This window comes from Heterodontus francisci, chromosome 5 (assembly GCF_036365525.1).
Source record: "Heterodontus francisci isolate sHetFra1 chromosome 5, sHetFra1.hap1, whole genome shotgun sequence".
NCBI lineage: Eukaryota > Metazoa > Chordata > Chondrichthyes > Heterodontiformes > Heterodontidae > Heterodontus > Heterodontus francisci.
The window spans coordinates 176613675-176685763 of record NC_090375.1 but is presented as its reverse complement, the minus strand read 5'-3'; the positions used below and the strand labels follow the sequence as shown (position 1 = coordinate 176685763).

The 72089-nt window shown below is 41.3% G+C and overlaps 1 protein-coding gene across 1 annotated transcript; it reads left to right on the top strand.

Moving 5' to 3' along the window:
* The first annotated feature begins 14057 nt into the window (after nucleotides 1–14057).
* Nucleotides 14058–59411, top strand: LOC137370154 (antizyme inhibitor 1-like). Its single transcript, XM_068032397.1, has 12 exons — nucleotides 14058–14253; nucleotides 29908–30048; nucleotides 35655–35859; nucleotides 42888–43064; nucleotides 43227–43399; nucleotides 50322–50456; nucleotides 55320–55401; nucleotides 55970–56050; nucleotides 56598–56763; nucleotides 57792–57910; nucleotides 58339–58550; nucleotides 58692–59411. The coding sequence occupies exons 3-12, from the start codon at nucleotides 35752–35754 to the stop codon at nucleotides 58819–58821; spliced, it is 1383 nt and encodes a 460-aa protein (XP_067888498.1). The 5' UTR covers nucleotides 14058–14253; nucleotides 29908–30048; nucleotides 35655–35751; the 3' UTR covers nucleotides 58822–59411.
* The last annotated feature ends 12678 nt before the right edge of the window (nucleotides 59412–72089 follow it).

The following is a 72089-nucleotide window of genomic DNA, read 5'->3' as shown; positions in this document are numbered from 1 at the left end:
TAGGAACACTGGCTACCACTTGGTTCATTAGTCTCTGAAAAGTGGCTGGGGAATTTTTTTAGCCCGAATGGCAACACTCAGCATTGGAAAAGACCGTCTGGTGTGACAAGGGCCAATATTGCTTGAGCTCAGTATGTTAAAAGAACCTGCCAGTATCGCTTTAACATATCTATTTTTGTAAGAAACATGGCACTGCCCACTCTGTCAATACAGTCTTCCAAGCGAGGAATTGGGTAGGAGTCTGCCTTTGTTACTGCATTAACTTTTCTGTTGTCTATGCAGAATCTAGTTGAACCATCAGGTTTAGGCATGATCACCACTGGGGAACTCCAGTTGCTTTGACTGGGTTCAATTAGGTGGTTTGCCAACATGTATTGGATTTCTGTTTTTACCTGTGCCTGTTTCTCTGGACACACGCAATAAGGATGCTGTTTTATGGGAAAAGATTCCCCTACATTCACATCATGCGTGGCTAAGGTTGTACATTCTGCTTGTCCCTACAGACTCCTTTAGATGTCATAAGTAGCCTTGTTAGGACTTCGCATTGTCCTGCATCTAAGTATGAAAGCATAGTGTCCAATCTCCCTAATAATTCCACATTAGCTAACTGGATAGTAGGAAGTTCATTTTGAGAACTGCCTTATCCTCACTATCCCTTTCATCCTTCGCTGACCCTACTACCTGACATACCTGTGCTTGCTGATCTTCCTTCCGGCAACAATATTGTTTCAATATATTGATATGACACAGCCAATTCTTTATCCAGCGATCTGAGGTGCAATCAAATAATTTACTTTACTCTTGACCTCTTTATATGAACCACTGAACTGTGCTTTCAGCGGTTCACCCTGTAAAGTCAGTAATACCAACACCTCATCCTCTGGTTGAAATGTTTGGGTCTTGACATGCTGTTTGCCCATTTCTTCATGGTTGTTTGGGAAGTTTGAAGGTGTTCCTGGGCCACTTTGCAGTCTCTCATGAGCTGTTCCCGGAACACAGATACATAAGCTAACACAGAAGATTCGTCCCTCTGTTCTAAAAACCTTTCTTTATTAGTTGTAGAGGACCTCTTATCTCATGTCCGTAAACTAATTCAAAGGGACTAAAACCTGTAGACTCATTAGGTGAATCTCTAGTGGCAAACAAAAGAAATTCTAGCCCTTTATCCTAATCATGGGGATATTCATGACAGTATGCCCTGCTCATCATTTTGAGGGTCTGATGGTACCTTTCTAAAGCCCCTTGTGTCTGTGGGTGGTATGCTGAAGACTTTAACTGTGTTCTTTCCAAATTACCCATAACTTCCTGAAAATCTTTAGACATAAAATTGGAATCTTGATCCGACTGAATCTCAATCGGTCATCCATATCTAGTGAAGAATTGGGTTAACTTCTCTACCACTACCTTAGCAGAAATGGTTCTCAAGAGATGGCCTCTGGGAACCGAGTAGCTAAAACCATGATAGTGAGTATATATTGGTGTCCCACGTTTGTTTTCAGTAAAGGTCCTACACAGTCTACCAACACCCTACTAAATGGTTCCCTAAAAACTGGTATGAGAATTAGAAGTGCCGGTTTTATGGCAGTTTGCGGTTTTCCCACAATCTGGAAGCAATGGCTTACTGGTTGATTTGTATTCGACTCTGTGGGACTGGATTGGCCCAGATCTGCTGGAAGTGTACAAGAGTATGCTTTTGGCCAGCAGCATGCCAGAATCCATGAGGAAAGGCATCATCACCCCCATCTACAAGCGGAAGAGGGAGAGGGAGGAAATCAGAAATTGGCGGCCCATCTCACTACTTAATGTGGACTACAAGATTCTGCCCAAAATCATCGCCAGTCGAGTCCAAGTCTGCTCCGGAGTTGGTGATTCACCCTGATCAGACCTATACTGTACCCGGCAGGAAGATCTCAGAGAGCCTCATGCTGCTCAGGGATACAATCACCAATGTGCAGGACAGGAGGGTTGATGCCTGCCTCACCAGCTTGGACCAGGAGAAGGCTTTTGACAGGATATCGCACACTTACGTGATGGACGTGCTCTCCAAAATGGGGTTTGGGGAGAGACTCTGCAATTGGATCCAACTGCTCTATACAAACATCAGTAGCGCAGTCTCAATGAATGGGTGGGAATCAGAAAGTTTCCCGATTGAATCTGGAATCAGGCAGGGCTGTCCTCTCTTCCGTTTTGTTTGCTTGCTGTATGGAACCTTTTGCTGAAGGATGTGGGCATAAGAGGGGTGACAATCCTAAGCAGCAGTGGCACTCAGGTTAAAGCCTCCCTGTACATGGACAATGTCACTGTCTTCTGCTTGGATCCATTTGCAGGGTCGTCCATTTGCAGGCTGATGAGCATCTGTGACCAGTTCAAACTGGCCTTAGGAGCCAAAGTAAATCGCAGAAAGAGCGAGGCCATGTTTTTTGGGAACTGGGCCGACCGATCCTTTGTTCCCTTCACCGTTAGGTCAGACTACCTGAAGGTGCTAGGGTTATGGTTCGGAGGGGCCGGGGTGTGCACCAAAAACTGTAAGGAGCATATAGCCATGGTAAAACAGAAACTGGGCATGTGAGAGCAGCGTTCTCTCTCCATTGTGGGTAAGAATCTGGTTATCAGGTGCAAGGCACTCACGTCTGGCCCATACCCCACTCCTGTGCCATGGCGGTCACCCAAGCCATCTTCCGCTTTATCTGGAGATCGAAAATGGACTGTGTCCGCAGCGACACGATGATCAAACCTCTGGATAAAGGGGGGGGGGGAAAAACACATATCCAACGTCACCCTCATCCTAATAGCCACCTTTGCGTGCAGCTGCATCAAGCTGTGAGTAGAACCCCAGTACGCAAACACCAAGTGTCACTACATGCTGAGGTTCTATCTGTCCCCTGTGTTGCGAAGGATGGGTCTGGCCACATTGCCACAGAATGCTCCATTCAATTGGACTGTGCTATACCACCTATCCTTCATGGGAATGTTTGTACAGAAAAACACCTTTGACCACAAATCCATCAGGCAGTGGTCTGTACGTAACGTCTTCAAGGCCCTGCGGGAAAAGGAGATGGTCGATCCTGTCGGATGGTTCCCCGAGCAGACTGTCAAAGTCATTTGGCAGAATGCCTCACCGCTAGAACTTTCAAACAAGCACCAAGACATAGCGTGGCTGGCGGTGAGAAGGGCGCTCCCCGTCAGATCTTTCCTGCATGCCCAGAGTCTCACTGCATCTGCACACTGCCCTCGAGGTGGCTGTGGTAGGGAAGAGACCATTGTCCACCTCCTTCTGGAATGTGCCTTTGCAAAGCAGGTGTGGAAAGAGATGTAATGGTTTTTGTTGAGGTTCATCCCGAGCAGCTCCATAACGCAGGACTCGGTGCTGTATAGGATGTTCCCAGGGACACACACCGAAATAAACATTAACTGTTAGAGGAACATCAACTCGGTGAAAGATGCGCTTTGGTCTGCCCGAAACATGCTGGTCTTTCAGTGCAAAGAGTTGTCCACGACTGAGTGTTGCAGACTGACACATTCCAAGGTTCAGGACTACGTGCCAAGAGAGGGACCAAAGCTTGGGGCAGCAGCCGCTAAGGCTCAATGGGGAAAGGCCACTGTGTAAGGACCTCCTGCCATAGTATACTGAGGGGCTCGAACCTGTGTAAAACCCCTTGGGTTGGATGCATCAAAAATGTTTTTGCTATGTAATGCAAATGTACATTGCATATAAAATGGAATGGCAAGAACTGTGAGGCACCTCACGTTCCATACCGATGAAATCTGATCTCTAATTTGCTTTCCAAAATGTCAAATTTGAACTGTTTTGTAATGTATTTTTTGCAAATTTTTATAAATAAAGTATATTTTTGGAAAACAAAGGTTCCCAATAACTGATATGGGAATTAGAGGTGCCAGTTTTATGGCAGGTTGCAGTTTTCCCACAATCGGGCACACATGGCATGTTTTACAAAACTGCACCACGTCCTTGGAAAGACCTAGCCAGTAAAAATGTCGACCTATACATGATTGGGTCTTCCAGATCCCCACATGTCCCTCTATAGGAATTTCATGCACTATCCTTAATATTTTCCGGCGATACTTGGGTGGTACCACTATCTGGTGAACAACCATCCATTCTTTGTCCGCAGGTCTGTGAGCTTCTGGTTCTCTATATGGATTCTTACTAACGGAAGGAGTGAATTTTTAAATTCTTCCAGTAGAATTAATTCCCTAAGGGCTTCATACGTGGCCTCTACCTATAGTGCCCACATCCAACGATAAAAATTAATTTGCTTTACCCTGGAGCTGAGGCTGCAGCACAGTGGCGCAGCTCCAGGGACCCGGGTTCGATTCTGGGTACTGCCTATGCGGAGTTTGCAAGTTCTCCCTGTGTCTGCGTGGGTTTTCGCCGGGTGCTCCGGTTTCCTCCCACATCCAAAGACTTGCAGGTGATAGGTATATTGGTCGTTGTAAATTGCCCCTAGTGTAGGGAGGTGATAGGGAATATGGGATTATTGTAGGGTTAGTATAAATGGGTGGTTGTTGGTCGGCACAGACTCAGTGGGCCGAAGGGCCTGTTTCAGTGCTGTATCTCTAAATAAATAAATAAATTCTATACAAGTCTGCCCAGACTGTCTTCGGAGGTTCCAAAATTTCTGCCGGTAAGCTTCAGGGACTATAAGCAGCGAGAATAGCCTTTTTTGCCATCTCAATCCACAAAGACCTCCTCAGAAAGCATTGCATAAATTTCATGAGCTCCACCCATCAACTGGCTTTGCATAAGCAGTGTCCAAGTTTCCTTCGGCCACTTCATCTGTTTGGCTATCTTTTCAAAAGAAATTAAAAATGCCTCTACATCCCTTTCATCAAACTTCGGGAGGGCTTACACAAATTTAAACAGGTCTCCACTGGGTCTTGGGCTGGAGTCAGATCTTTCCTCACCAGAACATTCACTGGAGTCATGACCGCCCCTTTGTCTTAGTTCCATCTTTTTTTAAAATTCAAATTCCCTTCCTTCTCTTACACTTTCTTTTTGAAATTCTAGTTCCAGTTTTTTTCATTGTCAGTTCTTTTTCCTGGTCAAGCTCAAGCTGCTTCATCTGTAACTGAATTTTAGCTATTTCAACTGAACTACCATCTAGTTCGCCGCCGCCTTCTTCCAATTTTAAATGTTGTGCTATTACTTCAATTATGTCTGCTTTCTTAGCCCCTGGTTTTAACTCTTAACATCAACAGTTCTGCCAAATCCTTTAGTCTAACCTTGGTTAAGTTTCTTAAATCACTCAGAGATACATCCTCCTTCCCCAGCAATATCGTAGCAACGAGCGAAGACATTCCGGTAATGTACACTTTATTGCACAAGAAACAGTATTTTTTTTACTTTTCCTCTTTTCAATTATTATTACCCTACTTACAATTGTACATCTTCAGCATTGGGTTACCCTGCAGAGCCCCCAATTATATGTTACAATCAAGGTGGGAGGAGTGCACTGTCATTTCTAGTTCCACTTCACCACAAGTCACAACATATATTTAAATGTTTACACAGATATCGATGTGGTTAATCATATACTCTACTCTTTATCCCAGAATAAAATACACCAACCAGGTTTCTGTAATAAACAAAACAATCATCAGTTTATTATAAAACAAGACTTAACCAGTAACGAAACAAAGCATTAACACACAGATCACTATATGAAAGTTCCCTTTTTACCTTAGCCCCTCTGTCTCATGCATGCATGCACGCACACACACACACACACAGATTAACCGAAAAATAGAGATTTTCTCTTTAGAGCTCTGTTACAAAAAAAAAGACAAAATAAGAATACTTTGGCCAAATACTTGCTCATTCTTGAAGAAAAAAAAAGATATGGAAAGATGTCTGATGTACTTTTTCTTGTCTGGTGTTCGGGTATACGGTGACGGGACACTGGGATCCTTTTCTGGAGCAATTCGTTCAGGCGGCGTTGAGGATTTATCCGGCAGGTTTTTCCAGCATCTCAGGAGAAATGCAGTGTTAAGGTCTTAGCTCCCACACATTCGATACACAGGGTTTCTTCAAAGACGGGGATAAGAGGAGACTAACACACTGAATACACAGGGTTTCTTTCAAAGAGAGGGAAAAAGAGATGAGCTGGGTGTTTCTTTTTCCTTGGCAAGCAAAACCAACTTTTTTTTTTAAACACTGTTCACACCCCCAACTCTGTCCAAAGCGAAACTGGAAACAATCTCTCCAAATGCGAAACTCCCAACAGCAGATCAAAAAGCCCCTGACACTCATAAATTGTGCCTGGTCACTTCTTTGTAAACATCTTCCAGTAAAAGTTGTTTATTTATCTTAGCAGGTGATCAGCAGTAAGGGTTGTTTACAAACGAAGTCTAAAAGATTCCCTCTTTTTTTAAAAAACACAAAAGTCCAGCATCTATGGGATTCATTTCAGTTTTTTCAAGTAAAATAATGTCCATAATTAAGATTCAATAAAAAATGGATGCACTTTCGTAGCACTGTGAGAGGTCCTTAACTCTGGCAGGAGGCAGGCAACACAACCTTTGGAACTCCCAGTCATGGCTGCAGAGAACAGTATCTATCCCCGATTATACTGTCCCCACCACATTCTGTTTTATTTCCCCCACCACCCCCCCCACCGAATAGCTTCCTGTTAATTCAGTGCCATGGTCAGTCTGCTCATCCACTCAGGCAACATAATCTTGTATATGTTGGATAGGGAAAAAGAAAGACACTCCTTAAAACCTACCTTTGTGGCCAAGCTTTTGTTCATCTGCCCTAATATTTCCTTAAGTGGCTCAGCATTAAATTTTGTTTGATAATACTCCTGTAAAGTGCCTTGAGACATTTTACTACATTAAAAGCGCTATATAAACACAATTTGTTGAAAACCAAAGTACTGCAGATGCTGGAAATCTGAAATAAAAACAGAAAATGCTGGAAATACTCAGCGGGTCAGGCAGCATCTGTGGAGAAAGTAACAAGAGTTAATCTTTCAGGTAGATGACCTTTTATCAGAACTGGAAAAAGTTATAGATGTAACAGGTTTAGAGCAAACACAGAGGCAGGGAAAGCAGTGAGGGGGAAAAACAACAGGGAAGGTCTGTGATAGGGTGGAAGGGCAGGAGAGATTAAATGACAAAAGGGTTGATTTTGCAAAGCAAACGTTGTTGTTGCTGAGCAGAAAGATTTAGGGTTCAAGTATGAAATCAGTAAAAGCTAGTGGACAAAAAAATAATTAAAATGGTTCACGAAATGTTGGCCTTTATCTCAAGAGGGTGGAAGTTATGCTACAGCTGGACAGAGCTCTGATTTGACCCCATCTGGAATACTGCATTCAGTTTTGGGCACCACACCTCAGGAAGGATATATTGGCTTTGGAGGGGATGCAGCGCATATTCGCCATTATACTGGAGTTAAAAGGGTTAAGTTATAAGGACAGGGTTGCACAGACTAGGTTTGTATTCCTTGAATATAGAATATTAAGGAGTGATCTAATTGAAGTGTTTAAGATGATTAAAGAATTTGATAGGGTAGATAAAGAGAAACTATTTCCTCTGGTGGGACTGGCCAGAGCAAGGGGATAACCTTAAAGGTAAACCATTGAAGGGTGATTTCAGGAAGCACCTCTTCACACTAAGGGTAGTGGAAATCTGGAACTCTCTTCCCCAAAAAAGCTGTTGAAGCTAGGTCAATTGAAAATTTCAAAACTGAGATTGATAGATTTTTGTTAGATAAGGATATTAAGGAATACAGATTGAAGTTGGATAGATGGAGTTGAGGTACAAATCAGCCATGATCTAATTGAATGGTGGAACAGGCTTGAGGGGCTGAACTGTCCACTCCTGTTCACATGGTCACATTAAACGGATATACAGCTCTGTAAATCTTGTACTCTAAAACTGTATCAGGTAGTTGCAATTAAAAAGCACATCACCCCTTTCTCTCTTCAATATGAATCAGTCTGGACATCATCAGCTGATATCCTTTCCCCTTCCACCAACCCCCCACCCCTCCCCGGATCATTTTTTTTTCCAAAAATATACTTTATTCACAAAAATTTGCAAAAATACATCACAAAACAGTTCAAATTTCACATTTCAGAAAGTACAAGAGAGATCAGATTTCTTCGATACAGAAAAACATGAAGTGCCTTACAATTCTTGCCAATCCATTTTAAATGCAATGTACATTGGCATTACATAGTAAAAAATATTTTGGTGCATATAGCCCCAGGGGTTTTACACAGGTTCCAGCCCCTTGGTTCACTATGGTGGGACGACCTTACACAGTGACCTTTTCATCAGTACTTCAAGCAATGTCCATTGCTTCTAATGACTAGGAACAAGTGGGCTCCAGGAAGAATATCTTTAGTAAGACCCATTAGTGTGGGGGTAGCCAAGTTCATTGTTTTCTGTGAGGGGAAAGGGTACCCATGGTGAACTTCAACAGCCATAGACAAATTTTAAATATATTTTCCTACTAAATTAGCATACTGGAGGCCATCCAGGTCCAGACTAGACACAGCCTTTGGGGGGCGGTGGCTCTTGTTGCCTGCCTCTCTTCCAGTTTCGTCCACACCTTGGAGAAGGAGCTTGCTTGAGGCCTTCTGCAATCTACATTGGGTGGGCACTGCAGGGAATGAAATGTGTAGTGGATACAAGAAGTAAGACTTTAATTTGATGTTTCCTTCGTCTTCTTATGATTTGGGTTTTATTAGTTATGCCCTATTGAAAATCAGATACTTTTGTAAGATTTCTTTTATTTGGATTGTTAACACGGGACTACCACATAGCGAACGTAACTCCTTTATTCAAAGAGAGGGAGATAGAAAGCAGGAAACTACAGGCCAGTTAGCTTAACGTCTGTCTTGGGGAAAATGTTAGAAGCTATTATTAAAGACGTTATAGCAGGGCATTTAGAAAAATTCAAGGTAATCAGGCAGAGTCAACATGGTTTTGTGAAAGGGAAATCATGTTTAACCAATTTATTGGAGTTCTTTGAGGGAGTTACATGTGCTGCGGATAAAGGGGAACCGGTGGATGTATTGTACTTAGATTTCCAGAAGGCATTTGATAAGGTGCCACATCAAAGGTTATTGCAGAAAATAAAAGCTCATGGTGTACGGAAAACATACTGGCATGCATAGAACAGAAGAACATAAGAAATAGGAGCAGGAGTAGGCCATTCAGCCCCTCAAGCCTGCCTCGCCATTCAATAAGATCATGGCTGATCTGTCCCCAGCCTCAACTCCTCTTTGGGGCCTGCTCCGCATACCCCTCGACTCCCCGAGATTTCAAAAATCTATCTACCTCCTCCTTAAATACATTTAGTGACCTAGCCTCCACAACTCTCTGAGGCAAAGAATTCCAGAGATTCACCACCCTCAGAGAAGAAATTCCTTCGCATCTCATTTTTAAATGTGTGCCCCCTTATTCTGTAACTGTGTCCCCTAGTTTGAGATTCCCCCACCAGTGGAAACATATTATCAACATCTACCCTGTCAAGCCCCCTTAAAATCTTATATGTTTCAATAAGATCACCTCTCATTCTTCTAAACTCCAATGAATAAAGGCCTAACCTGTTTAGCTATTCTTGAGAAGACAACTCCTTCATCCCAGGAATCAGCTTCGTGAACCTTTTCTGAACTGCCTCCAATGCTAGTATATCCTTCCTTAAATACTGAGACCAAAACTGTACGCAGTACTCCAGGTGTGACCTCACCAACACCTTGTACAGTTGTAACAAGACTTCCCTGTTTTTAAAGTCTAACCCCCTAGCAATAAAGGCCAAAATTCCATTTGCCTTCCTAATTACTTGCTGCACCTGCATGCTAACTTTTTGTGTTTCATGTACAAGAACACCCAGATCCCTCTGTACTGCAGTATTTTGTAGTCTTTCTCCATCTAAATAATAATCTGCCTTTTTATTGTTCCTACCAAAGTGGATGACCTCACACTTTCCCACATTGAACTCCATCTGCCAAGTTTTTGCCCACTCACTTAACCTCTCTATATCCCTTTGCAGATTCTTTGTGTCCTCATCACAACATGCCTTCCCACCTATTTTGTATTGTCAACAAATCTGGATACAATACACTCTACACTCTGTCCCTTCCTCTAAGTCATTGATATAGATAGTAAATAGTTGAGGCCCTAGGACTGATCCTTGTGGCACCCCACTAGTTACAGCTTTCCAACCTGAAAAAGACCCACTGATCCCGACTCTCTGCCTTCTGTGTGTTAGCCAATCTTCAATCCATGTGAACACATTACCCCCAATACCCTGAGCTCTTATTGTGTGCTAGAAGATTGGCTAGCTAACAAGAAACAGAGAGTAGGCATAAATGGGTCTTTTTCTGGTTGGCAAGATGTAACGAGTAGTGTGCCACAGTGATCTGGGCTGGGGCTTCAACTTTTTACAATTTGTATAAATGACTTGGATGAAGGGACCAAAGGGATGGTTGCTAAATATGCTGATGACACAAAAGAAAGGTCGGAAAGTAACTTGTGACGAGGACATAAGGGGGCTACAAAGGGATATAGATAGGTTAAGTGAGTGGGCAAAGACCTGGCAAATGGAGCATAATGTGGGAAAGTGGGAAATTGTTCACTTTGGCAGGAAGAATAAAAAAAAGAAACATATTATTCAAATGGTGAGAGATTGCAGAGCTCTGAGATGCAGTGGGATCTGGGTGTCCTAGTGCATGAATCGCAAAAAGTTAGTATGCAGGTACAGCATGTAATTAGGAAAGCTAATAGAATATTATTGTTTATCATGAGGGGAACTGAATTCAAAAATAGGGAGGTTATGCTTCAGCAATACAGGGCATTGGTGAGACCACATTTGGAGTACTATGTACAGTACTGGTCTCCTTATTGAAGGAAGGGTGTAAATGCGTTGGAGGCAGTACAGAGAAGGTTTACTACACTAATACCTGGAATGGGTGTGCTGTCTATGAGGAAAGATTGGACAGGCTAGGCTTGTATCCGCTGGAATTTAGAAGAGTAAGTGGCGACTTGACTGAAACATATAAGATCCTGAGGGGTCTTGATAGGGTGGATGTGGAAAGGATGTTTCCCCTTGTGGGAGAATCGAGAACTAGGGGTCACTGTTTAAAAATAAGGGGTCACCCATTTAAGACAAGAGTTGAGGAGAATATTTTTCTCTCAGAGGGTCGTGAATCTTTGGAACTCTCTTCCTCAAAAAGGTGGTGGAAGCGGAGTCTTTGAATATTTTTGAAATAGATTCCTGATAAGCAAGGGGTGGAAGGTTATGGGGGGCGCGGTATGTGAAAATGTGGAGTAATCAGTTCAGCCATGAACTTATTGAATGGCGGAGCAGGCTCGAAGGGCTGAGTGGCCTACTCCTGCTCCTAATTCGTATGTTCCCAATGTCTCCTTATGGATTAACAGAAAATACATGCTATTAAAGTTGCTAAATCCTAAATATATAAAATACTAAATGCAAGTCACATTGGCGTGAAGTGGATATGAAGGAATGGCATACACAACATTTCCTTGCACATTTTATATACCCAGTTCCAGGCGCGGTTGTATTTTCCGTTAAAAGGGGCCACACTGTAGTACCAAATTTAAGTGTCCTGATTCAGGAATATTCATAATGAGGCAACAGTGCTAAGAAGAGCCCTTTACAAAATTCCAAGTTTACAAATTTCACACCACAAACCAAAAAAAAAGTGATAAATGCGATCGGCCATGGTCATCTGGGCTTTGAGAATAGGATTGCCAGGATTGGACTATCACAAGCGGCAACACACAAAACCACAAAGAGCAAGTCTCTTTGGTCACCATGGCTCACACAGTTTATATAAATACACAGATATATGGATAGATACAGTTTAGAAATTGACTAGTTATTGTCTTAAAAATTAAGACAATAAAGTAGCTGTAAAAGTAAAAAATGCGGTGACTGCAACAACTACCGTGGAATCTCCCTGCTCAGCATAGTGGGGAAAGTCTTTGCTCGAGTCGCTTTAAACAGGCTCCAGAAGCAAGCCGAGCGCGTATACCCTGAGGCACAGTGTGGCTTTCGTGCAGAGAGATCGACCATTGACATGCTGTACTCCCTTCATCAGATACAGGAGAAATGCCGCGAACAACAGATGCTCCTCTACATTGCTTTCATTCATCTCACCAAAGCCTTTGACCTCGTCAGCAGACGTGGTCTCTTCAGACTACGAGAAAAGATCGGATGTCCACCAAAGCTATTAAGTATCATCACCTCATTCCATGACAATATGAAAGGCACAATTCAGCATAGCGGCACCTCATCAGACCCCTTTCCTATCCTGAGTGGCGTGAAACAGGGCTGTGTTCTCATACCCACACTGTTTGGGATTTTCTTCTCCCTGCTGCTCTCACGCGTTCGTCTTCAGAAGAAGGAATATTCCTCCACACAAGATCAGGGGGCAGGTTGTTCAACCTTGCCCATCTAAGAGCGAAGACCAAAGTACGGAAAGTCCTCATCAGGGAACTCCTCTTTGCTGACTATGCTGCTTTAACATCTCACACTGAAGAGTGTCTGCAGAGTCTCATCAACAGGTTTGCGGCTGCCTGCAACAAATTTGGCCTAACCATCAGCCTCAAGAAAACGAACATCATGGGACAGGACGTCAGAAATGCTCTATCCATCAATATCGGCGACCACGCTCTGGAAGTGGTTCAAGAGTTCACCTACCTAGGCTCAACTATCACCAGTAACCTGTCTCTCGATGCAGAAATCAACAAGCGTATGGGAAAGGCTTGTGTCCTCAGGCCTGTGTCCTCAGTACCTTGCTCTATGGCAGCGAGGCCTGGACAACGTATGTCAGCCAAAAGCGACTTCTCAATTCATTCCATCTTCGCTGCCTCCGGAGAATCCTTGGCATCAGGTGGCAGGACCGTATCTCCAACACAGAAGTCCTCGAGACAGCCAACATCCCCAGCTTATACACATTACTGAGTCAGCGGCGCTTGAGATGGCTTGGCCATGTGAGCCGCATGGAAGATGGCAGGATCCCCAAAGACACATTGTACAGCGAGCTCGCCACTGGTATCAGACCCACCGGCCGTCCATGTCTCTGCTTTAAAGACGTCTGCAAACGCGACCTGAAATCCTGTGATATTGATCACAAGTCGTGGGAGTCAGTTGCCAGCGATCACCAGAGCTGGCGGGCAGCCATAAAGGCGGGGCTAAAGTGTGGCTAATCGAAGAGACTTAGCAGTTGGCAGGAAAAAAGACAGAAGCGCAAGGAGAGAGCCAACTGTGTAACAGCCGTGACAAACAATTTTTTCTGCAGCACCTGTGGAAGAGTCTGTCACTCTAATATTGGCCTTTATAGCCACTTCAGGCGCTGCTCCACAAACCACTGACCACCTCCAAGCGCTTAACCATTGTCTCTCGAGACAAGGAGGCCAAAGAAGAAAAGTAAAAAATGCCGTTCAACTATTGCTTCCTAAGTTACTGCTGTCGTGAACAGTCGGGCGTACAAAATTGCCATAACTTTATAGGAAGCTGTGTGTGGAGGACTATCTCTAAATGAAATTGTAACACATGCAAATTAAAGTGAGTCATTTTTAATTACTAAAGTTCAGGCTAATTTAAAGTCTGCTTTGGTGGAGACAAATATACTTATACACACAGTTATTCCAGGATCGATTTGTCGTTTTATTGAACTCAAATGGTACACAGGAGAGAGAAAAAAAAGAACAAGGTGACAGATAAAACAGCCACAAATACCAGCTGAAGCAACCTTACCCCGCCCCCAAACACCAACATAGAAAACGGGATGGCGTAAGCACGCCGTGGTACTGGACCAGGAAGGAAAATGCCGACAGATTTATTAATTTTGCCCTCGGTACCAAACCTTCCAAAAGAGACTGGCACAAGCTCCCGTTGAATTAGTCACCTCCCGTCCGGGACGGGCTGTCTGAGGGCTACGGGCGTCGTTATACCGCCTGCCGCTCGAGCGGTTGTTGTGGTAACCAGGACCTTGGTGTGGGGGCGGCGCCATCAGCATCCGGGTTCCGGACCGAAGCTATAAAAGCGTGCGCCGAGCGGGCGGCTGCTCCTTTCATACACTGTCTGCAGCTGGTGAACTGTTGTATGAGTCGCTGCTTCCAACTCGACCGGAGCAAGCTTTTTATGGCAAAGGGCGGTTGTCGTCTTTCTCTTGTAGGTCCCCCTATTACTTTTTAAAAATTCCGCCGAAAAAGAGAAGACGCTTTACCAAATCTTTTGGGCCGTTATCTCACGTGAGTACATTGTTTTTTTCCCCACAACATCAGATGCCATGTTTCTTAAATCTGTACATCGTCCATTCAATGAGTCGAATGGGGTTTGGTGTGGAAAAAGGCCTCGGTTGTGGTTATCGGGAGTCTGAACCAACGTGTGAGCTCGATATCTTAGTCCTGTGAGGGTATTATCAGGAGCGAAGTCGGTGTTGTTTGGGAAGGGGAGAAGAGCTATCTGTGTGTAGACAGCTGCTTCTTGTCAGCCTTCATTCTCAGCTCGAAGGCGAGTTCGGGGATATCCCAATCTCCTCCGCGACAGTCCCCGCCCCCTGCCGGTCTTCCCGCACGCCGATTGGTGGAATCTAAAGCCCCTGTCGTTTTTGTATGGCTACAGAGGCTGTCAATTAAATTATGTCAGCCTGCCGTGAAGTTGGACTTGGTGTTCAATGAAAGTGACGGTTGCGAACGGAAATCTATTTCGAAATTTGAAAAAAAGACGTCAGGACTGTGAAATTCGCAAACAATTTCTTATTTAGTTGCGCAACGTTTACATATTCTGCTCTTTCCCCCACATTGGCGTGTAGTGGATATGAAGGAATGGCGTACACACCATTTCACTGCACATTTTCTATTCTCAGTTCAAACTAGGGGCTTCTAACCAAGAGGCGCGGTTTTATGTTTTCAGTTAAAAGGGGCCACACAGTAGTTTCCTTTTATTTTTTTGAGTTTCTGGTACTGGTAAAGGTGCTGTCAGCTACGTTATAATCAGCAAATGGCGCAATGATGGCCGCCGTCCATGTGGCAGGAGCAAGTTGACGCAACACCTGTTCGCCAAACTTGCAGCAAAGACAGCTCGGCAGTGAGAATTCAACTTCTTCCCCGCCACCCGGGCCTTTGACAGAGGGGCCGCGTCCGGTTTCGGGTCCCTGGGCTGTCAAGTTGGCAACTAGCAAAATCCATCCTTGTAATCCAAAGCATCAAAAAACTGGAAACTCTGACGTGGTTCTAAAATAACGACAATAATGGAAACTTTGAGGCGTATTTTACATTTTTTAATTATAACTTTCCTACTCCGGTTGTGTTTGTTTTGGCGACAAGAAACTTTCCAAGAATTGTAGCCAGATCTTTCTTGGAGAGGGAAAATCTAACATCATTTCCACCGCCGCCCATCAACTTTTGAACTCTGAGATTATGTATAGAGACGTTAATATTATTTTTTAAAAACTTTAGATACCCTCTCGGTGCACTATCAAACCATCTTTGGGATCGAATACAAACTGCCGTCCCGTTAAATAGTTCTTTTTTTAAATAGCGTTCTGCTCCTGTGAGCTGAAACAAAACATTATGCAACTTAATTGTGTAGTTGGTTTTAATTTACCTCCGCCCATCCGTTTCTAGTTTTAAAAAGGCGCGCCGGTCCGAGGAGAAAGTGGAAGGTGTGTGCCGGTTATTATTGTTTTTAATAGTCAGTGGTGGTAATGTTCCGGTTGGGGCCAGCACAGGCCAGATTGATGCTATTGTTGCGTGTGGACAATAGCGCCGGCTGCGCCTGTGGTAATAAATAGAGAGTGAAACGGGGACAGCCGGAGCCGGGCATGCAGGAGTGTGCAGACAGCCGGGGCAGCAAATCAGACCACAGCTGATTTTAAACATTGTCAAGGAGTGAAGTCGGTCAGAGCTTTCGTAAATGTTTCAGGTAACATTGTGAGTTTTTATTTTAAGCTGTAAAATTTTTGTGTTGAATTTGGAAAATGTCTGGTTCACATATCTCTCTTCTCTCCACCACCCTGCCCCCCCCCCCCCCCCCCGTCTACTTCTGTTTAAGTGGAATATGTAATTTATCCAGTTATACCCTATACAGCACCCTTCGAGGAAGATAGGATTTCCCCCTGGTCACTTAAGACTGCAAAATAGCAATGATGGTCAGAAGGGATCTTCTCTTTCCGTCCCCCGCACAAGTCTATACAAAGGGTGTTATTTGAAGTTTGTTAATGTTAAATGGATAGGTCAGAATAGAAATGACCTCCAGTAGTGCTAAGTTAGAGGTTTATTATGAACCTGATAGTGAAGAGGATTCAGTCAAGATTGAGCATATGGTATACTCTAAATTCAGAATTACTTAATTTGTTATGTAGTAATATATAGTTTAACAAATTGCAAGCAGCTGTACAGTGGAACCGCTAAGAAATGTTGGAAGTGGGGGGGGGGGGTCCACCTGGTGAATTTAGTGGTTTTCAGTGCCGCTAACACCTGACCGAGCAACCCAAAAAAAGACAGCACCAAACTCAACCTCAGTTCCTGCCCTAAAAGTTGCTGTGCATTATCCTTTATTCTTGAGTGAATTTTGTACAGTGCAGCAATAAAGTTTAAAGTGTGCATAATATTCACCCAGCAGTGCCAGGCTGTTGGAAGCTGTAACTCCCACTGGTCCCGTTCACACATAATTACAAACATAGATCAAAGGAAGGCTGATAATTAGGACTTTATTCCATTTTAAATGTATTAATAGCTGAACAGTACTTGAATTCCTTTGAACTATTTTCTCCATTGGGATTATATGTGGACCCAGTAAAATAAACTATTCTGAAGAGATTCCTAGTGTTTACTGTTAATAGTAACTTTACTCTAAAATGGTCGGATACCAGTGCTAACACTAGGAGTTCAATCAAAATCTACCGGCAATGAGTGAAATTTTCTTACAATGTCCTTTTCAATAGTGGAAAATATTCAATAGAGTTATAGATTTTAGGCTTCCAAACGTCAGTTGTGTGTACAAAGAAGCTTTTGAGCTATACAAATAAAAGCCACTTGAAGTGACATGTGAATAAGGATAAAGAGGAATGGTTCCAGGAGAGACAGTTTTTTCTTTTTTTTCTTATGGACTCTCCGGTAGGGTTTAGCCTGATGACCAAATATACTCAGCTGGGCATTATTAGAACATCTCTGTCTCACATCTGACTGAAACACAGTGTACAGAGTGTTGAAGAGTTGCACAAACAACAGTTAGTTGTGATAATCATTTGATTGTTCTCCATAACTCTCGTAGCCTATTGTATTTCAGTCAGCAGTGAGATTCAGCTGTTTACCGGCACAAAAATATATATTTTACCTGGTCTTGTACCTGACTACTACCAGGAAATTATCCTATTCTTTACCATGTCTTTGTAACCTGGGTTTCTCTGTGCCCATTCCCATGCACATTTTGGCAACCACGCCATTTCTTTCCCATTTTCTTTACCCCTCTTAGGCCCTTTCTCCTTCCATCACACCTCTGTTCATTTCTCCCCTTTCAAGTACTCTGCTTGCCCCACAGCCAAAACCCTACCCAAATACTTCGCTATTCTTTGACCTTCCAATTTTTGTGCTGCCATCTCAGGCTCGATTCCCTCTTGGATCAGTCCATGACTTCCTTCTGTGCCTTTCACCATCCTCCAAAGGACCGTATCGAGTCACTCATCATGACCTCTTTACAATCAACTGTTCCAATCTTCTCTCTTCGACCTTCCCACCCAGCAAGCTTGCTGGGGGACTAATCTTGCCAACTTCCTTCCTGCCCCATTGCTGACCCTGTGGACTATGCCAGCAGATCAACTATCATCGCCTCTCTCCAACCTTCCCCTATACACAGAAGTGGTCAGACCAGTTTTAGTCACATGACAAACTGGCTGTTGCAGAGAATTTCAACTTACAACAAAAGATTTTGAAGAGACTGTTTCATATAAGGAGCTAGTCACATGACTCACCTGGGCAACCTGACAGTTTTTTTGAATTTGCACTCCCAACAAAGGAATTGGAACGCAAAACAGTGTGCTCATGGATTGAGAACACCTCCTCTCCTGTCTGCCTGCCTGCCTTCATCTTTTCCCACGGAACTGAATCTTGTGAAAACACATAAAACTCAGAGAAAGGTTTCATACGTGGACAAGGTTTTAAGAAGACTACTGGGTGCCAATGAAACACAAGACCATATCTTCAATCAAGGGCAACAGCGAGCTCAAGAAACAGTAACAAGACATTGCCTCAAGCTGTTCTACTTATCACTTCTTCTGCTCTTTCCTGTCCCTATCTGCATGTTTATATTGCATGTGCATGCTAGCGTGGGCGTGTCATTTATCTGTAGGCGTGAACCGTATTAGAATTTAAGTTTAAGGTTTAATAAATTTCATATCTCCTTTAAACCAAAGAAAGCCTGTTTGTACTCATTTCTTTGCCTTATAATTGGAAAGTTGTGAACAAGGATTCACAAAGGGGAAGCTCAAAACAGTGTGTTTAAAATTAAACCCTATTAGAATAAGACCAGATGAGGATAGTAACAGACCCCTAGACCCATTGCTCGTCTGGTCATTTGCTAGATGCAGGGAGGATGTTCCTGTTGGCTGGGGTGTCCAGAACCAGGGGTCAGTCTCAGGATATGGGGTATGTCATTTAGAACTGAGATGAGAAATCTCTTGATTCAGAGGGTGGTGAACCTCTAGAATTCTCTACCACAGAGGCAGTGGAGGCCAAGTCATATTCAAGAAGGAGATAGATATATTAATGCCAAAGGGATCAAGGGATATGGTTACTGAATTAAACCATCAGCCATGATCTTTTTGAATGGCGGAGCAGGGCAGAATGGCCTCCTCCTGCTCCTATTTTCTGTTTCTATGTAACTCCTCCTAGCTGAAGATGGTTGAAAATGCTTCAACCTTGCCTTTTCCCCTTGTGCTGTGCTCTGCCATCATTGAGGGTGAGAATGTTCACTTAGCCACCTTCTCATCCAGTTAGTTGTTTGTGCATGTAGTCCTTTGTTGTAGCTCCATTAGGTTGGCAGCTCACTTTCAGGCATGCTTAGTGCTGCTTCTGGCATGCTCTTCACTCCTCGGTGAACCACGATTGGTCATTTTGTTTGGTGATGGAGGAGTTAGGGCTATGTGGGGGTCATGAGGCTACAGATTGCGATGTAATAAATTAGTGCTAAAGACCCTCTGTTTACTTAATAAAAAGGTAGAATCTCTCAGCATAAAAGGAGCCCATCCTGCTTGTTGTGCCTATGCCAGTTCTTTGAAAGAGCTATCCAATTTGCTCCCAAACCCCAATTATTCCCCATAATACTGCAGTTAGTTCACTTTGCTATGACTGAGGCAGGACGAGAGCAATGTTTATTCTCGTTCCACTTCTCTACAGGTCACAACATACATTTACATTTTTTCCCGCTTACCGATATGGTCAATCATCGACTCTGTTTTTATCCCAGAGTAAAAGACAGCAACCAGGTTTCTTTAATGAAAAACAAAATTATCAGTTTATTATAAAACAAGTCTTAACCAGTGATGAAGCAAAGCATAAACACAAAGATTGAAATATAAAAGTTCCCCTTTTACCTTAGCCCCTCATGCACATGCACACACTGGTTAACTGAAAAAATAGAGATTTACTCTTTAGAGATCTAGTACAGAAAAGAATACGTTGTCCGAATACTTGCTAAGTCTTGAAGAAAAAAAATATGAAAAAGACAATTATTCAGGAAGGGTAGTAGGGATAAACCAGGTAATTACAGGCCAGTGAGTCTAATATCAGTGTTAAGGAAACTATTGGAAAAAAATTCTGTGGGACAGGATTAATCTCCACTTGGAGAGGCAGGGATTAATCAAGCTTAATCAGCATAGCTTTGTAAGGAGATGACTAGGTGTGTAGATGTAGTCTACATGGACTTCAGTAAGGCTTTTGATAAGGTCCCGCGTGGCAATTGGTTAAGAAGGTAAGAGCCCATGGGATCCAGGGCAATTTGGCAAATTGGATCCAAAATTGGCTTAGTGGCAGGAGGCAGAGGGTGTTGGTCGAGGGATGTTTTTGCAATTGGAAGCCTGTGACCAGTGGTGTACCGCAGGAATTGGTGCTGGGACCCTTGCTGTTTGTAGTGTACATTAATGATTTAGATGTGAATATAGGAGGTATGATCAGTAAGTTCGCAGATGACACGAAAATTGTCATAACTAGTGAGGAGGAAAGCCTTAGATTACAGGACGATGATTATAGGTGGGCAGAGCAGTGGCAAATGGAATTTAATCCTGAGAAGTGTGAGGTGATGCATTTTGGGAGGACTAACAAGGCAACGGAATATACTATGGATGGTAGGACCACAGGGAGTACAGAGAGTCAGAGGGAGCTAGGTGTACTTGCCCATAGATCACTGAAGGCAGCAGCACAGGTAGATAAGGTGGTTCGGAAGGCATATGGGATACTTGCCTTTATTAGCCGAGACACAGAATATAAGAGCAGGGAGGATATGATGGAGCTGTATAAAATGGTAGTTAGGCCGCAGCTGAAGTACTCTGTACAGTTCTGGTCGCCACACTATTGGGAGGATGTGATTGCGCTGGAGAGGTTGCAGCGGAGATTCACCAGGATGTTGCTTGGGCTGGAGCATTTCAGCTATGAAGAGAGACTGGATAGGTTAGGGGGTTGTTTTCCTTAGAGCAGCGAAGGCTCGGGGGGGGACCTGAAGAGGGGCATAATAGGGTAGATGGGAAGAAACCTTTTCCCTTCACAGGTGTCAATAACCAGGGGGCATAGATTTAAGGTAAGGGGCAGGCGGTTTAGAGGGGATTTGAGGAAAAAGAATTTCGCCCAGAGGATGGTTGGAATCTGGAACACACTGCTTGAAGGGGTGGTCGAGGCAGGTACGCTCACAACATGTAAGAAGTATTTCGATGAGCACTTGAAACGCCATAGCATACAAGGCTACGGGCCAAGTGCTGGAAGATAGGATTAGAATAGATAGGCTTGATGGCCAGTGCGGACGTGGTTGGCCGAAGGGCCTGTTTCTGTACTATATGACTCTGACTATAAATGTCAGATGTCCTTTTTTGGTTTGGCATCCCAAATATGTGTAGATTGCTCCCTTGGCAAATTTTCTGTCTTTTTAAACCATTGTCCATATCCCAACTTGCTGTCCAAAACAAAGCCATAAACAATGTCACGAGTCAAGCCTCCTGACCCCTATAAATCTTGACCTGTCACTTCTTTGTAAACATCATTCCCTGTCAAAAATAACCCCTGCTGGGTAGTTATTTGATGACAGGTGCCTTCCAGTAACTCTTTACAATCCAGACCTATGTGACCCTTGTTTAAAAAAAAATCCATGGACTCCTTTTCAGTTTTAAACCACAAATCTTCAAAATTTAACAAAAAAAATGGCAGCACTCATAACTTCAAGTACATGTCCAGTTGGTCTTTGCAAATTCGTAAGGAATCTGATTCCACCACCCTTTCAGGCAGTGCATTCCAGTTCTTAGCTGCGTTTACTGACAACACAACCACTAGGTGGTGCAGTACCTGCATATGCACAAATGCAAGCTCTACAATTGGAATGTCAATGTCTGCGCAATTAAAGATGGCGCTGCTCAATTTATCACAGGCAATGCTTATGGCCAGATCGTTCGAGCATACTAACCTTACATTAAGTTGGATGGAAGCCCAGTGATATGCTACTATATAGTTATAGAATAATAACTCTAATCCTCAGATCCATTTAATATTCCAGTAATCCTATTAAATACAAAAGGAATTTTATGATTGAATTTCCATTAGAAGATAGCGAATTGTCACCCCCATCGAAAATCAGGCAGAGTATAAAATGTGCTGCCAATTCGTTATTGTGATTTGTTTATATGACTGACCAGGACTGATTTCACCTGAGCGCAGCTACTAGCCTCCTGGCCTGCTCTCCCCCCTCAGCAACTCACTTTCTCCCCAGTGGCCGCTTCCCTTCCCCTCTCTTTTCCCCCCCCCCCCCCCCCAAAGCCGCTTGCTCTAGACCTCGCTGCTCCCCCACTCCACTGGCCGATTGTTCCCCACTCGCGGCACCCTGCTCTCCGGCTGCTCGCTCACTTCCCCGCCACTAGTTCTAGGCTGCGCCGCTTCACTGCTCTCGGCCACTCGCTGCCAGGTTTCATCAGTCTCCATGTGCCACCCGAAGAAGCAAGGCGGGCCGCAAGGGGCAACGTAGGAGCGAGTACCCGAGAGGAGGGAAGCGGCGCGGCCCAGAGCTGGGTGGGTGAGGGGTGGGGGGGGGTGGGTGTTCATGAAGCGGGAGCAACTGACCAGAGGGCGGGCTGGCGCGAAGCGAGGAACAATCGGCCAGGGAAGTGGGAGGGAGCGGCTGAGAGAAGGAAGCGTCGAGGCCTGGAGCGAGTTGCTGAGGGGGGAGAGCGGCTAGTGGGGCGGGAGTGAGTGACAGAGATCGAGCTCCAGCCGAGTGGGGGGGCTGAATGCCCGATGTCACTTAATTGCACATGTGTGAAGATGGACCAGGTGCAGATACACGACGTAATCCCACGCATGCACCGCTTAATCCTGGCAAGATGTAGCTGCGCATGTGCGTAGCTTGGCGCACTTTGACACCAGCAGGCCGCTGCGTTGTCAGGAGTCACTTTGTTGTTGTTAACCCTTTGTGTGAGAAGAAATTCTCATTTTCCCTTTCGTTCTTTTACCAGTTGTTTTAAATCAATAACCTCTGGTTAATAACCCTGTTGCCGAAGGAAACGGTTTCTCTCTCTACTTTAAAACCCCTCATAATTTTGAATACCTTTTCTGCATTAAGAACAATAATCATCGCTTCTCAATCTCTCCACATAACTGAAGTCACTCATCCCTGGCATCACCCTGATATGCTGTTGGTATTTAATGCCCTATTTACAAAGACAAGTATCCCATATGCTTTCTTAACTGCCTTATCAACTTGCCTTGCCACCTTCAAAGATTTGTGACTGTGCACCCCCAGATTTCTCTGGTTTTGTACCCCTTTCAGATTAGTATGATTTGGATTATACTGCTTCTCCACTTAACTTTCAAAGTGCATCACTTCACATTTTTCCACATTAAATGGCATCTGCCATGTTCCTGCCCATTCCACCAGTCTGTCTCTGTCCTCCCCTGAAGTCTGCTACTATCCTGTTGACTGTTTACTCCATTGCCAAGCTTTGTCATCCACAAACTTTGAAATTGTAATTCCTATACCCGATTCCAGGTCATTTATTTTCATATCACCCTCTGCATACTCCCCTCCAGTCAGAAAAAACACCATTCTCTGCCTCCTATCCCTTAGTCAATTACAAACTCAAGTTAACTGTCCCTTTAATACGATTTGCTTCTATTTTCCAAAGCACTTAATCAAATGCCTTTTGAAGGTCCATATATATGTCTTCTGCACTAGCTCCTTCAATCTGCTCTGTTACTCCATCAAATAACTCAATCAAGTTAGTGAGGCACAGTTTGCCTTCAACAAATCTATGCTAGCTGTCCATTATTGACCCATGCTTGTGCAAGTGAGAGTTAATTTGTCCTCAACTATGATCTCTAGTAGTTTTCCCACTACTGACATTAGACTGGTCTGTCATTACCAGGTTTATCCCTGTCCCCTTTTTTGAACAGGTAGTGACGCACAGTACAATAGAGGATGTCCTCCGTCTCCACAAGGACTGTGCGATGATCACCCTTACAAATAACGGACAGATGTATCTGCAGTGGGTAGATTGGTGAGGATGAGGTCAAGTAGGTTCTTCCCTCATGTTGGCATTCCCTCGTACATCAGTTCCAGTTTGGCAGCTATATCCTTCAGCTGGGTCAATGGTGATACTATTGAGCCATTCTTGGTGATGGGCATTGAAGCTCCCACCCAGAATATGTTGCATGTCCTTGCTCCCTCTCAGTGCTTCCTCCAAGTGGTATTCAACGTGGAGGAATGCTTATTTATCAACTGAGTGAGAACAGATGCTACTCAACATGGAGGTTATCTTGTATATATTTAATCTGAAGCCATGAGACTTCATGGTGTCCAGGGTTTGTGTTGAGGACTCCTAGTGCTATTCCCACCTGACTATACCACTGTGCCTGCAGCTCAAGTGGGTCTGTTCTGCTGATGGGTATTATTCTGAGAGTATGACCATGCTTAACTACGGGGCAGAGCGCTCATTTTTGACACCGGTTCTCAGATGTTAGTGAGGAGGTCTTCACAGGTTGACTGGGATTGGTTTGCTTTGTCATGTCCTTCCCGAGGTCACATGCATCAGGTTTTATTATCCTTTTATGTAGCAGTTTTATACAACTAAATGGCTTGCTGTGCAATTTCAGGGGGCAGTTACATTGACATAGATTGGGTAAAAATGGCAGGTTACCTTTATAGGAGAATATTCAACCAGTTGTGTTTTTACAACAATCTGACAACTGAAACCAGCTTTTTCTTCCCGATTAATTTAGCTTTTCTTCGACTGAATTTGACTTCATAAACTGCCCTGGCGCGATTTGAATTTGCATTGTCTAGATTATAGGTCTACACCTCTGGATTACTAATCCAGTAGCACAACCACTATGCTACTATGTGGTTCAAAGTTAACTGCGTAGCGAATAAATCTGAAGACTATAATGGGTAATGAAGAAATGTCTGACTTGTTAAATGAGCATTTTTTATCTCTACTCATAGTTGAGGAAGAGGGCAATTGCTAGAAGTGCAAAGGAACCTAAAAATAAGTCAAGGGAAGAATTTACTGGATTTAATATTTTAAAAACAGTCATTGAGAATATAAGACTTAAGATACCTGATCATTTTCACCCCAGTTTATTGGTTATTAAAAGAAGTTGATAAAGAAATTGCCAAAGTCCTCTAAGATTCAGGAATTTTTCCTTTGGATTGGAAAACTATAAATTTCACTAAGAAGGGAGAGTGAAACCAGGTAATTACAGATCTATCAGTTTAACATCAAATATGTGAAAGTTACTAGAATTAATCATCAGAGACAGTGACTCCACATCGGGACAAGTAACAGCTGATTGGAGTCAGCATAGATTTGTGAAGGATATGTCATGTCTGACTAGTTGAATTTATTGATGTCATTGGCATGGTGGATAGCCAAGTGTCTTTGGATATTGTCTATATGGGCTTCCAGAAGGCATTTGGTACATTCAACACAGGAGATTATTGGCAAACATGAGAGCACATGGAATTAGAGGTAACCTCGTGACGTGGGTCAGTAATTGGTTAGGAGCTGAAGAAACCGAGAAGGAGCAAAGTGGATGTGATCACTAGTCCTTTACAGGAACCTGAGCTTCTCTCCATATTCCTTCATCCAAGAAATTAATATATAATCAAGTTGTATATCCAAATTAGGAGGCATCATAAATTGTGTAAGGGGAGCAGAAAATTACAAAGCGAGAGACCATCTATGTGTATGGGCAAAACTATGGCAGATGGAGTAAAATATTTGAAAGTGTGAGGTCATTCATTTTGGATCTGAGATGAATGGAATTCAGGATCAGACATTGGGTTGTAGAGGCGCAAAGAGATTTGAGTGTCCATGTACACATTACTAAACGCTAGTACACAGGTACTAAAAATAATCAAAAAGACTGATCGAATGTTCCAAGCTGGTTGAAATTTAAAAGTGAGTATATGATGCTTCAGTATACAGCCTTAGTCAGGCCCCTTCTGAAGCACTGCATTCAGCTTTGGACACTGCACAATACTAGAGATGTTTTGGATGTGGAGGGAATACAGAGCATATTCACCAGAATGATATTCGGGCTTAAAGTGTTAAATTATGAGGACAGATTGCATAAACTGGTTTGTGTTCCCTTGCGTTTAGAAGTTTGAGCGGTGATCTTAACAAAAGATTTAAAATGATAAAGGAATTCAATAGCGTAGATACGGAGAAACTATTTCCAATGGAGGGGAGTCCAGAATCGTAGGCATTATAAGATTAGAACTAGGCCATTTAGAAGAAAAATTATGATGCATTTTTTTCACAATTTTGAATTTTCTGTCCAAACAGTAGTTGGATTCTATCAGTTGAAATTTTCAAGCCTGTAATTGATGATTTTTTGTTGGATAAGAATAGCAAAGAATGTGGAACAGAAGGTTGGTAAATGGAGCTTTTGCACAGATCTGCCATGATCTAATTGAATGGCAAAACAGACTTGAGGGGATGAATGACCTACTCTTATTCAATGCTTTAAAAATTGTAAAGGGGACTTTGTGTAAAGATTCTGTTCTGGCCAGCCCTAATTAGAAGCTCTGATTTTATGGCTCTCCTGTATACCTTAAAAAGAGGATTTTGGAGCAACGTTGTTTTGAGTAAATATCCCACTTGTCACTCACCTGAGCTAGAAGCTACTGCCAGAAGAAGTGGGATCCCCTCTGAATATGTCTGGTTTGAGTATAACAAAGGCTGCATCTCTACTGGTATGGTTTGCATTTACAGTGCATCCTGGCTACAGTGCACTAGTATGGCTCCGCTGGACGATAAATAGCTGCTATGCTGGAGTTTTGGATTACAGGTGTATAACATGGTGTGGCAAATGATGCAGACAGGTTATCTCAGCATGAAAGAAGCACCGATAATAAACTTAGTGATGTCACAAATGTTGAAATACCTTGTTTCATGAATTTTAATTTTTAGGAGAAATCAAGCATCTGATCTACATCTGTAGCTAGAAGATCCTCATCTGTTGGGTTTGCTGAATTTAATCTGCTAGTAATCACACTGGTTTACATTATCTGTTTTCCATAAAACTGGTTATTTTTGCTTCATTGTAAAATTGATACCTGAGCTAAGAATTCTGTAGTCCTGTACAGTTGTACATTCAGGCTTTGGAGATCGGAATGAGTGTTTGTGTGGATATTGCCTCCTGCAGACTCATCAAAAAAGTGTTCAGTGTCTGGTTCTACTGTGGGCTCTGTTGGAGCAAAATAACAAATCAATTCATAAAAACTTGTTTAATATCACTGACACAATGAAGTTTTTTATTTATTCAGGGAGTGAGGGTTGCTGGCAATGCCAACATTTATTGCCCATCCTTAATTGCCCTTGAGAAGATGGTGGTGAGCTGTCTCTTGAACTGCTGCAGTCCATGTTATGTAGGTACACCCACAGTACTATAAGGCAGGGTGTTCCAGGATTTTGACCCAGAGATCATGAAGGAACAGCAATATATTTCTAAGTCAGGATGTTGTGTGAGTTGGATGGGAACTTGCAAGTGATGGTGTTCCTATGTACCTGCTGCTCTTGTCCTTCTAGGGTAGTGGGTTTGGGTGGTACTGTTGAAGGAGCCTTGGTGAGTTTTTGCAGCGAATCTTATAGGTGGTATACACTGCAGCCACAATGCACCAGTGGTGAAGGGAGTAAATGTTTTAAGCTGTCGGTATCAATCGAGTGGGCTGTTTATCCAGGCAAGTGGGGCGTATTCCGTCAGACTTCTGATTTGGCCTTATGGGATGGCTTTGGGGAGGCAGGAAGTGAACATAAAAAAAATAGGAGCATGAGTAGGCCATTCAGCCCCTCAAGCCTTCTCCAGCATTCAGTAAGATCATGGCTGATCGTCTACCTCAGCTGCACATTGCCTCTATCCCTTGATTCCCTTAGTATCTTTGGAATTCTCCACACCAGAGGGTTGTGGATGCTCTGTCGTTCAATATATTTAAGGCTGTGATACATATTTTTGGTCTATCAGGGAATCGGGATATGGCGAGCGGGTAGGAAAGTGGAGTTGAAGCCCAAGATCAGCTGTGATTGCATTGAATGGCGGAGCATGCTCGATGGGCCATTTGGTCTACTCCTATTTCTTGTGTTCTTGTGTTGTGTTCTAGTTACAACTGCAAAAAACGCTTAGCAGGTTTGCCAAATACTATTTCCCTCTCATAAATCTTTATTACTTTGCTGAATCGTACTATGGTTTTCTTAGCGCCCTGTTATAATATCCCTAAAAAAAAGATTCTAGCATTTTCCCTACTACTGATGTCTGGCTAACCAGCCTACAGGTCCCTATTTTCTCTCTCCCCTTTTTCTTGAAAGCAGGGTTCTGTTTGCTACCTGCTAATTCACAGGGACCATTCTACAATATAGGTAATTCTGGAAGATCGAGATAAGGTGAACCGCTCGTTGCAAAATACCCAACCTCTGACCCGCACAGTATTTCCATGGCTGGTCTAGTTAAGTTTGTGGTCATTGGTGACCCCCAGGATGGTGATGGTGGGGAATTCGCCATTGGTAGTGCTGTTGAATGTCAAGGGGCGATGTACCATTTACCACCTTTACTGCTTAGCCCTCAATACCTTTGCTCAACAAAAATCTGTTTATCTCCAGCAATTGGCCCAGCATACGAAGTATTTTTGGGGGAAGAGTGTTCCAGATTTACACACTCCTAAACGTGGAAAATTGTTTCCTTCTAAATGAGCTAGCTCTCATTTTAAGATGATGCTGACTTATTCTGGAATTCCCCACGAGAAAAATACTTTTTCTCTCTATCTACGCTATTTAAATCCCTTTATCATTTTAAAGACCTCGACCAGACCTTCGACCACTCTTCAATCCTCTAAATTCAAGAAAATACAAATTAAGTTCATGGGAATTCTCCTTGTAATTTAACCCTTTTTTGGCCCTGGTATAATTCTGGTGAATCTGCACGTTGCCTCTTCCAAGGCCAATTTATCTTTCCTGAGGCTGGGTGCCCAAAACCAGATGGAGTGCATCAGGTGGGGTCTGACCAAGGTTCTATACAACTGTAGTAGCACTTCCTCACGAATGAATTTCAATCCCCTTGAGATAATGGCCAACATTCCATTAATCTTTTTGATTTCTTTTTATACTTGTGCAGTAGCTTTGTGATTTGTGTACATGGACACCCAAATCCCTTTGCTCCTCTGCAGCCTGAAGTCTCACCATGAAGAAAATACTTCAATTTGTCTTGGATGACTGTGGATGAACTCTCACTTTCCCACATTGAATGCCATCGACCATAGCTTTGCCCGCTCACTTAATTTGTGTCTCCTTTTTATGACCTCCAGCTCCTTTCTACACTACTTACAGTGCCTCCTATCTTAGTGTCATCTGCCAAGATTGATGTATAATTCTATCCTTTATCCAAGTCATTAATATGTACATTGAACAGTTCAGGTCCCAGTTCAGATCCCTGGGGAGTACCGGTGGTCACACATCACCAATCAGATAACGTCCTGTCTCCTCCCTCCAAGACAGCCAAACAACCTAATAAAATTTGGTTTAAGAATTGGCTGCATTTGCTGACAACGCTACCTGACTGTGCAGATGCAGCATGTGCCACTAAAACGTCACGGGCTGCGACTTTAGGCAGCTGCCAGGACTAAAGATGGCGCTGCTCAAATAATCACACGGAGGCAACCTAACAAACACATCAACACACAATGGCGGAGTGAACGAGCGGGCTGGGGCCGGGGAGCGGGCCATCAAGCTTGCTTGTCTCAACGTTCTTTGGTTTGCATTGTAGGTGTCCGCATCAACATTTTATTTAATCTAGGTGAATGACGGCAGGTAAGTCACCAGGAAGATAGCTTAAACTGCCTTCTTACCCCAAAGCAGACTGTGAAAATTGGTGCTGTAAAGATTAACATAATAGACTTTATCCGCCTGGTGAAATGGGAGATGCTTATTTCTCAATCTGACTAACCAACCAAAAAAAATCCAGGAGAAATAAAGAAATTCTAAGTATAATGACTGCTCTGTTTGTGCATCCGCACATTTCTGTTTTCCCTTTTGTTTTTAATTATGGAAATGAGAGATTGCAGCCTTGCAGTTAGGATACTGGTTTTGAACTATGGAAAGATCTTTTGGCAATTTTATTGCGTTTAGCTGTTTGCACGTATGTTGACTTTATTTTATTTTACAGGGCAGAATTTCTGTTCGGGTGTATAACAATTATCCAGAAGGTCTGGGAGTAACACTCTACAGGGAACAGTTCGACTTTAACGCCGAGCCACCTTGGGACCCCAGCTGATAGTGGTGGTGTTCCATCTCCCGACTTGTCCATGTAAGGATAATTTGTTAGTTTGGATAAAGCAGAAGTAGTTGCTTTTCCTTATTTGATATTACTGCATTGATTGACCAGAAGAAATAGTTTACTGAATTCACTTGCATACTGAATTCAAAGTTCATAATGTTGGGAATCTGGAAACAAGCTACCAAAAAATGGCTATCTATATTAAGCACTTGTCAGGTGACTAGGTTGTCATCTAGCAGTGTTCAGTTTCGCTTAAGAGTGCCTCAATGCATTCCACACAGCACACTGGTTAAAATGGAAATAGTTAATGTTCTGTTGAATAAATGAGTGAATTGTAATTCAGCACTTAATATAAATGAGTACCCTGATGACACCCAGCTCTACATTACCACCACTTCTCTCAACTCCTCCACTGTTAAATTATCAGACTGCTTATCTGTCATCCAGTACTGGAGGAGCACAAATTTCCTCCAATTAAATATCGGCAAGACTGAGGCCATTGTTTCTGGTCCCTGCTCCAAACTCTGTTCCCTAGCTACCAACTCCATCCCTCTACCTGGCAACTGTCTGAGACTAAACCAGACTGTTAGCATCGTATTTGACCCTAAGATGAGCTTCCAACCACATTGCACCATCGCTAAGACCGCCTATTTCCATCTCCATGACTTCAACCCTGCCTCAGCTCATCTGCTGCTGAAACCCTTGTTATCTCTGGACATGACTATTCTAATACACTCCTGGCTGGTCTCCCACATTTCTACCCTCTGTCAACTTCAGGACATCCAAAACTCTGCTGCCTCTAACTTTACTCTCACCAGGGTCTGTTTGCCTATCACCCCAGTGCTTGCTCACCTACATTGGCTCCAGGCCAACAATGTCAAGATGTTAAAGTTCTCATCCTTGTTTTCAAATCCCTCCATAGCCTCGCCCCTCCCTACCTCTCTCATCTCCTACAGCCCCATAATCCTCCAAAGTATAGATGTTTATCTAATACTGACCTCTTGAGCATCCCTGCACTATTGGTGACTGTGCCTTCAGTTACCTTATCTCTGGAATTCCCTCCCTGCAGCTCTCCACCCCTCTACCTCACTTTCCTCCTTAAGACACTCTTTAAAAGCTACCTCTTCAACCAAGCTTTTGGTCATCTGATCTAATGTCTTTGTGCCTCAGTGCCACATTTTGTTGTATAATACTCCTGTGAAGCCCCTTGAGAAGTTTTTTTTGTTAAAGGTGCTATATAAATACAAGTTATGATTCAGACTGCTTTGAAATAATTCAAACTTCGTTCTGGTGTGTTTTTTTTTAGATTTAGATATATAGCACTGAAACAGGCCCTTCGGCCCACCGAGTCTGTGCCAACCATTAACCACCCATTTAAACTAATTCTACACTAATCCCATATTCCTACCACATCCTCACCTGTTCCTATATTCCCCTACCCCCTACCTATACTAGGGGCAATTTATAATGGCCAATTTACCTATCAACCTGCAAGTCTTTTGGCTGTGGGAGGAAACCAGAGCACCCGGAGGAAACCCACGCAGACACAGGGAGATCTTGCAAACTCCACAGGCAGTACCCAGAATTGAACCCGGGTCGCTGGAGCTGTGAGGCTGCGGTGCTAACCACTGCGCCACTGTGCCTGTTAAATCAATTTGTTGCTTTTTAGCAAACCGGTCATTAGACTTTTCCACTGTTGTAATTTGCATAGTGTTGCCTGTGGAGGGTTTGTGTTGTGTGGCAGGGTAATATTTTGGGGAGATCTATCTTTGTGACTCAAGTCAAATCTGAATTTCAGACACAATTGGAATTATACCCTAAATTGCCAGTCACATTTGATGATTTGCAGATAGAATTACTGCGTTACTATTTAATGAGTGTTAGAATGTTGTACTTTCCAGCCTTTCAAATGTCTTGGCCTGAGTGCTGGGAAAAACGTTTTAATTTGCCAAAGGCAAGCAGGCTATTGGAACTCAAGAAACATGTGTTCCAGGCTATAAGTTTCAAATGTGTGCGTATACTTTTTTAAATGGGTCAATTTACATTCCATTTAATTCTGTTAAAGTGCATGAACACATATAGCAGAAAACGGAGGAAAACCTGCTCCAAACTTGTGTTGTATTTAAGTATAAAATTAAATTCCCAATCATTAAAGATTCTCAATTTGCACTTGTATATAATGCACCTTGTGCAGGGCAATGTCTCTGAGCACTTTACAAAAATGAGGAAAAGGATGCAGAGGGCAGTGGTTTTCAGGAAGGGGGAGGCTAGATGTGGGAACTGTTGGAGTGGGGGTTTCTGAAACTGGAGAGCAGGGTGATATGCTGGAACAAACTGGACTGAGTTCAAGAACAGAGCCTGGTGGCTGACCAAATGGCCAGAATAGAAGAGAAGTCTGGTTTTAGGGACATAAAAGGTGTGTATGGGGAGGTACAACATAAAGATTGTGAAGGTCAGGTAGGACAAGGCCATGGAGCAATTTGAAAACCAGGATAAGAATTTTGAAGTCAATATGCTGGGGTGAGTAGAACTGTTAAACTAAGTGAACAGGACTGGCTAGTATTTGGCGAGTTAAAGCTTGGGAAAGGTTGAGGTGGATACGCCAGTTAGAAGGATAATAGGCTAATAGGAAGATAGGAACAGGAATAGGCTATTCAGCCCCTCGAGCCTGTCCTGCCATTCAATGAGATCATGGCTGATTCGCGGCCTAATTCCATATACCTGCCTTTGGCCCATATCCCTTAATATATTTGCTGAACAAAAATCTATCTATCTCAGATTTAAAATTAACAACTGTTTTAGCTTCAACTGCTGTTTGTGGGAGAGTTCCAAACCTCTACTACCCTTTGCATGAAGAAGTGCTTCCTAACATCTCTCCCGAGCCTGTCTTTTCCTGTTAATCTTTTGAAGACTTCGATCAGATCACCCCTTACCCTTCTAAATTCTAGCAAAAACAGGCCTAATTTGTGTATTCTCTTGTAACTTAACCCCTGTAGTCCAGGTATCATTCTTGTAAACCTACGTTGCACTCCCTCCAAGTCCAATATATCCTTCCGAAGGGACGGTGCCCAGAACTGCTCACAGTATTCCAAGTGGGGTCTAAACACGGTTTTATACAGCTACAGCATAACCTCTGTGTCTTTATACTCCAGTCCTCTAGATATAAAGACTAGCATTCCATTAGCCTTTTTGATTATTTTTTGCACTTGCTCGTGGCATTTTAAAGATCTATGCACCTGAACCCCAGAGTCTCTTTGAACATCCACTGTACTTAACCTCTTCCCATTTAGAAAGTACCCTGCTTTATCCTTTCTTAGTTCAAAATGGATAATCTCACACTTGCCCACATTGAAATCTATCTGCCACAGTTTTGCCCACTCACCTAGTCTGTCAATATCTCTTTGCAAATTTATGCTATCATCTAGACTGTCTACAATGCGCCTAACTTTGTATCATAAGCAAATTTGAATATATGACTTACTATGCCATCCAAGTCATAAATAATGTGAATAATTGAGGCCCCAACACAGATCCCTGCGGGACACCACTAGTCACATCCTGCCAATCAGTACTTACCCATTATCCCCACTCTGTCATCTACCACTCAACCAACCTCCTAACCATGTCGATAATTTGCCCTCAACTCCATGGGCTTCTACCTTAGTTAACAGTCTCTTATGTGGGACTTTATCAAATACCTTCTGGAAATCCATATAAATAACATCCATAGACACTCCCCTGTCCACTACCTTAGTCACCTCTTCAAAAAATTCAATGAGATTTGTCAGGCATGACCATGTTGGCTGTCCCTTATTAACTGAAATTTTTCTAGGCGTTCAGTCACCCTATCCTTGATTATAGACTCCAGCAACTTCCCCACCACAGATGTCAGGCTAACTGGTCTGTAATTTCCTTGGTTCCCCCTTTCACCTTTCTTAAAAAGTAGAGTGACATGTGCAACTTTCCAATCCAGAGGGACCACTCCTGAATCTAGGGACCTCTGAAAGTCTATAGTTAGGGCATCTACAATGTGTTCCCCTACTTCCTTTAACACCCTCAGATGGAAACCATCAGGTCCTGGGGATTTCTCACTTTCGTTCCATTAATTTCCTTGTTACTGATGTTTTACTTGCGTTAATTGTATTAAGTCCCTGTCCCCTATTGGCTATTAATTTTTTCGGGACTTCCGGCAAGTTATCCTCCTTTTCAACTGTAAATACTGAGGCAAAGTAATTGTTCAATGTGTCTGCCATTTCCCCATTATCAATGACAATTGCTAATCAATTCTTTAGATGATAAAAACGTTGACTGTGCTTTTGGCAGTGAAAGGCAAACAATTATATATTTTAAGGTGTTAAAAGTCATGTTTGCCAATTTTTATGTTTAAGGATATTAATACTGGGGAAGGAAATGCTGTCATGTATTGTATGGAGATATGTCGAATAAGTTGTCTTTGGTCTACTGGAAAGTATGCCATGTCCTTAACCTCAAAATTGCATCAGTTATAATTTTTCTCTTTTCGACATCAGCCCTACTCATGATCTGTCTGAAAGAGTTTTCCATTTTGTGCTGAATTGTTTGATGTGGTGTCATGGTCACTAGGAACTAAGTTGAGACTGTCCAAACTCATTTTGGACTTTTTCAGGAGTGTTGAAGTCCTGAAACTTTTACCCATTGTTTTGGGTTAGATTTGAATTTGGATTGCAAAGTTAAAAAGGCAGTTCATCCATCAAATGCATCACCCACCTTTTTCTTCCCACTTCCCAAGAGAAGGAAAGTTGGTCCATGTTTGTAGTCTAATCGCAGTTTGAGGAAGTGCTGTAAACAGAACAATGATAATGGTCAGAATTGGGGTTGGTGGAAATGGGAAGAAAGACCAGCTTGACTGGAAGTAGGGAGCCCAATAGAAAACTGTGGTGCCAATGAGAGGGAACACTAGGTTCTTGGGCATTAAGAATAGAAGATTTACACAAAACCAATTGCTGAAAATAGTTAAGCACCTGTTGGACTGCACAGAGGAGCTTAACAGATAAATAAAAAACCTTTAATAAATTAATGAAGTGATTTGCACTTAACTTATCATTCATACTAATGTAATGTTTTTAAAATTGTACCATAGAACCAGATGCAGTTCTCAATGGAAGTATTATTTCATGCCTTCATAAAGGGCAAATTCTAAGTTGAGATTTTTATCATTTTGTTTAAATTCATTCAATCTTTGCTATTCTAACAAAAGCAAAAGAAAATTAACTTTTATTTCTTCACGTTTTGAAAATTTTCTGTCTGCAGTTTTGTCAACAGAGTAATTTTTTCAGTTCTGTTGATAAATCTATGAAATGCTGAAGGAAATATTCCATTGAGTGTCAGAAGGTTGAGTTGTGCACATCTGCATGAACCTGAACCAGTACCTGGAAAATGGTAGTTTACTACAAGTGGATTGTCATGACGTTGCTAATGGTAAATCTGTGAATATGCTGTTTTGTATCAACTTGTAATGGGGCAAATATTACAGGAAATAAGTGATACTATGCTGGACTTTTAATATCTTTGTAGGTTTTCTAGAAATTTGTTTAGAATGCAGTCTTTTTGGAGAGGTTATAAAATCTTGTGTAACACGAGACTGTTTTCTTTTGCAGTTTGTTGCATATTTTAAGAACCCCGATATTGAAGGCTGTGTGAGGACCTTCACTTGGTGTTTGGTTTAGGAGTGTTGGCTTTGTGGATCACTGAAAGATGAAAGGATTTGTTGAACTAGAGGAAAGCTACCCCTTTGACCTTCTGGAAGAAAAAACCACTCTTAACGATGTTATTGACAACCATATTCGTGAGCATACACTTGAGGTAAGCTTCTTTTGTTGCACGTAGTTTTAATAATAATGGGAAAGATTCATCAAGGTTGATGCAAAAGAAATCTATAATAGTTAGAGGCAGTGGCAATACTACAATGCAACGCAAAATAATATGCAGCGCCCGTCCCAGTAGCTCTAATTTTGACATTCAGTGGGAATGCAGGCATCGGGCAAACTCCAGTATGAATGTGTGTATTGACCAAGATATCGATGTTAAAACTGACACTGACCAAGCTATACAAAATCTACCAGAGCACCATGCTTGAAATGTTTTTATGAAAGGGCAATTGCAACTCTTAATTGGCAGCCAATGTTTTAATCTCATTTGCTTTTAATCCCAACTATTAAAGGGTTACTTTTCACAAACTAAGGTCAAATGTATTTGCTGTTTCTTTTGCTATATGAATTTGCATATTTTAATTCTATCTAATATACCTGAGTAATTGTCTCCTCTGCAGCTGCAACCTTAATCTAAATTTAGTATAGAAAGGGATTGTATTTACATGTTACTGTACTGCATCTCAGGAATATGTCAAAGTACTTCATTTTGAAATGTGCAGTTAATTTGTTTCATAGGCACACAGCAAGATTCCATAAACGACAATGAGATGAATGATCAGGTAATTTGTGTATGATGGTATTGGTTGAGTGAAGAAAGTTTGCCAGGAAGAGCTCCCTGCTTCTCTTCAGATAGTGCCATGGGATCTGTACTGTGCACAGTTTTGGTCTCCATATTACAAGAAGGATCTAGAGGCACTGGAGAAAGTTATAATCTCTCAGTGCAAAAGAGATTTACAAATCTGATACCAGAACAATCAGCAAAGATTGAACAGGCTGGGTCTTTGAGGCATGGCCCAATAGAGGTCATAAAGAATTATAAAGGGGCTTGATAGGATAGAAAAGATGTTTCCACTTGAGTCCAGAATTAGGATCAGAAGTACAGGATAGTTATAAATACAAAAAGGAACTCAGGAAAGAATCTTCCCCCAGAGAGGAATTAGAATGCTGAACTTGCTACCAAATTGAGTAGTTAAGGTGGATAGCATAGATGCATTTAAGGTGAAGCTAGATAAGTACATGAGGGAGAAAGGAATAGAAGGATTTGCTGATAAAGTTAAATGAAGTAGGGTAAGAAACATGAACACTGACATAGACCAGTTGGGCCGAATGGCCTGTTCCCCCTATGATGTAAATTCTATATAATTTCTGGAACAGAGGTTGAGCCCAGAACCTTGCAACTGAGATGCAAGTGCGACCAGTGGTGCCAAGTGAATTCCTATAATGAATGGTTAGTTAAATTAGAATTTATAGGAATGATCTTTCTTAAGCAAATGTTCATGAGTGCATTGAAGATAGTTTGCAGGAGTAATATATTCTAGAAACAAGAAGAGATCAAGCTATACTAGATTTAATGACCTAGACTTAGTTGATAATTTAACAGTAAGACATTTATCTAATGGTGTTCATAATATGATCAAATTCAATGCTAGCCTTGAATAAGACAAACTTAACACTGTTACTAAGATTAATTAACGGGATGAGTTCAAAAAAAGTATTTAACAGGACCAGTATATTAGAGAAAAGAGTTCTTTTTACTAAATAAAACAGCTGTAATCGACCAAAAGTGGTGAGAGTTAACAAATCTAAGAGGAAAGAACATATATTAAAAACTCATAATGTCCAGGGGACTACAAGATTATATAATAAAAAGCAAAGGCAAAAAGGTGGTCAGAACTGCAGAAAGGGAATACCAAAAGAAACTTGTGACAGCAATCAAGGTCAACACACAGGGCTGAATTTTACCAGCCCTCGCGACGGCGGGGGGGCCCGTAGAAATTTATTAATGGCGGTGGGTGGGCTTCAGTGCGACCCCCTCTTCCCCCCCCCCCCCCCCCCCCCACCTTCTGGCGGCAGGGCCTTCATCTAAATATTCAAATGAACAATAATGAGATTTAAATTAACTTACCTGCAGGCGGCGGTCGTCCCATTCCGATATTACGGACGCCAAACGCAGCTCGTGTGCCTTCGGAACTCCTCACGGAGTTCTGAGGCGTGAGCCTTGTGGGGAGGGAGAAGGAATAAAACTTACAGGGTGGGCGATGGGGACGGGGGAGTTGGAGGGAGTGGCAAAAACAAATGCGATTGGGTGAGGGGATGTTGGGAAGGGGTTGAAGGTTAAAGGGAAGAAAGGTCGGGGGGGAGCTTGTGTTGGAAACGTAAATGTGTTTTTGGGAGGGGTAGGGCAAATGATACACTAATTAATCTTGGAGGGAGTGGGAAAGGGGATTTGAAGTGTGCATAACATTTTATTGCAATCTATTTAAAAACCTGCCACTTTAAACATTGAAATGTAAGTGCAGGGTTTGAAGCCCTTTAAAATTGGTGCTTGCGCGGTGGTGCAGGACGCCATTGCCAGGGATGTGGCGGCTGCCCCCTCTGTCATCGGGGGCGGCTGCTCCATCCCCTCTACTTAAATGAGCCCCTGCGCGTAATATTGCGGGGGCTTTTCGGCAGCACTTCTGTGTCAGAAGGCTGCCGAATTCAAAGCTCGCCACCGCAGAGTGCAGCGCGCTGATAAATATCAGCCCACAATTTTTACAATTATCTTGGAAAAAGGGTACTGAAGGGTAATGTGGACCATTTAAAAACAAATGGGGGTAATATTAAAAGTGAAAATAAGGAAATGGCAGGCTTGTTGAATAATTACTTTGTCAGTCTTCATGGTAGAGAAGAAGATATACCTGAAATTCCAGGGAAACTGATAATGAATCAAGGACAGGAACTCACTAAAGTTAATGTAGGCAAGAAAACAGTATTGTGAAAAAATAATGGCACTAGAGACTAGCAAATCCCCAGGACCTGACATTCTTAGGGTTTCAAATGAGGTAGGTGAGGAAATTGCACATGCTTTAGCCATAATCTCTCAAAGCACTGATTCAGGTATAGTCCCTTTTAGATTGGAAAAGTACAAATGTAACTCCATTATTTAAGAAAGATGAGAGGGAAGAGCTGGGAAATTCTAGATCTGTCAGTCTAACATCTGTTGTGGGGAAGTTATTGAAATCTGTAATTAAGGACTGAGCACTTAAAAGAAATTTGAATTGATTAGAGAGATCCAACATGGATTTGAAACCAAAACAGAAAATACTAGAAATACTCAAGTCTGGTTGCATTTGTGGAGAGAGAAACAAAGTTAAGGTCTGTAACCTTTCATCAGAGGGGGGAGAGTGGGAAGAACAAGAGCGAAGGTCTGTGATAGGATGAAGGGCAGCAGAGGTTAAATAACAAAAGGTTTCATGGTGCAAGGCCAGTGGGAATGGTATTGGGGACAACTAAGACATATGATCCATAGAAAATGGTAGGTTTTTGACTCTTATTTTGCTGTATAACTATTCCTAACACTTGCTAAGATGAAAGCACTTCAATCGCAGCTTTAATTTTCTGGTCCAGACATTCAATTTGTCTGTACAGGCAAATGGGATGGTGTCAGAAAAAAATAGTTGGTGTAGGCTTTATTGTCATCTCATTTACATGTGGGGACTACATTTTACATTTCATATCCTTCCCCCTCAATACAAAAATCTATTAATTTTGGAACATACGCTTCTGATTGTCCATTGAGCTAGTAGCATCTCCAAAACTTGTACTAACCTTAGAGTGCAAAGGAGATTTGCCATTGTGATACCAGAGATGAGGAACTTTAGTCATGTAGAGAAGCTGGAATTGTTCAGAGTAGAGAAGGTTAAGAGAAGATATAATAGAGGTGTTGAAAATTGTGAGGGGTTTTAATAGAGTAAAAAAGGGGAAGCTGTTTCTGCTGGTCAGTAACCAGAGGACTCAAATTTAAGATAATTGGCAGAAGACCAAAGGGGAGCTGAGAATTGTTTTGTGTAGCCAAGTTGTGATCTCGCACACATTGCCTGAAAGGGTGGTGGAAGCAGCCTCCATAGTAATTTCCAAAAAGAAATCTGACACACATTTTTAAAAATTGCAGAGCTATGGGCAAAGAACGGGAGAATGGGACTAACTGAATAGCTTGTTTAGAGAGTCAGCACAAGCATGATGGGCTGAATGGCCTTGTGCACTGCAAAAATCTATTATAACTGTTACTCGATCTTCCCGGTTGTTGGCTAGTATAATATAGTAGTTTCCTTTCCATTGTATATAAACTGCTTAATTTGTTCACTGGAAGAAATGGAACCAAATTAGCACAGAATGAGATTAAGGATGGATGGGTGTTGTCAAGACCAAAGAACTCCAGCACACTCATACCCTGTCTAATTTCAGGGTATGTAATCTTGTCATGGGAAAATGCGCAGGTCAGATTAGGATAAATCCAACACAACTATTAGTTTGCCAAGATGCAGTAACGGAAAATAAACCCTCCAAGCATCTGCCTTTATTTTTTACTGGTGCTGAGCACATTGTAGCCTATCTTCTAATCATTCCCATCTTAATTGCAGACATGTAGAACTAAATAAACAAAAGGGACTCTCTCTAGCATACATTGTCGCCATGGCAAGAATATTTCACTGTTCTGAATCTGGCAACCTGCGAGCTGAGCACTCTGTCACTACTGTAGGGGCGCTGGAACAAGTATCTATTCAAGATTAGTACTTGTCAAGGCTGCATGAATAATTGGTACCTTCCATGCTACAAACAACAGTAATGCATTATTTGTGCACTGAATTGAGAGCCTACAAGGCTGCTTAACCACATGCGCAATCTCAATTTTCTTCCTGCCCTAAAGTAAGGATTTGGCAAAGAGTGAGGAGGACTGTCTTTTTAAGAAAACACTTGATTTCAGATTAACAAAATGGAAAAGCAGGTAGCACAATAGGTAGAAACCAAAGGCTGTGAATGAATGGGAACACCTAGACGTTTAAATATACACAAGTCCCTGAAAGTGTGAATGCAGGTCGATAAATCTATAAAAGACTAACAGCATTTTGGATTTTACAAATAGTCATCAAGTACAAAAATGGAGGAATAATAATATTCAAAACATTGGTTAGACCATAGTTCATTTACTGTGTGCAGTTTTGGATGTCCCATTATAATGCAACATTAAAGCCAAAAAGAGAGCTTATAGTATCGATTCACCAGGATAATGCCGGCGATAAGAAACTGAAGTTGTGAGGAGGGACTTGTGATACTTAAACTTTTTCCACAGGAGCTGTGAAGGCTGAGGAAATTTTGATAGCTTTTAAAATAATGGGTTTTGATAGGGTGACTAGCCAAGACTATTTTCTTGGATTCAGCAGTTAATAACAAGGGGGTTATTAATTTTAAAATCTTCAGAATGAAGAGAGAGGTTGAAGGAAATGCCTTTCCTCAGTGAGTTGGCGCATGAAATACTTTGCTACAGTGAGTGGTTGAGGCAGACTCCATTGCACCTTTTTAAGGGAAAATTAGAATAATATTTGAAACCAAGGAAGATACAAGGACCATGTGGACACAATGAACTGAATGGCTTCCTTCTGTGCTTTATGGGTCTATAAATGGACATTTGGGGGTGGGGCGGTGGTGGAAGGTGAGGGAGAAAGTTCTGAATTCAGGTTTACAGAGCTGCTTGGTCAGATCTTTTCATTTTAGCCATTTTAATGCACAGGTGGCATTTGAGTTTTAAATTCCAAGAAACATTAAGATCTTTTGCTTTTCCTGTAATAGAATCTAATGGTGAATTTATATTGCCAATATGTTTACTGAAGCAGATCTGAAATGTTGATTTCCATTCCTGGTGGTGTAGAAACAATACAATTTATTTTATTGTCATACTCATTTGTAGAAGTGATTTTTTTTTTAAGTATGCTTGTGATTTAGAATTTTACATACTGCCAATTAGAGATGAGTCATTTCTAAATCCTCTTGTGTCTATTTGGGACATTTGACACTTTACTAGTGTATAACTTCTGCCCTCCATTCTGAAAACTGCACTACCATGAGTAAATAACGTTTATTGAAGCGAACATTTGAATTTGTTCACCCATTTAAAGTTCTAGTTTGAGTATGTTTTATTATCTGCCGAACAAGTGGAAGTCTTTAAAGGTAAATTTGCATTTATAATTTTAGCAATTAAAATTTGTGTAAGTGGTAACTGTTAAATTCACAAATGGATTTGGGCTTAATTTGATTCTGGAACTCTCAACCAGCCTTGTTCAATAATACCTTGTGCCCAAGCTCATTAGTTGAGAACATCTGTATTATTCTAGTTTTCTATTAAGAACTAGTAATTCACTGGCTATGTCCATGTTACGAGGCTTTAAACAAACTTCCCTTTTCTGTCAATTTTGTTTCCTTCCCTCGCCTTCCTTGGATAGAGGGGTAAATATTTGGAGACTCCATTCTTGGTATATTATTAATGAAGGGAAAATTGGGCGCACCGTAAATCTGACACACTGACCACCATGCTCAGTTAGCTGAATCAAGCTATTGTGGAGTTGCATTCTGCACTGGGAGCAACTTATCCAAAAAATTTAACTGGCTGCCCTTTCAAGTTCCTCCAGTTAGAAAGTCTGAATGTGTAAACCACCTATTGCTTCTCATTGAATGCTCATGTGCTATTTGACTGTAGGAAATATCATAGTTTTATCAGGGTCCTGTACTCATCTGACATTCGTAGAATGGTTCCAGCACAGAGTAGGCCTTTCGGCCCATCCAGTTTGTGCCAGATCTCCAAGAGCAATCCAGCTAGACCCATTGCCCTGCCCTTTCCCCATAGTAGCCTTGCCAATTTTTCCCTTGGTGCACTCATTTCCAGAGGGTTGCTGGGTAGCGGTATATTGGCCAGCTGAAACCAATGAACTAAGCACAGATAGGGAATTGAACCTACCTCAGATCTTCCTGTTACAGTTGAGCTACTCATTGCATTAATCAGTTAAGCCATCAGAAGCTTTATTTCTGTAGTCACTGTATGAACAGTACCATGAAGAGTAACGTTTCTGGTAACTGAAGCCAGCTTAGCATACAATTCTTGATGATTTTAATTAGTAACTAATATTTTTCTAATCTCAATTATAGCAAACTGAAAGGAATGCCTTCTTTGTTGCTGATCTTGGAAATGTTGTAAAGAAGAATATTCGATGGAAGAATGTGATGACACATGTGAAACCATTTTACACTGTTAAGTGTAACAGCAGTCAATCTGTAATTGAAGTTCTGGCAGCTCTTGGAACTGGTTTTGCTTGTGCAAACAAGGTGACAAACCAATAGTTGGTATTTATGTTCTTTTGCATTAATTTTAGAGACCTTTGCATTCAAAAGTTCAGTAATGCTCTTTAAATTCTTACCTAAAATTATGTAAAGAATTGGAGGATATAAAGCTCATATATCAGATAACTTGTATATTTCCTCACACAGAATGAAATAACTCTTGTGCAAAGCTTGGGTGTGACATCTGAAAATATCATCTACACAAACCCATGCAAGCAAGTCTCCCAGATTAAGTATGCAGCCAAAAAGGGAATAAATGTCATGAGTTGTGATAACGATGCTGAACTTCTGAAAATTGCACGTAACCATCGCAGTGCCAAGTAAGTGTGTAAAGCTAACCAAAATTTCTAGTATCAATTGTTTAACTGGAATATTCTCTTCCTGTATATTTCATTGTAAAATCATTAATACATTGTAGCATTCTTTGTGCAAGAAATTATCAACTTAGTAACTAAACTCTACTAGACTTAACCAAAAACTGGGTAGTAGCTTGTCCCTTTAAATATGAGCTGCCTTTGAATGGATTTGTCTGTTTTGAGGGGTGGTGTCACCAGAAGAGGTCTGTTGCATCTCTCAGAATTATGATATAAAGTGAAAGAACAAAATCTACCAAACATTGTTCTTTTAAAATAAAATCCAGGACCCTCTAAACATTTGCTTGCATCATTTTTGTAGATGTTTTTCACTACTTTGTCAGTATTTTACATGTTACGATCAGGTGAGGAAGGGGTCTCAGGCTCCCCTTTCACCCCTTCTCTGGATTGACCACAACAGGATTTATCCTTTTTAACAGTGATTTAACTTACCAGTCAGTGAGCACTTGCTCCTGCTCCTCTAATTATAATTGTAAATGAACGAATCAGACAGGTTTTCTTGAGTTGAGCCAAGAAAGGTGTAAGTTTATTAATTTTATCACTCTAAACCAGTTAAAATTACTAAAATACATAAGGCATCCACGCTCACATTCATACGAGGCACACACACTAATAGATACAGAGGGGAGAAACATAGTTGGGAGGTTGGCGTAGAGTCCTTAATAAAAATGGAATTTAAATACGGAAGTGTAGTCCCCGTGTCCTTAGTTGAAATTGAAGTCCTCGCTGGGCCGCGTGCACGATTCATGCTTGCTTCTCTGGTTCCGGAAGACCAAAAAGAGGTTTTATCCATCATCTTTTGCTGACCGAGAGGATCTTAAGATTTGAGGTCCAGCTGCAGCTGAGGCTCCCCTGGGACTTTGCTAGAGAGAGAGAGAGAGTTCTTTGGAGTTCAGTTACTGTCTGCGTTCTCGTGCACAATTCACAAACTCTGAGCTACACAGGTATTCATGTCATGTGACCACCTCTTTGTTTGAAACAGAAGTTTCTGGAATGATCTTAGAAATTCAAGGCTGTTCAGACATACTTGGGGGGGGGGGGGGTGGGGGGGGTGGATTTTGGTTCTTTCAAAGTCAATGGGCGTCGATAGCTTTTGACAATCAACATTGACAAAACCATTCTAGGTAATTGAATCAGAACGCATTCCTATTGTTCTGGCCAGACTGGGTAATCACCTCTGTCTCCCAGCTGGCCTTTGGCTTCTCATATGCAAATTGTGTGTGGCCATCTTTAGCTGCTCTGTTCTGCTTTTTAAATGTTATTTGTTGTAATGTCCAGTGAAAAGATCTCAGGCAAAGTTCCATATGACGAAATTAATATTTTCCATTTGACATGTGGGATTTCAGTCACGTACATAAGTGGCTAATTTCTTTGGCATAAAGTAATTGCCCCAAAATCTTGTTTCTGCTTCTAAAGTAAAAGCATATGAATTGATTTGCTGGGGGTGTACAAGATTATGACAGGTTTGGATAGGTTAGATGGGGAAAAACTGTTCCCATTCAGGGGGAATAATGGGAGGAACTTTTTAAAGCAGCAGGTGGTAATGACTTGGAACTCGCTGCCCTTGAGGGTGGTGGAAGCAGAGATGATCAATGACTTCAAGAGGAAATTGGATGGCCATTTGAAGAAAATAGACCTACAGGGCTATGGGAATCGAGCGGGGGAGTGGGACCGACTGGAAAAACTCCATGGAGAGCTGGCATGGACTCGATGGGCCGAATGGTTGGCTGTGCTGAAAATGACTGCTGCCTGTTGAAGAGGTCATTTGACATTTTACAGAGCATAGTAGACTTCTGGTATTGGTAAAAGGATACTTGATCTTTGTTTTAAATTTTTAAAACCCAAATCTCCTTGATATTTTGGTCTGAAAATTACCAGTGGAAGACTGAACTAATGTAGTTATAAATTGCTGTAAGTGCTTAGAGTAGCCTTTCTGGTAAAATGTTTATATCTTGCATAAATACAAATGCTATCTGGGAGATTGACTGACTGTTTAATGTTCATGAAAGAAAGCCAAGAGAGCAAATCAGATATCACAGTAAGACAGGTCTTGAATAGAAGTGTAATTTCCTGGATACACTTCATAGAGGTATTATTCTAGTTTACACCAGGGAAGTTGGCATGCTTTCATGGTTAGTTACACGAAGTAAAAATAATTGTGTCCAGTGCCTGAGTCTGCACAAATCCTGAACCACCCAATGCAGCACAAAAGCCAAATGCTGGAAATCCGAAATAAGGACAGAAAATGCTGGAAATACTCAGGTCAGGCAGCATCTGTGGAGATAGAAACACAGCTAACTTTTTAGGTTGTTAGCCTTTCTTCAGTTCCTGAAAAAGTTGAGAAGTAATGGATATTAATTAAGTACAGAGACAGGGAAAGTGGGGGGGGGGGGGGTGGAGAGCAATAGGGTGGAAGGCAGGAGAACTTAAATGACAATAGGGATGATGTTGTTAGACAAAAGGGAATGGTAATAGGACAAGTAAAGAAAACAAAAGGTGGGTCTACAGGAGGTGTAAGTCTCATCAACAGCTGCCATCCAGAAAAAAAAAGGGGCAGAGGCTATGATCTGAAATTGTTGAACTCGTGTTGAGTCTGGGAGGCTGTAATGTGCTGAGGTGCTGTCAGTGCCGGCCATGTCAAACATTTCCCCCTCTTTCTCTGGCTCCTGAAGGTACTGATTCTGTGATACACATTTCCCAGAGATTCCATCAGTCTTCTGGTACCACCTTCAAGTGACTTATCTTCATGTGCTGTGCAATAGGCAGTTGAGCAAATTGATGGTTCTGCATCTTGGTAGCTCAGAACCGTGGCAGATCTCAAAACAAACAGTTTGTTGCACAATTGAGTTCTCTGAACAATTTTTCTTTTTTTTTGTAATTTTAAAAATTGAATCACTAACTATCATCACGACAGCAAAAGGCAAGTTATCGATTATTTATTAGTAACCATAGGTTTGTAGAGCCCGACCTTTTTTGTCTACATAAAGACAGGGATGGGGACTGCTTTTTGCCCTGCATGGTTGTATTCCTCTTAAAAAGATTTGGGATAATGCCATGATTTTGTCTGCTGCCTCAGTATCTGTGCTGATCGTACTCCAGCCTGTTATACTAAAGGATATGACTAAGCATTACACAAAACAAGGCTCCTAAAAGTGCAGGCTATAGAACGTCATTAAAAAAAACTTGTCTGAGTTAACACTTGGTAACTACACATGGATGTTGAGCATTTGAGGTCTGTCAAGCGACAGCAGATACTGTCACATCATCCATAAGATCTATATCATATCAAACTAAGAAGACTTGCTTTGTGTTCTCTGACTGGGCCTTGAAACTGGTATAACTGTTTATCTGTAAAACCTGCTAAGTTCATCAAAAATGGATCATTCTTCAAGTGCATCTGAGAAGTGAGTGGTCCCTAATTTGGAATTACTTCAATTTTAGTGTAGATTTTATTCCAAGTTCTAAAATTCCTTTGGCTACATTTTGTTGCTAATAATAGTCAACCTTCTAAAAACAAATTGGGAACATTTTCTTGTTCAGTCATATTCTCTCTTTAAACCATTAGTGTCTCTCTAGCTCTGTCCCTTTCTCCTCCTTTAAGACTCTCCTTAAAGCCTACCACTTTGTCCAAGCTTTTGGCCAGCTATCCCAATATTACCTTATGTGGCTGTCAATTTTTTTAATACACTCCTGTCAAATTTTGTTCAACACTCCTCTGAAGTGCCTTGGGATGTTTCACTAAGTTAAAGGCAGTATAAAGATAAAAGTTGTTGGTGTCATGCATGATCTGCTTTTATAATTTATATATACCATAAGAGTTTTTATCCAACTGCAGAAACAGAAAAATTATAGGATGCTGATCCCTCAAAAGAACATCACTGAAGTGATTGTTTCAATTAAAGAACTCAAATCTAAAGACAAAGTTCAGAACTTGCCCCTCCACCCAAATCACTGGTTTAAATGGAGTGCTGAAAATAAAGATCAGCCTGTTGAACCTGCAATTTTTTTCCCCCAAAAGGTGGCATTTTTTATATCTCTGTTCACAACTTCTCTGTAACCACACATGCACAAAACAAAGTCACTATTTGAATCTTAGACTGGGTAGCACAGTGTTGCTGTTTATCATTCTTGTTACTATAAGCCTTTATTGAATTGATACAATTGCTTGGGTGCCAGTAAGTAGCTGTTATCACTGCGTTGTGTAGTCTAGATTCTGTGGTTGAAATTACACAGCCGGACAGACTGATCTTTATAGAAGCAAAATACTGCGGATGCTGGAAATCTGAAATAAAAACAAGAAATGCTGGAACCACTCAGCAGGTCTGGCAGCATCTGTGGACCTGTTCAGTATTTGGATGTAAATTATCCATCTCAAAAAAAAAACAAAATGATGAAAATGTCATAAACATTTTACTTCTAAATCACAACATTTGCAAAAAATTATTATTCACAAAAAAATTATACTCCAGGAAATTCCTGTGTAGACTTTGTACTGAGAAGTGGGGTGCACCCATTTTTTATTTTCTTCCTGGATGGGTAATCTATCATGGTATGTGGAGTATAGTTTAATTAATAGATCAAAAGTCAAAATCCTTGAACTCCCTAACAGCACTGTGGGTGTACTTACACCACATGGACTGCAGTGGTTCAAGAAGGCGGATCACCACTTTCTGAAGGGCATTTAGGGATGGGTAATAAATGTTGGCCTGACTAGCAATGCTCACATCCCACCAAAGATTTTTTTTTTTAAAAAGGAAAGGACAATTACGCATACATGTGTAGAACACCTTTTACAATACTACTTTTTTACTATTGGTACCATTTGTGCAGTATATGTCTGAGTTTTAATACTTTTTTGTTAATTCACTTTTTCCAATAAATTCTGCATTTGCAAAGAGGACAAGTGTTCACAGATGGTTGTAATTTAGACGAGCTGCTTAAATCAAAAAAAAAGATGGTGTTCACTTGAGTACTGTTTAAAAATACAATCTGCTGCAACATTCCAAATATGATTTAATTTAAAAATGAGTACTACTTGAACCTGATTTGTGTTATTTTAAAATCTTTTCAACAGTTTATTCTCTGCCTCTCATTGCCACTAGAATCCGTTCTTGTCTGGAATTGATAATGGTGCCAAAAATCCTATGATCTTCTCAAGACCTAAAGCTATACTACATGACAACTGATAGGAAAAGGTTGGGATTGGATTTGCAAGTGGTTATTCACTAGAAATGCCACATTAGCCACAACCACCTTAAATCTTTAATGCTGTTGCTTGCACAGAATGGAGCATTTATGTTCAGAGCATGCAAAGTGCTTTAAATATGAACAAAATTAAAGGAAGAAAAAGTCTGTGGCCTAGAAAGTGTATCGCGCATTCCCTATTTTTCAGGTGGAAAACGGTACTGAAAGTACCTGTACAGCTTGCACAAGCTGTTTGTGCCAAGAGAGTGCCGTATACCAACTTGGTTAGAACATCCCAGAATTGTCCAGGGTTCCTGTTGAAACTAGAGTTAAGCCCATTGCCTATAGAGGGCTGAAAGCTCATTTCTGGTCCCTTTAGGAAACTGGATCAGGATTGACTGCAGCATGCATCATGCATGCTGCAGTCAGTTTTCTCCAGCTGAAGCAGTCAAACCAGCTAGAGACTGTCACCAAAAAGATAAGCAAAAATATTCTTGCCAACTGAATATGCTGACGGGCAGAGCAGGAGTCAGATTTTCTGACACTGGTTTTACTAAAGTAGTTTGAGTACACCCCTGTGAAAATGTTCATTTCTTTTTTGAATTTGAAGTTAATCATTTCATGGGAAGAAATATTAGTGGTGCTGAATCTGCTTCGTGATGCCCAAAACTGGCTGCACTGTAAAGTTCTGCAGTTTCGCTGGATGTCCTTGACACTTCTTAGTAAAACTAACTGTGGCCTGTTTGTTGCAGATAAATGTTTCAAAATTGGATAGTGGGTTGCTGGGTAATACTGAAAGCCTAATGTGCATTCTAATATTGTAAAATAATTATAATTCCAAAGCCAACAAAAATAATCTTGGGTGAGAAGGGATCTGTCAGTTTTTTTATTAGAAGTTACATTTTTGCTAAGACCTTCGAAGCACGTTCAATGAAAGTATTACAAAGAAGTGCGGAAAAGAAACAACTTGCTTTCCTCTCCTAAAAGCATGGCTCATGCTGAGATACAGTTAGAGGCAACGTAACAGAGGGCTTTTAGCACCCATTTTACATGTAGAGCCTGTACAATATGTATTGGCAATGTCGTTCTGCCATTGGTAGGAAATCCAGAAACTTCAGTCATATCCACATTACATATTCATAAATCGCATTTTCCGTCAGATGTGTGGGTACTTGTTCGGAGTGGAACATTTCCTGTTCTGTCAAAACTTTGAGCCCCTAATGACCTGTTGTACTCAGCTGAGATAAGCAGGATTAGTTTTAATTGGGGAGAAAAGTAATTAGGTCAGTAATAATATTCACAAAAGAGTGTTCAGAAACAATTGTACTTCAAGCATGAGTTTTTGCTTTTTATTATAAGAATTGTGTTTCATTGACATAAATGCAGCAGTTTTCTTAAATGGTCTTTTGTTACAGCACCCAGTCAACTCTTTTGATGAAACAATTGAGTCTTGGCTTGCTGCATTTTTTTCTTCCACCCTCATGTCCTTTACAACATATGTACAACACATCTAGGCCCTAATCACCAGTTTTCTCTCCTGTGCAGGATTTGTTTTTGTTTAGGTTCACATTCCGAGATTGGAAGTGGGAGCTCCTGCCACCATAATCTTCACACTACTGACAGTCTTCAGGCTACACATGTGATGATGTAAACCAACTGTGCCCCAATCATCTTCCTCTTTTAGGCTCTTGGTAGACATTGCAACTGCTGATTCAAGTGAAGAAAATGAGATGAGTATGAAGTTTGGAGCTACTTTGAAGGACTGCAGACACCTGTTGGAATCTGCAAAAGAACTAGGGGTTCAGGTGGTTGGTGTCAGGTGAGCAACATAATTTTTTTCTAGTTCAATAATAAACTCAGAGATTGTGAAGCTAAGCAATGTAATATCTTTCCTTATTGAAAGTTACACATTAAACTACAGTTTGAACTCTGACCATTAAAATGTGGTACAGGCGCACACAATTGATGTTTATGATCTGTCTACTTTGCCTGTTCGTGCAATTTTAACGTTTAACTGGTGTACCGATTTCCAGTGTGTTTTGTGAGCTGGACAAGTGTCCACACTTTTTTTGAGCAATTCAAATCTGAAAAGTTGGAACACCCATATGTTAGAGAAGGGGCTGTGCAAATGGAGACTCTCAGGCTCCTTTTGAATTGCTCTGAGGGTTCGTTCTGGTTTCTCTCGTCTTCCTGGCCCTGGGGTCTGGTTCCAGTCCCAGGAATATGAAAAGGCTGAAGCTTCCAAGTTATAGGATTCAAGGGATGGGAAGGGGGTGGGGGAGAAATCGGGATTTGCATGTCTTGGGGTTTCCTCTGTATGTGGGTTGACTTTTGTGTTACAGCAGTTTTGCTTTTTTTGTGTTTATGCAGGTCTCACTTTTGGAATTCACTTTTTCTATATTTGTATTTTTGTGTAAATGGCATTATCTTGTTACCCATTTACTCTAGTCACTCGCTGTAAAAGATTGGATAGCCCTGCTGTTTTTTAAAAAACAAACATGAGCTTGCAACCATGACTTCACTCAAAGTAATGTAGCTGATATTGGAAAGCGGAGGCCAAATAATTGCCCACAGGAGTGAAAATGGGATGATCTCCGTAGCCCATTCACAAACTCTCAAATCCTTAGTGTCTGGTTAGAGAGTACCATTGGTAGAAAATGAAGAGCAGGTATTTTTGATTTGGTATATGGCCCCATTTTGGCAAAAAAGATAAATTCCGAAGACTAGGTGACCTCCATCCTCGGGTTCTAAAAGAGGTAGCTGCAGAGATAATGGATGCATTGGTTATGATTTTCCAAAATTGCATAGATTCTAGAACGGTTCTGGTGGATTGGAAGTTAGCAAATGTAACATCGCTATTCAAGAAAGGAGGGAGAGAGAAAAAAGAACTGCAGGCCAATTAGCCTGACATCAGTCATTGGGGAAAAAGCTAGAACCTATTATTAAGGAAGTCTTAACAATGCACTTAGAAAACCATAATATGATGAACAAAGTCATTATGGTTTTACAAAAGGGAAATAGTGTTTGACAAATTTATTGATTTTTTTTTTGAGGATGTAACTAGTAGGGTAAAGGGGATCCAGTAAATGTAGTATACTTGGATTTCCAAAAGGCATTTGATAAGGTGGCACACAAGACTAAAATGCAAGATAAGGGAGTGATGTATTAGGATGGGTAGAGGATTGGTTAATTGCCAGGAAGCAGAATGTAGGGATAACGGGGCATTTTCCAGTTGGCAGGCAGTGACTAGTGGAGTGCTGCAAGGATCAGTGCAGGGGCCTCAGCTGTTTACAATCTATATTAATGACTTGGATGAAGAGACCGAATGTAATGGGCTGGATTTTGTTGAGCTCCCGAAGCTGGGCTCTGTGGTGTGGTGGGGAGGGGGTGGGGGGCCAGAAGATTACAGCAGCAGCAACCCGATGGCAGAATTGCCAGGCCCAATCATCCCAGCAGCGATGAGGCTCCGTGGAGGCCCCCCCGCCACTGCTACTCGGCGACAGGACCAGACTTTAAATATTTAAATAAACTCTATGCATACATTTACATCCAGTTCCTCGCTATCTTCCTGTCGGATCCGGATCTTCAGTGCGACGGGCAGCACTCCTGTGTCTTCGCTTTCCCATCCAGGGAAAGCTGGCACCACCAAGGTGGGGAAGGGGGGATCACAGCATTTTTAAGTAGTTTGGTGGTGGAGGGGTGGGGGTCAAGTCTGCATTCCTAATATGGCGGTTGGGGGGGTGGCAAGGTGGGACTCTGCACGTTGTGCAGTTGGTGGGGAGTGGAGAGGGGTCAACTTTGCAATTTCAGTGTATTGAGGGGGAAGGGAGACGGGCCAAACATTTTTAGTGTAGTTGTGGGGGGGGTGGGAATTAGAAGGGCAGCTGTGCATTCTCTGAGCAGGGCTGATAACCCTTTAAAAATGGCACCGGTGCCTGCATGGAGGCAGCTGACGCCGTTCACTGTCGCCGGGGCCGCTCACTGCCCCCAATGTGATTTTGGAGGGGGCCACCGCCCTATATATTCAAATGAGTCACCACGCTCAAGATTGTGACAGCACATGGCCCGCATATGCAGGCCGCCATTTCTTTTGACCACCATTGCTCCGAGCAGCGGGAAAATAAAATCCATCCCAATATATCCCAGGTCGTTGAGGATACAAAGCTAGGTGAGAATGCTGGCTGTGAGGAGGGCTGCAAAGAGATACGGACAGGTTAATGAGTGGACGAGGTGGTAGATGGAGTATCATGTGGATAAGTGTGAGGTTCTTTATTTTGGTAGTAAGAACAGAAAAACACAATATATTTTAAAATGCGTGAAACTTGTAAATGTCCAGAGAGACTTGGATGTACTCATAAAAGGAACACAAAGTCAGCATGCAGGTACATCAAGAAGTTAGGAAGACAAATAGCATGTTGGCCATTATTGCAAGGCAGTTGGAGTACAAGCATAAAGGGGTCTTGCTACATTTGTACAGGGCTTTGGTGAGACCACATCTGGAGTACTATGTGCAGTTTTGGCCTCTATATTTAAGGAGAAATATACCTGCATTGGAGGCGGTACAGCGAAGATTCCTGGGATGAAAAGGTTGTCCTATAATGAAATGCTGAGTAAATTGGACCTGCACTGTCTGGAGTTTAGAAGAATGAGAGGTGATCTCATTGAAACATACAAGATTCTGAGGGGGCTTGACCGGGTAAACACTGAGGTTGTTCCATTTGCTGGTGAATCTAGAACGCGGGGGCACAGTCTCAGGATAAGGGGGCTAATCATTTAGGACTGAGATGAAAAGAAATTTCTTCACTCAATGGGTTGTGAATCTTTGGAATTCTCGTCCCCCAGAGGGTTATGAATGCTCCATCGTTGAGTATATTTAAGGGTGCATAGACAAATTTCTGGTCTGCAAGAATCAAGGGATATGGGAACGGGTGGGAAAGTGGAGCCGAGGCAGAGGATCAGCCATGCTATTGAATGATGGAGGAGGCTTGAGAGGCTGTAATGTCTACTCCTATTTTGTTCTTATGACTAAAGTGATCTGTCCAGAGTGTTGGGAGAGCATAGGCTGCACATAATATGAATGTTTAGAACGCTCAGTTTTGGTTCTTATGGTTCACACCAGTAAACATGTAATTTAAACTTTTTCCCATGCAGGTCAGTTGCTTAATTGTAATACTAGAGATTTCTGTAAACTAAATTGCTGGCGCTAAGATGGCCTGATTAACTCTCTTGTCTCTTGTTGGAATGCTGTCTTTGGTTTGCACAAAAAGTGAGATGCATTTTACTTGTCATGTTTTTCCCACAGGATTATTTTTTGGGGGGTGGGGTGCGGTGGTTATTGAGCTAGTCAGGAAGTGACGCTTAGATATAAATCCATTAGGGAATTAATTGCATACCGAAGCTTACAACAATAAAATGCTCAAATGCCATATAGTTGCAGTCTTCAAATCTAAAATTAACATGGCTGTAGATGGTAAAATTTAGAATAGAAGATTTTGCCAGCACTTAAGTACAATCAATTGAATGTGCTGTTTGGGGGCAGTGGGGGGGGCTACTATAGAAATGATCCCTAAAAGTAATTTTAAGTGTTCAAGAGGTTCAAGTAGCTGGCAACTCTTTGGATTTTTAGATTGCAATTTTTTGCCCCTTGGCTCCATATAGTAATAATTTTTTTTTTTTAAATCTATTTTCTTTTGTGGTGTCTTTTTAAAGATGGTGAAAATATAGCATAGCAACTTGTGGACAACGTACAGAGACCTATTTTTATTTCTGAATGCCACTCCAAAATATGCTTAAGATAGGAGCAAAGGTGATAGAACCTAGCATGGTGAGGGAAGTTAGAGTCGTCAAATGGATATTCAGAGCCTATAGAATTGCTCTGATTTGTTTGCTTAGGGCCTGGTGCACAACAGTTTAAACTTGCAGTTTGTGGTCAAACCGTTGCAGAAAATCCAAACCTTGCTGTTCATTGACTGGGTACTGCCTGTGCAGAGTTTGCAAGTTCTCCCTGTGACTGCGTGGGTTTCCGCCGGGTGCTCCGGTTTCCTCCCACAGCCAAAGACTTGCAGGTCGATAGGTAAATTGGCCATTGTAAATTGCCCCTAGTGTAGGTAGGTGGTAGGAGAATGGTGGGGATGTGGTAGGGAATATAAGATTACGGTAGGATTAGTATAAATGGGTGGTTGATGGTCGGCACAGACCATCTCTCTGACTCTTTCTGTAATTGTCGCTAGCAGCAATGATAATTATAGTGTGTCTAATTATTTATTTATTCGAGAAAATTGCTACACATGTTTAAAAAGAAAGTCAACATTTACTTTAGCCATCTGGCACACAGCTCTAATTTTGCATTTTTCCCCCACAGTTGCTTCTAAAATAGCTAGAAATTATATAGAGTCTGCCAGTCAAATTAGCTGACTTGTTATTTCTTATAATGGAATGGAATTAATTCACAATTATTCAAGATTAGTAAGTTATGTTGAATTCTATAGAAAGCTTTACAACTTGAAAGCTGAAAATAGAATGAGGAAGCTAAATAAGTTGTAATTCTGTGTATCTATAAATAAGCAGGTCGGGATATGGTTTAGTAAAGGCATGCTTGCAAAGTCTTATACACTAGTATGACTAATGCTTGGTGATCTCAAATGTCAGCATTCATCCATTTTTTTTTAAACGTCTTTGCCAGGTTTCATGTTCCAAGCTCAAACAGCAATATGGAGGCATATTTACATGCTTTAGCTGATGCTCGATGTGTCTTTAATATGGCTGTAAGTATCCTATTGGTTTAATGCAATCTTATTTACTGTAATACAATTTGAAGTTAGAATTTGTTTGCATCACAGTACATAATTTATCCAATAGAGGGTGCTGCTCTCAAATTGATTCCTGTTGGTTTACTGAACTTTGCTATCGTGAATCGTGCATTAATGGGTTATTTGCTCAGATATCAAAGCATCTGTCAAATTACACTGCCTATATTAAGTGCCACCTAGTTAGAATATAGCAGGCAGGTCTCGTGATGTATTGGGATCCCTAACTCTTAGCAACTGAGCATCCATTATTAAAATGTGTCACTCCTGGCCATCGTCACAACAAAAGCTAAATCAATTCACGATGCTGTAAATAACTGCTAAGCAATTCAAGTTAAAACATGCCTTTGCGTTTTCGTTGTTAAAATATTCACTTTTTTTTTTCATTTTTAACTGGTGATTTATCCATAGTTTAATTTTTTACTCTTGCATGTTATTTTACAGGAAATGCTGTTTACAAAGCATGGTGATTGTTTCAAAGCAAAATTGAATAAACTTCCCTGATTCCTGCTGTGTTCTCTTATAGGAAGAGTTTGGTTTCAACATGAATCTGCTTGACATTGGGGGTGGATTTTCTGGAACAGATGGGGAATTGCAGCTTGAAAAGGTATGGGGAAAAGCTTTGTTATAATTTATGTTCACTATGGGGTAAAATATCCAGTACACTGTCACAGATCAATAAGATGGGGGTAATTTCCCCATACCCTGAATCTCTGCTTCATGGTCAAGTGGGAAGCCCAGTAGAGAATGCAACTAGAACTGCTGTTGCACACTTGATAGTGGCTGGTTGCAGAGCTTCTTGGAAAAGGACTTGCAACAGGTTGTCTTTTCTGCTACATATCTTCTCTCCAAATGTTCATCTGGAGGTTTATGAATTTGCCCCATAGGATAGGAAAGACTTATAAGCTGCTTACAAAATAAACTTTAAATAAAAAACAATTTGTTTCCAGTTTGGCAGTAACCTCACTATATTTGAAATGATTCATATTTTCACTAGATGCAAACAGTAGTAATGGTTTTGTTCTTAAATTAAGCTAGCTATTCCAAGTGGGCCTCTTTTTCACAAGCCCAAGTTTAAAAAGTATCGCTTTATGCATAATACAAATATCTGAATACGATTGGTATTTTAGTCTTGAATTTGTCTCCCGTTCTAGGTTTTTGATGCCATTAATCCACTGCTTGATATTTACTTCCCTTCTGAAAGCGGCATTAAAATCATTGCTGAACCTGGCAGCTACTATGTGAATTCTGCATTCACTCTAGCAGTTAACATTTTAGCCAAGAAGGCTGTTGCAAGAGATTCACAGGATCAGTCTGGAGGTAATTCCGAGTATTCTTGTTGAGTTTTGTTATTAATAGAAAAGTAAACTATTGATGCTACCTATATACAGCATTAATAGGATACTTGTATTGCTATCCCAGTAATTGTTTCCAGATCTAATTTTTAGTTTTTATTTACTTTTTAGTGTTAAATGCCTTCTGTTCTTTATAGTGGAAAAAAATTAATCTTTTTCCCCCACTTTGAACAACACATTGACATGAAACATTTTCTTGGTCAGATGTGTACGCAACCATTTTTTAAGTGGAGTTCTTTCTATTCTGGCCCAGAAAGATACTTTCATTGTCACCCTTAAAGAAATAATCCCAATCTCTATTGGTTCACTTCCAGTCTACCTCCTCTTCCACCTAGATTTTCATGCAATGCATTGTTGTAGTTTCCCTGAATGAGACTGCCACATTATAGGTGGGTTTATCATATTGGTTTTTGACTCACTAGGAACTGGATTGAAGCTACTAGCAACTCACAGATAGGTACAGTTGAGGGAGGACATTTGGCTAATCTAGTTCATCTTTCCATAGAAGCCTACAATTTCTTCCATAACAGCATCCAGTTGTCTCAAATGATTTGAGAGTTTGTGCTTCTGTACCCTAATCGGACAATCCCAGATATTAATCACTCTGGAGAACGTGCTTCCTGGCCTCATTCCTGAATTTCCCTGTTACCAATTTGTGTTTAATGTTCCGTCATGTATTTGTGGTTTAACTTGAAACGGAGCTCAGGACTAATCTTATTTTTATTCCATATAATATCTTGCATAACTCTAAAGCTGCTTGTACTTCTGTTGAAGGCTGATGAGTTTATCTCACCTTTCCTTCAAAACTTCATCTTCCATTGGAACCTTATTCACTAGAGACTGTTATCCCATCAGTCTGGGCTGAATTTGACTTCATCCAAAGGACAATGTACAAATCCACTGACTATCCAGTCCATGATGGCCATTGTTATACTAAGCAAGAATTAACAAAAACTGAGTTCTGAAAAGTAATCATATCCTTATTCTTTGCAGTGGTTGTGTCCTCCATGAATGATGAACCATTCTTCATATATTATATAAGTGATGGTGTTTATGGCTCTTTTGCTAACAATTTGTATGGAACTGTGAATGCCATTCCAATTCTTCACAAGGTAAGATTATTATTGCATGGAGGGCATTAGGGCAATAAGCCCCTGTTGTAAATTCAAAAATATTTGATTTTCAGTTCTTTGAATTTGTTAGGTGCAGTTATGCATTTACATAAAGTGTATGTGTGATTTTTGCATGTCATGCTAACAAAACCAGAACTGATAATGGGGCCAGTTGCTAGAATGAGCATACTTATAGAAGTACTGTATCATATTCCTCAGACAAGATATCTTGCTTTTGGGAGTGAAAATTAACATAAGCCATCTCCGCAGTTAGTTTTTCCTAAGCTAAAGATATATTTGCTGATTATGCCTATTTGAAACCTGAGAACATCTTTAAAGTTCTATAGCTGCTTTAACCTGGGTAAAGGTGGGATGGTCCAATGCAGCTGAAAAATCATTTTGACTGGTTTCCTTTTTTTTCCCATTAGAAACCTAATTCAGGAGAGCCTGTGTTTGCCAGCAGCCTGTGGGGGCCATCCTGTGATGGGCTTGATCAGGTTGTGGAACACTGTCTCCTACCTGAACTAAGTGTTGGTGATTGGGTCATCTTTGAAAACATGGGAGCATATACATTGGAGCAGTCTGCTTTTAGTGAGTTCCAGAGGCTACCAGTTTACTGTGTGATGTCAATAAGTGATTGGTAAGTAACCCAAGATTTAGTTTGTTAAATAAGCATGAAGAATACAATGGTCTCATTAATGAATGACCAGTTGATTTGACAAAAGTAGGTGAAAAGTTGGATGTCTTTTATATGTTCATCTTTAATTGATTTTTTTCTCAGGTATTGGATGCAGGAAGTTGGTTTAACTTTGGAAACATCTGTGAAGAACTTCTCTTGTGTGCCTTCTTGTTTTCATCTGAGCCAGGAAGAAGGCTTTCCAGCTGCAAGTTTGTCTGGCATCAGTGCTTAAGTTACTAAATTTTGCAGTTCTGTTCAATCGCATGTCTGGTTGACATTCCACCATGGAAGAAAACCAGTGGAACAATCCTGCTTTGTTTTTAATTTTTTTGTTAAATTTTAACTCGAACACTTGAAATAGTTAATCGGGACCAGGCAGAAATCAGCTAGAATAACTACAAGTGGTCATGTGGAAAAATTAACATTTTAACCATCTGAAATGAAGCCTGCGAGTTGATGTAACTTTTTACTTTCTCTTTCTCCCTCCCCCCCCCCCCCCTTCCCCCCCCCCCTTCCCCCACAAACCAACAATAAAATATGCAACAAAATGGATGACTTGGAAGAGGTGGAAACCTATCACTGGGTTCCCTGCTTAAACAGTTTACATGTTCACAATTTTTATACAGATATTCTTGTTATCGATGTCTTGAGGTTTTTTTTGCCCATTTAACAGAATAACCAGAGTAATTTGACTTGATGTGTAAAATGTTTAGGATGTGTAAAATATGTGCTTTGTTCTGTAGTTAATAAATGTAAAATTGCAGCAAACTTTATATGATCTATTGTCCCTGTTTTGATTTCCAATAAAATTATATAGCTTTATGTTGGCTTTTTACAATTAATTGAGCATCGAGTTAAAAGCAAAGTGCAGAACAGACTGGAGCTTGTTAAAGATGAAAAGTAATACTAGTTACATTTACACATCTCATCATTCAGTGTAAAATATGTTGATATACAAGGTATTGCCTGATACTGTTAACAGAACATCAGTTCCTCTTTTTGTTAACATCGCAAATCACCTGAATTTTCCTTACTTACAATATTGTTATGGCGGTGTTTCTGTATTAAAGTTTTTTTTTTGAGGACTCATGTATTTTAGAATTATGGACATCGTTTTATTTGGGAAAACTGAAAAGGATTCACTCTTGTCTTTGAAAGGTCATTCTGAGGTATTGTTTGAAAACATTTACTGGAAATCACCTGCCTTCAGAAAAATACCCAGCAGGGGCTTTTTGACTTGGGGGAGGTGTTTATAGAGAAGTGACAGGTCAAAATTTATAGGGGTCAGGAGGCTTGACTCGTGAGATATTGGGGTTTTTTTTGGTTTCGCTTTGGACAGTGTGTTGGGCAGACAAGCATGCCAAGACCCGAACATTTCAACTAGGGGATGAGGTGTTAGTATTACTGCCTTTACAAGGTGAACAGCTGAAAGCATGGTTTAGTGGTCCATATAAAGTGGTCAAAAAGAATTGGTAAAGTAAATTATTTCAATTGACACCCCAGATTGCTGGAAAAAGAATCAGCTGTGTCATATCAATATGCTGAAACAATATCGCCAGGAGGAGGATAAGCAACTATGTCAGTAGGGACAGTGAAGGATGAAAAGAAACGTGAGGATGAGGCAGAAGGAGGTCAAGACAATTCTCAAATTGAACCTCCTCCTATCCGGTTAGCTAATCTGAAATTGTTAGGGAGTTTGAACACAATGCTTTCATATTTAGATGCAGACCAACGAGAAGACCTAACCAGGCTACTCACTGCATTTAAAAGCGTCTTTAGGGATAAGCCAGGATGTACAACTTCAGCCACACATGATGTGGATGTATTTATTTTTATTTATTTATTTAGAGATACAGCACTGTAACAGGCCCTTCGGCCCACCGAGCCTGTGCCGACCAACAACCACCCATTGATACTAATCCTACATTAATCCCATATTCCCAACCACATCCCCACCATTCTCCTACCACCTACCTACACTAGGGGCAATTTACAATGGCCAATTTACCTATCAACCTGCAAGTCTTTGGCTGTGGGAGGAAACCAGAACCCCCAGCGGAAACCCACGTGGTCACAGAGAGAACTTGCAAACTCCGCACAGGCAGTACCCAGAACTGAACCTGGGTCGCTGGAGATGTGAGGCTGCGGTGCTAACCACTGTGCCACAATGTGCAGGAATCCTTTCCCATAAAACAGCATCCTTATCACTTGGGTTCAGGGAAACAGGCCCAGGGAAAAGCAGAAATCCAATACGTGCTGGAAAACCACCTAACAACTCAAAGCAGCTGGAGTTCCCCAGTGATGTTCGAGCCTAAATCTGACCGTTCAACTCGATTCTGCATAGACTATAGAAAGGTTAATGCAGTAACAAAGGCAGGCTCCTACCCAATTTCTCACTTGGAAGACTGTATTGACAGTGGGCAGTGCCACGTTTCTTACAAAAATAGATTTGTTCAAGGGGTACTGGCAGGTTCCTTTAAAACCTTGAGCTAAAGAAATATTGGCCTTCGTCACACCAGACAGTCTTTTACAATGTCTAGTGATGCCATTTGGGCTAAAAATTGCCCCAGCCACTTTTCAGAGACTAATGAACCAAGTGGTAGCCAGTGATCCTAACTGTTCAGTTTACCTTGATGTGCTGGTATACATTGACACTTGGAAGGTGTACTTGGAACAACTAGAAGCTCTGTTTAGAAAATTTATACTCTGCTGATTTAGCGATAAACCTTGCCAAAAGTGAATTTGCAAAAGCGAGAGTAATCTATCTCGGGCATATAGGGCATGGACAAGTGTTGCCAAGAACAGCAAAAGTACAAGCACTGATGGAGTTTCCTACCCCAACACTAAACAAGAAATGGTGAGGTGGTGTGGTTTCTACCGCAAGTTTGTATCAAATTTTAGTACCACAGCTGCTTCACTGACAGATGTGCTACAAAAAAGGAAAACCAAGGTAGTGTGGTCAGGAGATGCCAAGCATCTTTTTAGAGGCTGAAAGCCATTTTGATGAGTTGGCTGTTCCAAACTTCACTAAACCCTTCAAGGTAGCAATTGATGCTAGTGACCTGGGGGACGCGGCAGTCCTGTTACAAGAGGATGAATCAGGCATAGAAAGGCCAGTGAGATTCTTTTCCAAAAAGCTAAATCGGCACCAAAAAAGATATTCAGTGGAAAAAGAAACCCTAGGTTTATTACTAGCTCTTAAGTATTTTGAGGTCTATGTCTGCCCTGACTACAGAGACACTCTGGTATATACTGATCATAACCCCCTAGCCATTGTGGGAAAAATTCAAAAAACAACGCCAGACGATTCCGATGGAGTTTACTATTGCAACCTTTTCACTTAAAGGTTATCCACATTGCGGGAAAAAATAATGCTTTGTCTAGGATTTAACTTTGGTTTACGTTATGAGTGCAAAGATGGTACAAAGCAGAACTGTATTAGCTGCAGGTAAAGAGTGAATGAGTCTGAGTGTGAAAATGTTATAAAATATCTTTTTTTCCCTCACTCTTTGTAATGAAATGCTTTGAAAGTGGTGTTTCATTCCTCCAGGGATGGAGGTGTTATGACTGCTTCTATATTTGATTTTTTTTTTAAGGACTCATGTATTTTAGAATTCTGGACATTGTTTTATTTAGGAAAACTGAAAAGGATTCCATGTATGTTTTTTGTACTGGGGTCATTGAAGGGACACAGAGGTCTTGTTTGAAAACATTTACTGGAAGTCACCTGTCTTCAGATAAATGCCCATCATGGGCTTTTTGACTTGGAGGAGATGTTTATAGAGAAGTGACAGGTCAAGATTTATTGGGGTCATGGGGCTTGACTCTTGAGATATTGTTTTTGGTTTCGCTTTGGACAGTGCGTTGGGGCTGTGAACTGTTTTGAAGGCCGTTGGAGAAAACCAGCCAAGCAAGCATCCTCTTCCATCTCTCAGAACTTCCTGAGAATCAAGTGCAAGAAATAGAAAAACTGATGCTGCATTTCTCCTGTAAAGCCTGCCAAACCGATGCTCGACGTTGCTTGGAAAGAACTGCTCTGGAAAGATCCCTGTGACAGCCGTCTGTGCATATTTGAGACGCCAAACCAAAAAGCGACAACTGACATCTTTCCATATTGTTTTTTTTTCTTCAAGAGTTTGCAAGTATTTGGCCAAATAATTTCTTTGTCTTTTTTGTAACAAGGCTGTAAAGAGAAAATCTCTCTTTTTCGGTTCACCGGTATATGTGTGTGTGTGTGGGGATTGGGGGGTGGTGGAGGTGCTGGGGGCGAAGGTAAAAGGGAACTTTCATATTTCAATCTGTTAATGCTTTGTTTTGTTACTGGTTAAGTCTTGTTTTATAATCTGATAATTTTGTTTATTAAAGAAACCTGGTTGGTGTGTTTTATTCTGGGATAAAGAGTAGAATATATGATTGACCACATCAGTAGCTGGGTAAATGTTTAAATGTGTGTTGTGACCTGTGCAGAAGTGGAACTCCAGGACAGTGCACTCCTTCCACTTCAGTCATGACAATATCAATGTATTTGGTTTCACTTTTGGTTACATGGTTTTTAATAAATGTTTGAAGTTCAACTAGGTAAATTTCAAAATCTCATGCAAGAGGAGAACACAATACTTGCAGTGATAAAACACCTGGTCACATCAAAATGTCTGTGGTTTATTTTTGTAGGCAAAATAGGTGCCTCTTGGCTTTCTATTTCCTTATCAGAAGCTTTACTTGAATTGCAGTATTTAAAAGTTATAATTTCCATGGCTGCTTTTTTAATGAAATTAATTATTCATGTGCAACAATTGATTTGGCTGCAGTTGAAAAAGTAACCCTCTCCGCACGAAAAATCCCAACCTGGATGCGCTTTAAAATTCCAGTCCTCTACCCACGCTAGAAATCTACAGCTCCTGTATTTAAATAATCCCCTTTTTTTTCCCCCTGCCCCCATTCAAAATTCAAATCTTCATGCAAAAGTACTAAACTTAACTATGCAGTTTAAAAAAAAAACTACACATGCAATAACTATCTCAACCTTTTGCTCTTCTAGGCCTGTGTTTTTTTTCCTCTTTAATCTTAAGTGCACCAGTTGGGCTGATCCTCGAGGATGAAGAACTTGAACTACTCAGCATTTAAACAGATGGAAAGAAATGGACTTTTGAAGGAACTCTAGGACTGCATCTTGGATAGTGCTGCATTACCCAACTGGGGAATTATGAGGGGCTTGGCCCTTTTAAGAATTTAAAATATAATGGTTAAAATTTGGGCTTATTGCCAAGACATTTCTCGCATTCATAGGAAAGGCTACACCTATGACCAGAAACTTAATCCTCTGGGATCTAGCATGCTGCAAGCCAAGCAATTCTCTATTGTAAATTTGCTTTTGGAATAGTATAACACTTCAGACATGTAATATCAATTGCTCCAAATACTTACTAACAGGCTAGAGTTCTTCACAGAGCTTGATATAATGTACTCTAAAGTAGCATAGAATCTTTAAGGAATTATTTAAGTACACACTTCAAAGCACCTCCCATCACTGTGCTGTCTGATTGCAACTAATACCCAGTCAATCCTGATCAGATTTACAAGATGAATAAGATTTGCAAAATAATCTTGGGTAATGAGCTTTTAATATAACATTGAATTGTATAACCTGAAAAAAATAGTTAACAGGAATTGTTCTAGTCTGACATCAGCTCCAAAAACTTTCCAATTAAATTGATGCTCCTCCCTCACTAACACATTCTTTGAAGCTTTTAATGAAGCTGCACTCTAGCAACATGTGCCTCTGAGCTACCATTGCTTTTCAGTTAGAAAATAATGAACAGTGTGCTCCTGTCACATTTCTGGTGTTTGGATTTGATGCCCCATTTTCCATCTCACTCTGTATTATGACAGTGCTCGGGAGCAAAAGTTCTCTCACAATTTAAAATAGGACATCTGTATGATCCTTAATTCACATGACTTTCCTCCCTCTTTATAAGGATCCTAGCTAGTAGTATTACTGTGAAATTGACAGGAACTCTACCAATGGTGTCTTGCCCCAAAGCTAACTCATGTCACATTGCCCTGTTGGCCTTTTGAACTAATAGTCTCACACAATCAGCTCTCTGGTGACAGTGGCTGAGTGTTACGCATAGGCTTTGCCATTGGCTGTTTCCACTTGTTTGACCACTGCCTTGGTTGAAGTAGTTATACCATGAGAAGTTTGCTTTTGTCCCAGTTGACATACTAAATCTGCAAAGTCTTGCATCCTTCCTTTGAGCAGGCAAGAGACATCAGGCACAGATGAGGTGTGTTGAATCATTATCATGCTGCATCGGCTGTCCCTGATTGACTAATAGGAACATGAATAGGCCATTCACCCCCTCAAGCCTATTCATGGAATCATAGATAGAAGTTTACAGCACTGAAAAACCAGATCCAACCTAATCTCACCTTCCAGATCTTGATCCATAGCCCTGTAGGATATAGCATTTCAAGTGCATATCCAAGAGTTTTTTTTAATGCACTGAGGGCTGCTGCCTCTACCACCCTTTCAGGCAGTTAGTTCCAGATCCCCAGTACCCTCTAGGTGAAAAAGTTTCTCAACTCCCCTCTAACTCCCAGTTACTTTAAATCTATACTCCATGGTTATTGACCTCTCTGCTAATGGAAATAGATTCATTCTATCCAGGCCCCTCATAATTTTTTACACCTCAATTAAATCTCCCCTCAGCTTCCTGTGTTCCAAAGGAAACATCCCAGCCTGTCCAATCTTTCTTCAAAGCTAAAATTTTCCATTCCTGGCAACATCCTTCTAAATCTAGATTTATGCCCTCTCTAGTGCAATCGCATCCTTCATGTAATGTGGTGACCATGTCTGTATGCAGTACTCCAGCTGTGGTCACTAGTGTTTTATACAGTATGAGCATAACCTCCCTGCTTTTATATTCTATGCCCCAGCTAATAAAGTAAAGGTGGACCCCACCCTCTTTAACCACCTTAACTACTTGTCCTGTTACCTTGAGGGGTCTGTAGACATACACTAAGGTCCCTCTGTTTCTCCACACTTCAGTATTCTACCATTTATTGTTTATTCCCTTGCCTTGTTTGCCCTCTCCAAATGCATTACCCCACACGTCTCTGGATTGAATTCCATTTATCACTTTTTTACCCTCCTGACCAAACCATTGACATCTTCCTGCAGTCTACATCCTTCTTCCTCACTACCAACCACATGGCCAATTTTTGTATCATCTCTAAAATTCTTAATCATTCCGCCTACATTTAAGACTAAATCATTGCTATATACCAAGAAAAGCACGGGAAAAAGTATTGATCCCTGCAAAACCCCACTGGATACTGTCTTCCAGGCACAAATACACTTGTCGACCATTACCCTTTGTTTCCTGCCACCTAGCCAATTTTGGATCCAACTTGCCCTTTGATCCCATGGGCTATTTTTTCAGACCATTCTATCAAAATTCTTGTTAAATTCCATGTAGACTACATCAAATTTGCTACCCCCATCGACTCCTTGTTACTTCCTCAAAAAATTTCAAGCAAGTTAGTCAGCCACAACCTTCCATAATAAAATCATGCTGACTGTCTTGATTAATCCATGCCTTTCTAAGTGACAATTTATGCTGTTGTTAGCGGGAATGAATCTAGAAGAATCACTCGACACTCCGGTCTGCTCCAATGTCAAACAGTTTATTTAGTTACGCCAGCGGGGAGCAGGTCACTGGTCTGTCCAGATGCCTCTTCACCGAACAAAGGAAAATCCACAACAGATATACAGTTACTCAGCCCATCCCGGCTGGACATAATCCAATCATAACGGTTATTGATTACATACATTACACATATTACCAATTAGATTACTCATTAGGCATCAGGTGGCTACGTGATCAGCTCATGCAAGCCCCCTGATCAGTTCATGCAAGCCCCCTGATCATCTTGTGATGTTTCCCAGACCCCCTTATCATCTATCCTTGAGTCTTCACAATGAATCCTTTTACCTTTATCAAGCTTGCATTCCTGATTGCTTCATGCAGTCTGCAGTTACACAAAGCAGCTGTCTTATACACTGATATGAGGGACCCTGCTTGGTCAGCCTAACTGTGTCTCACAGTACCATTCTCAGGGATATGACTTAGCCAATCTTGTTCCCACAGTGCCTTGGGTAAGTACTCCATTTTGTAACAATATGTGGCTATACTTTCAACTTGTATATGAGTGTATATATATATATATATATATATATTCACTAGGATTATATGAATCTACTTACTCAAATAACATTTAAACAGTATGATATTTACTGCAGGTGCCTCTGCGCTTGGGAATACCCTACAACACTGTCCTCAGAGTTTTTCCAATAATTTGCCCACCACCAATTTTAGGCTGACTTGTCTGTAGTTACTCAGTCTAACTGTTCCTCTCTTTTTAAACAACAGTAGAACATTAGCAGTCCTCTAGTCCTCCAGCACCACACTAGAGAGGATTAAAAAATGAGGGTCAGAGCCTCTGATATTTCCTCATCTGCTTCTCTTAACAGTCTGTAATACATTTAATCCGAGCCTGGTGACTTATCTACTTTGAAAAATACCAAACCCCTTAATATTTATTCTCATATTTATTCCATCCAATATTTCACACTTCTCCTTAACTATGATGTCTGCATCGTCACCCTCTTTTGTAAAGACAGACATGAACTATTCATAAAGGACCATGCCTACTTTCCACCTTAAAACTCAGGTTATCTTTTTGGCCTCTAATTGGCCCTACTCTTTCCTTAGTTATCCTTTTGCTCTTGATGTATTTATAAAACATCTTTGTGTTTTCCTTGATTTTACTTGCCAATATTTTTTCATGCCCCCTCTTTGCTTTCCTAATTTCTTTGTTAATTTCACCCCTATACTTTATATACTCCTCTAGGCTTTCTGAAGAATTGAGCTCTCAGTAGCTAATGTTACAATCGACCGCTCCAGTCAAAGCTTCCCAATCAAAATATACGATTCTGATTGTGGTGGGAGAAACGCACTGTTAATTCAATCCCGTCCCTCCGCAGATCGCCTAACATATCATTTTAAACTTTCCAAATTAAAGAAAGACCCAGCCAAATTGAACTATCTATTAACCCCCAAATGAGGCTAACCAAATCAGGTGACTTTAAATCAACAAATACACTGTTTAATTAGAAAAACTAAATTCTTAAACACTACTAAGACATAAACAACATTTAAAAGAGAGAAAAAATTAGAGTCCTTGCAAGTTTACAGTTCAATGTTGCTTGTAGTCCTCACAGCCATCCAATGGGGAAAAAAGGTTCTTCAACAGTAGAACAGTCCATAGTCTAATTCCAGCAGTAAGCGATGCTTTCCTTCTCGAGTGATGAATTTCAACAATTAACGACTTGCAAACACTTTTTAAATGAATCAATCTGGCTTTAGAATTTTTGAGGGATAAAAGATTGTTACAGTCTAACTTCCCTTCCTTCAGTTTAAATTATCAGAGATCTCTGTTTTAGTCCATTCCTAGGCAGTTCCATGTGGAGTATAAGCAGACTGAACCCTACCTAGCTATGTTCGGCTCACTATGACAAATTGCTCCAGACAGCCATGTACTGAATGATGCTCTATTGGTAGTTTGCTGCCACTCCACATGCCTCTGTGATTAAATCAGTGGGTCTATGAACAGACTGGCCACCTTAAGCTGTCAATGTGAGTGGAGCATCTGCTCCTGTACAATGTCATCAGCAGCCACTGTAGCTGACTGCACTGTGTACAGGATAAGATGGGCTCTCTTTACAGACCTGGCTTCCTTCTCATTAAGTAATTTTGCCATACCTCCCTTATGCTGAACACTATTACTACTTTTATACCAATACAGAAATTAGATTCTCGTAATACCATAGTTGGGGTACTTCTGTTGTCGACCAACAAAAAATGAATGCAGGCAATCCTTCCCTTTACATCCTGATCATTCCAGATCAGATACAGTTGTAGTGTGGTACCAGTGTGCTGGTGAGGTGGCCTGTAGCCTTGGTGTTGACCTGTTTTTTCTGCTAACAGGCTTCTGGGTCACTGGAGCTTGTTCTGTTTTGTCAGTTTTTCATGCCATGGGCTGCCGATTCACTATCACTCATTTGTGCTGCTGCCGAAAATGAATTTTATCCTCCACATGCTTTTGGTTTGCATATATTCCTCATGATCATACATACAAATTATACCATATCCTCTGCAACCAGAGATACACCAAAGCTTCATTTTGGATATCACATTCAGTCTTCCTGACAGTGCTGCAGAGTCATCCAGGCCAGTGATTTGCTGCTTCCTGTCTCACCTTATTGCACTTAAAACATTTACTTCCTTAACATTATGTCTATGTGATTTTCTTGGCGTTCCAATGCAAGTTCACAGTGTGCCAGACTAATCACTTGACTCAAAGTATTGCTGTGGGTTGCTAAACATGGGGCAACAGTCTTCCCAATGCTGAGCCCTTTCCCTGCATTCATGAGGCCACAGATTGATTGGTCACTGGGCAAACTGATTCAGGGTTTATACTCCTGGTCAAGCAACTGCATCTTTAAATCTTCGGAACCATTCCAGTAAGTTGACTTAATTCAGTGCAACATGTTACATTTTCCCCTTCTAACTACAACCTCCAAATATCTTCCAGCTAAGCTGCCAATTTTCTAGAAATGTCATATGGAGCTTTCTGTGATGTTTTATATTTCTGCCTGTTTGCTTCAGGGATCGAGTTATAAAGAGTGAGAAGTGTTTGCTTTACAGTTTCATAGTCGGCATTGCTCAATCTCCTTTGTCCAGTTTTTGGTGGTTTGCCAATACTTCCAAACACCCTTAAGAATCCAATTATGTTGCCCTCTTCTTTAAAATTTGGTATAATATTGGATTTAGGAACATTATTCTAACCAAACTATTAGCCAGAGCAACTGGAGCCTTGCTTAATGTACTCACTATCAATAAGCCTTATTCTTCCAGTTCAAGTGGTCACCGGTGCTGCTTATTTCATTTCATCGCAAACTGTGAAGAACTTTCACATTTAGTCATTGATGTTCCTTTTCCTCCTCATGTTTCTAACATTCCCTTTCCTCCTCACCCTTTTGCTGCTCTTTGGCAACCTCCAGTTTAAGCACTGCTAATAACCTCTGTTTTTGATTTTTTTCATCACCCATACCAAGTCCTGCTCACCTAACACTCCTGTCCTCTCTGACCTACGTTAGCTACCAGTCTCCCAAGCCTCCAATTTAAAATTCTCATCCTTATGTTTAAATCCCTTCATGTTCCCCTCCATCTATGCAACCTTATCTCGCCCAGAGTCCCCATGCCACCCCCCCCCACCTCCCCCCCCCCCCCCCCCCCCACACCCCCACCAACTCTCCAGTCCTCTGATTCAGGCCTTTTATGCTCCACCCCTCCCTCTTCCGTACTATTAGAAGCCATGCCTTCAGCAGTCCAGATCTCAGGGTATGAAATTCCCTGCCTTAAGCCCCTTTACCTGTACACTCCCCTTAAAGACCCTCCTTAAAATCCATCCCTTTGACCTAGCTTTAATTATCCATCCTAATACCTCCATCTTTGGCTCGGTGTCCATTCACTTCTGATTACACTTATGAAGCACCATGGTACATCTTTCTATGTTAAAGGCACTGTGTAAATGCATGTTGGTGTTTTTCTCAGTTTATTTCAAATTGGCTTTTTGTCTATCATTTTTCTTCCCCAAGCTTCTTCTAATTTTCTCATTTTCTGCCCCCTCTCTTCCCTTCTCAATCCTCTCTTTCTTTTTGCTGCTGGACTTTGGTCATTTGATTATTAATTAAACTTAAACTGTAGAGAGTCTGGGGGATAGTTTTGCAATTGAACTTTGTTTGAAATAATAATTACTTTTGTTTCCTCTCCACCTCAGTATACTGCAAAGAACAGGAAAAGGTTTTGCTCAATGTGCACATCTGTGCCAATTTCTATGATGGACATTAAACACCCTGTTCCAGACATTTCGGGACATTGTATGAAGCTGTATCTGATTAATGCCATTCCCCTGCTCTTTCTACATAGCCATGTAAATTTTTTCCCTTCAAGTATTTATCCAATTACCGTCTGAAAATGATTATTGAATCTGCTTCTACAACTCTTTCAGGCAGCGCATTCAAACACAATCTTTGAACAAGTGCTAACAAGTTTTATATACTTTCATGCCTGTTTTCCCTGTCTAAATGAGTGAGAGGATAGTATTGCCTATTCTTCATGTTTCCCAATTAAATAGGTCCCAGGTTTCAGAGAATTTTCTTATTTTTTCATCATCTAACATTTGGAATTTTAGATGGTACAAAAATAGATGACAGTGTTTGAACCCTGGGTAACTCAATGGGAAAAATGATAGATAATGCATTGTTCGTTATTATTTCACTTTCCTGCGCACTCCCTGGGCTGAATGTTAACCTGCTAGGGTGGGCAGCTGTTGGTGCAAAAAATACCAACACGTTGGGAAACGGCAGGAACCTGCCAATTTCCTCATTTAACTCATGCTTGTTTGTTAGCACGCAGGAAGTCCCCATGGCATAGGCGGCTCTGTGATTAACATATGTTAGAAGGCAATTGACTGCGTCTTTAACCTTGTGCTCTGACTTTAACTGCCAGCATGTGTGCTTCCCACTCCAGGTTGGACAAGGTAAGTGGACAGCGGGGAGTGACGGGGCTGAGCAATTGACAGCCTGAAAAACCTTTAAATACTGAAATCTGACAGCCGCTTCTTTTCCCAGGTGTAAGGCTTTTGTTCTGAGATTGTGCTGTCACTGCTTTGGATGTGATTTCCAAGACTTTGGAGGCCAGTTCTGCTACCTTGGACTTTTTTGCCTTTGATCTGCACTTTCCAGCTGCAGCTTTCTCAGTAGCATGGAAGCAGCTTATGCAGATCTACATTGGACCTCTGATGAGGACCAAGAGGAGCGGCATCAGCAGGAGCAGCAGCAGCCTTCTCCTCAGCCAACTGCTGCTGCGCAGGACAGGGATTAACACAGAGCCCCAGCTCGCAGGAGGCGTTACCACCGACACAGGGTATACAGGAGGAGGAGGAGCTTTCTGGACATCACTGAGCATTGGTGCCTCAGGAGGCTCAGACTTTTCTGTGAGGTCATTGCTGACATTTGCAGCCTCCTGGAACCAGACCTCCCGTCAAATGGACCAGCTGGGCCCACATTGTCAGTGGTGGTCAAGGTCAACACAGCCCTGAATTTCTTTGCCTCCAGCTCTTTCCAAGCATCTGCTGGTGACATCTGCAGGATTTCACAATCTGCTGCACACAAGTGCACATCTCAGTTGACCAATGCCCTGTTTGCCATTGCTGCCACTTACATGCACTTGGCTGCGATTGAGACCAGTCAGATATAGAAATTTGCTGTTCTGGCTGGATGCCGACAGGTACAGGGAGCCATAGCTTAAACCCAAATGGCAATCAAGGCACCCACAGATCAAACAGCAGCATTCAGAAAATGAAAGGATTTCA

Coding starts and splice junctions, on each gene's coding strand:
- LOC137370154 (XM_068032397.1), top strand. CDS start 35,752: ATGAAAGGATTTGTTGAACTAGAGGAAAGCTACCCCTTTGACCTTCTG. Junction 56,051..56,597: donor GGGAATTGCAGCTTGAAAAG/GTATGGGGAAAA, acceptor CTCCCGTTCTAG/GTTTTTGATGCCATTAATCC. Junction 57,911..58,338: donor CCATTCCAATTCTTCACAAG/GTAAGATTATTA, acceptor TTTTCCCATTAG/AAACCTAATTCAGGAGAGCC.